Genomic DNA, 72,089 nt, shown 5'->3' with positions numbered 1-72,089 from the left:
GGTACTGTACTGTAACTGTACTGTGATTGTTCTGTAGACCTTCTCTATGCTTCTGTAGGTGTTCTGTAGAATGTATGTGTAGCTTGGGAAAGTTTTCTAGAATTGGAAAGAGGTGAATACAAGTGCAAAAGAGCTAAAACAAGTGAAAGAAGTAGCTGTTGAAGACTCAAGTAAAGACTGAAGTGAAGTGACAGTGGTGAGCTATGAAAGGACACTGTAGTGGCTCTGGTGACTCTTCATATCAGAAACACCTCTTGGGAGGGGTATCCACGACCTAAGAAGGATTATTAAAAGTGATTATGAGAGATTGTAGTGAGGATATGATGTACTATTGATGGAGAGAGAGAGAGAGAGTCAGAGATAGTCAAATCTATGAAAACAGAGTGATTGTATATGAGAGATTGAGAGAGAAGACTATGAAGATATTGAAGATGAATACTATGTGATGTATTTCCATTCAAAGATGGTGTATTCCTTTGCTTTCTTTGTTCTATTGATGGATTTTGTGAAGATATTGAAGAGGTTGATTCTATCAAATCCGTGGGAGATCTACATGATGCTGCATGAAGATTTATTGTGCCTAGTGTTCTTTTCTTCATTGTGATCATATAAAACCTAATAAAATATCTTGTTGATGTTACAAGATAGATTTTCTTGCAAGAGAATTCCCTTTTCCTTGGTGTTCCTCTTGGGGCTCCATGTTTTTGGTGCACAGCCGGGGAAACTTGCCATCAACAAGCACCAGAAGAGGCTGAAAATGAAGGAAATGGCATTGCCAAGAAGAGAAGAATTCAATGGATGTTTGTAAAGTTCCTTCTTCCACTGAAGAGTTGGAATTTCTCATAATCAAAGCCACTTTCCACAAGAAGTTCATCCCACAATGGCAGAAACACATCACCATCATGATGCATGCTCTATGTAGTGGACAGTTTCCTCTTCCTATTGAAGCAGCAGAAACTTGCATCTTGGTGGCAAACTGTTTGGGAACAAACTGAAGAGCAGAAATAGAGAGAATGATCATCCATGGAAGATTTGGCATTCATTGAGAAGTTTCCAGACATCATCAAGTGGGAGATTGTGAAGAAGCTTCAGGAGTCTTGGTCTGTGGAGGTTCAGAAAGACAAGAAGGAAAAGAGTTGAAATTTGTTCGTAAATGCTCAACAACAAGATATATGGGATGCTTGGTGTTCTGACAATCTTCTGTTTGTTCAATTAGCAACCCACTAGAAGTTGGTAGATAGAGTGTTTTTCACAACATACACTGTTGAAACCATCAGAAGCTGGCATAACTATGATGATGGCACCACCACAATGCTCAGACGTATGCATTTTGACACCTTCAGAACCGAATACCTTCCTCTGTGCAGTGGCATGAAAGCAGAATTTAGAGACGTTGAAAAGGAAGAAGTAGAAGAAATGTTGGCAAGAGAGTCCTCCAGAGACTGAAGCCTTCTGTTATCCCTCTGTGGAGCACTAACAACATAGTGGAGCCAAACCCCCTGATGAATGATGCAATAAAGAGGCAAGCGTTAGAACAAGTCCAGAGGTACGTGAGAAGAGAGAAAATAAAAATCAAAGATGAGAACGAGCTCGCAGCAGAAGCCACCTTTGACGCCCTTGTGGAACTCTTTACAGAAGTCCCAATGGCACATCAAGCCCTTCCTCCTCCTGCTGGAGGTCCACTTCTAAGCTAAATCCGTCCTGGAAATATTGATGACAGGCCAGCGAATGTAGTTCCATTGCCAGTTTTTAAGGGAGAGTACAATGAAGACCCCGATCTTCATGTAGCAGAGTTTATGGTAGCATGTGTGGCTAACAATACAAGAACCCCTGAGCATTGGTTAGCAATATTCCCCGCCACTTTCAGTGGTATGAGAGACAAGCAACAGGAACTTTTAGTTAGCAATATTGGTGCGGCGTTTCAGTGGTATGAGAGACAAGCAGCAGGAACTTTTGCCACATGGGATGACCTGAAGTTAGCCTTCCTCACTAAATTCAGGCCTGAAGGTTTTGAAGAGCGGATGCGAGAGGAATTTATGAACCTAAGTCAGTCCTCTAGAGAAAGAGTAGAAGCCTATGTCTCACGAATGGAATCCATCCTGAAGAGATGGACTAACCATAATCTAGATGATGGCATTCAAAAGGGGGTGTTTATCAGAGGATTACAACCAGAAGTCCATAAGTTTGTGGAGCTGTAAAGACCAGCCACACTGCAAGCTGCAACAGAAGGTGCAAGACTGTACGATGAAGTGGAAGCTAGATAGGCGATGAATCTAGGAAGAGGAGTCCTACCTCTTCTAATGTCAGGAATGATGTATCCAACAAATGTAGTCCCAGGGACAGTTCCCTACCCTTACCCATAGATGCCCCCAGTATTACAGTACAGTGCACCAAATCCACAATGGCCACAATCCATGCCTCAAATGATGGTTCAACCACAACAACAATAGTCCCAACCAATTTCCCCAATGCCAAATCAGCAGCAACAGTGGAACCCTACCAACTGGAGCCAACAGCCAACAGTTCAAACAGGAGCTCTGAATCAGAATCAGAACAGAGATCCCTTTGTGCCCAACCTGTTTATGCAGTGATTACAGAGACTCCTCAAAACCCTACTGCCAGTACCTCAGGAGGAGAAAGCTTGAAGGATTATTTATCCAAATCAGTTGCAAATATAAAAAAGGAGTTGATGGATGTGATTACAGAGCAGCTACAGACGCTGAAACTGAATACCGCTAGCATATCCAACGTTGTAGGAGCAAGAAGAGATGTGATGCGGTCAAATACTTGGTGTGGAAAGTGTCATCAAGCAGGCCATTTAGCAACTGAATGTACGCAAAAACCAACCATTCCTGGAGCTTTTTGTTCCTACTCTTTGCGGAAGAACCATACAGAGGATATTTGCTCTCTGAAGGAGATGCATGATAGGCGAAGAAAGGAAGAAGATGCAAGATTCAACTTGCTGGAATCCAAAATGACAACACAGGATATTGGACCCAAGCCTAGAGAGTTTGGTCCTAGTTTCGGACCCAGAAGATTTCCATCTCAAAGTTACAGAGAAAGACAGTCTGGCGGTGGTCAGAGATTAGAAGTGGAGTGTTACAGATGCGGAGAAAAGGGACACATTTCACCAAATTGTCCAAACCCCAGAAGGTCAGTGGATTACAAGCCCTTATGCAGTCGAAAGGCGACACTGCAAAAGACTGTCCAAGCCCAGTCCCAGTGAAAAACAGTGCTACTGATAGTTTGGCCAAGGCCCAAGAGCCTACCTCCAATTTAGTGGAATTGGAAGTTGCTGCCATCACGCGTGAAAAGAAGAAGGAACCACCTATCCAGAAAGAAAATAATCCTCCTACCAGAATAGTGAAGTTCAATCTTCCACCAGAAGAACAGAACAGAACAGAGCCTGATAGTGCCGTACAGAGCACCACAGTGCCACAGAGAGTCACAGAGACAGTTCCAGAGACAGGACCAGAGGTCCAGGAAATAGAAGAGGAGGAAGTGCCACAAGTGGCAGAAGAAGTCCCCATGATGGCCCTATTGGAAGAAAGAAGGAAAATGAAAATGGGTGTTGCCCCATTCCCTAACCGGTTAGAGAAGCCAGTGGATCCTATTAAGGAATACGATCTGGTCAGAGATCTAGATACCTTTAAACCAAACCTCACATTTCGACAATTATTGATGTTGTCTCCCAGTTGTCGAAAAAGGTTCAAAAGTATATTGACAAGAAGATGTGGCTTAAGGATTGCTCCCTCAACAGCAACAAAGTCCAACAAAGCTCCAGAGCCTGTAAAAGAAGTGGACGTGGCTAATGCCTTCCTAGATCCGGGTACCCTAGAGACTGGCGTGTGGATAGAAGGCTGCTTTATTGCAAATGCACTGATTGATGGTGGTTCATCAGTGAACATTATGACGGATGTGACAATGAAGGATCTAGGCCTACAAGGTGTGCAACCAACCCAATGGCTCATCAGACTGGTGGATTAGAGCAGAATCAAGCCTTTGGACATTCTCCCATATGTGAAGACTACAGTGGTTGGAAAAGATTATTGGCTAACCTATCTGGTGGTGAAGCCAAACTCTTATGGTACATCCTACCCTCTGTTACTAGGCAGACCATGGCTTTTTGAAGCCAGAGCAAGGATGGATTGGTTCAAAGGAACCTTGACCTTGGGTAGAGGACCCAATAAAGTGGTGTTGAAGCTATATGGTTCTCAAAAAGGGCATGGATCCACCTCCTTGGAATTATCTTCTGACTCTCCTAATGAGGCTACAGATGGCACATCAGCAGATGAAGATGTTGTCAAACAGATCCTACCCAAGAAAATAGTGGCACGTTCCTTAACTGTGGATACTCTAAGTCGACTCCCAAATGATGCAAAGCCATTATCAATGGGTGAATACTTCCTGCCTGAACCAGGAATGATTTCCGAAATCACTTCTGATAGTGAGATAGAAGCATGGATGTACTGCTCTCCCTGTTACATGGCCATAGCAGAGCCAGAGACAGAGGCAGAAGATGAAACAGAGAACCTGCTCTTCTCTTACAGAGCTCCTACAGAGACAGAGACAAAGACAGAGACAGAGACAGAAGAGGAGGGAGAGGATATGGAAGAAGAAGGTTATGAAAGTGAGCCAGAATAATCTATCCCACCCGAAGAGGATACATATGAAGAAGAAGTTCTAGAGGCATTAGAAGCAGACGAGCTCATGCTGTGGGATAGAATGGCGATGGTACCCTTTGGTCTGGTAAATGGATCTTCTCATATGCAAAATCTTTATAAGAAATGGGTTAAGAAGACCAAGCCGTCTTTCAGCAGTGGCTCTTGCCGTCCTAACCCATCCTTGCCAAAGAAAGATGATGATGATGCACCGTGCCAACAAGCACTAGTCTCACAAACCCAACAGGCATCAGAGGGTCCCTATTATGTGACGCTCCTGGATGCGTCATCAGAAGATGAGTCTTCAAGCCAAGAGGTAATTAATCGTGAAACCAAACCCGAAACGGCTCTAATCCCATTTCAACATCTCAAGGAGCAACCTAAGTCTCCACCAAGAGAAGAAGTTAGTTCTAGTGGGACATCAAAAGAGGACACCACTCCCTTGAAGGAGTCGGATCTGTATCCAGAAGCAGTCCGCGGGACCTTCATCTGGGAAGTAGAAGGTGAAAGGCAGTTAACCTTTGTGGATGCAGATGGCACTGAACGCCACTTGAAGGTGGGGGTAGCAGGCTACCAGAAGAGGAATTGTCAACTTTGTACAACTTGTTGAAAGAGAATTTGGACGTGTTTGCGTGGTCCTACAAAGACCTAAAGGGGATTGATCCCACAATATGTCAGCATCATATTGATTTGGATCCTGATGCCAAGCCAGTACGGCAACGACAGAGACGAATGAATCCAAATTATTCTACATTGGTGAAAGCAGAGTTGCTGAAGCTTCTGGAAGCCGAGTTCATCTATCCAGTGGCAAATAGTGAATGGGTTTCACCCATCGTGGTGGTACCCAAGAAGAATGGCAAGCTTCGTATATGTGTGGATTTCCGCAAGTTGAATTCCAAGACGAAGAAGGATCACTTTCCGATTCCTTTCACAGACCAACTGTTGGACACAGTGGCAGGACATGAGCTTTATTCCCTTCTAGATGGATTCAGTGGATATAACCAAGTGCAGATAGCAGAAGAAGATCAATCCAAAACAACCTTCACCACAGAATGGGGGATCTATGCTTACCAAGTGATGCCGTTTGGACTCTGCAATGCCCCTGCTACTTTCCAGCGAGTCATGATGGCCGCATTCCAAAATCATCTGCACGACTTTATTGAGGTATATTTGGATGACTTCTGTGTCTATAGTTTGATCCGTGAACACTGGGGACACCTGGAACAATGCTTTGATCGATGCCGGGAGTATGGGATTTCCCTCAACCCTGACAAAATGCATCTTTGGGGTCTCTTCTGGAGTTCTGTTGGGCCACATTGTCTCTACACAAGGGATATCAACAAACCCTGCAAAAATCGAAAAGATTGCACCTTTTGACAGCACCACCAACCTCAAACAGTTGAGGGGATTCCTAGGCCATGTGGGTTACTATAGAAGGTTCATAGCTCATTTTGCAACAAAGGCAACCTCCTTGCACAAGCTTCTGAGGAAAGATGCAGAGTTTATTTGGACAGAAGAATGTGACAAAGCCTTCAACACTCTGAAGCAATGTCTGATTGAGGCATCCATTCTGTAATCTCTTGATTGGACGAAGGAGTTCCATGTACACACTGATGCATCAATTGAAGGCTTAGGCGCAGTTCTCTGCCAAAAGGGCTCCTCGAAGCTGGATCAACCGATCTATTATACAAGTCGAAAAGTCACTGATAGAGAACAGAACTATACAGTGACAGAGCTGGAATGCTTGGTAATGGTGTTTTCCCTAGAGAAGTTCCACCACTACCTCCTATCTATCCACTTTAAATTTTATGTGGATCATGAGGCTCTGTCCTTCCTGATGAACAAAGCGGACGTGAAACGACGAATGATGAGATGGCTCCTTCTATTCCAGGAGTTTGACTTTGAGGTAATTACCAAACCTGGTTGTTCCCATGTTCTGGCTGATCATTTGTCGCGTATCCCACAAACTGCAGACGAGGAGCAAGATGATCCCGACCTCCCTGATGCTTCCCTATTTCTAGTAGAAATTGTAACTCCTTGGTATGCAGACATTGCCAATCTACTGGCAACCCAACAGTACCCTCCTGACATTTCTAGTCGGGAAAGGAAGAAGCTTATGTTGGAATCAGCCCCCTATACCCTACTACACGGTGCACTGTACAAGAAATGCAAAGATGAAGTGCTTAGAAGATGTGTTGCAGGAGATGAGATTGGGATTGTTCTGAAGGCTTTCCATGACGAGCCGTGTGGAGGCCACTTTGCAAGAGAAGCCACAGCCAGGAAGGCTCTACTAGCAGGATACGGGTGGCCTACCATTCACAAGGATGCCTATGATTAATGTAAGCGATGTGATGCTTGTCAGAGGATGGGGAAACCCACGAAGACAAGTGCCATGCCACTGCAACCTATCCTTCCTTTGAAGTCGTTTGAGAAGTGGGACATCGACTTCGTAGGCCCAATCGATCCTCCCACTAGAAGGAAGCAAAACATATACATCCTCGTATGTACGGATTATGTCACAAAGTGGTGTGAAGCTAAAGCCCTAAAGCGGAATGATGGTAACAACGTGGCCCTGTTCATATACAAGAATATCATCACCCGTTTTGGCAGTCCCTTAGAGCTGGTAAGTGACAGAGGCACTCATTTCATTAATAAAGTCATGGAAGAGTTGACAGAGATGTATAAGATCCGCCATCGCAAGTCCACTCCTTATTACCCCAGAGCCAACGGCCAAGTCGAAGTCACGAATCGCATCCTCTACTCAATTCTGACAAGAACAATTGCCGCACATCGTCGTGATTGGGATGATCGACTTACAGAGGCCCTCTGGGCGTATAGAACCTCCCATAAAGCAGCAATAGGACAGACACCCTTCGAGCTGGTGTATGGTACAGAAGATGTTTTCCCTGTTGAACTGGAATTACCCTCTTTGAGAGTGGCTATCAAAGAGCGTTTGAGGGACGATGATTCACTGCAACGCCGTCTCCTGCACCTAGAATGTTTAGACTAAACTCACAAGATGGATCTATAGTGCATGGAAGCCACGCAAGCTCGACATAAGGCTTATCATGACAGCTTCATCAAGCACAAGGAGTTCAAAGAAGGTGATTTGGTCCTAGCCTATGATTCACGATTTGGCAAGTTTCCTGGCAAGCTTCAACAGCGGTGGATGGGCCCATATAAGGTACTTGTTGTCAACCCTAATGGCTCTGTCCAAGTGCAGACCGTTGATGGCTTTGATGATCCCTTTCTGATCAATGGATATCGCCTGAAGAAGTACTTCCCTCCTTGGGGATCTTGACAATCACGGTCACTTGATCCTTTCCCCCGTTGGCGTGGCACTATCACTCTTATGATGGTACTTCTGATAGTCGTTCTTCAGCCACTCCTGATGAGATGGACGCAACCCTCTGTCCCCTCAACCCCACCTTCCAGCCTTGATCTCTTATCCTCTATTTTCCACCAGCAACAGTGGCGAGGTGGGTTTTGACAAATGGTATTTCCACCATTCCCTTGCTTAATTCGAAGAGAAAAAAAAAGAAAAAAAATATATCGGTCATGGGAGAAAAGGACTTCGGTCCCTGTCATGCCGACCTATTCTTTGAGAAAAGGTGGAAACACCCTCGGGAATAGGGGAAAACAAGAAAAGAAAAAGAAAAAGAAAAAGAAAAACAAGATAAGAAAAATGAAAAAAACTGTTATGGGAGAAAAAGAAGAAATTCCCTGTCATAGCAGGTCTCGTTCCAAGAAAAGTGGCAAACACCCTTGGGCGAGAAGATGGCTGTGGAAAAGGTGGCAACACCCAGCAATCCAAAAAGTGGATTCATCAATTGATATCCCCAGGATCCAGTTTCGAAGCTGCCTCCCTTGGTACGCTGTGTCATGTGTCTCTCTGCAGAGCGTCTAACTGTCCTCTAGCAGACGCCATGGTCCTATCCAACACAATGTTCGATTTGATGGCTACCTCCCTGGGTACGCCTCTTCAACAACTGAGGACGCGATCTTCATCGACAACTCCTTGAGTGATGCGAGCTTTCATCCTAACCGGATGGGGAAGTGAGTATGGGTTGCCCTCTGTAACTATCAACAGAGAGTGAGACAGAGGGTGGGGCGAGTGACCAGTCTTTTCCCTTCAAATCAAATGCGAGGTGAGAAGTGTGAATGAAGTGTTGCATGCAAGGGGATGGGCCTCTCAATGCACAAAGCACGATCTGTTTCTGTGCAATGCACCATAAGGCTTCCTAGCCTTCCTTCTTGCACCGTATGCCGGCACAAGGCGGGATGCATAGTTACACCAACAAATGCGCACAAGGCATACAACCTTTGCACAAGTGACCGTGAGGATTACATCAATGGGTTTCAGGAAAGGGCTGCTCTCCTGTATCTATCAGCCGAGCGTGAGACAGAGGGTGGGCTGAGTGTGATTGGAGTTTCTTCAATCAATTACCGAGAGGTGAGATTGAGGGACGTTACGACACTTGGAGTCAGGTATGTTCCTGTTTCCCTATGCACCCACGGGATCGGTCTCTGCCGTCATCACAAGACACATCACCCTGTTCTGTACACTGCACTGTAAGGCTCCCTTGCCTTCCTCCTTGCACTTATCCAAACGGGTTGGGCGCACTAATGCACCATTAGCTGTGCACCCTGGCATACTCCCTCGCACCATCCCCCTTGTTGATTTCTAAACCGGGTACGAGATATGGGTTTCAATCATTCTTTCTCGAGTGACATTAGTCATGGGGCGAGTGACTGTTCTTTCATTCCATTTGAGTGATTGTGAGTTGAGTGCAATATCCCTTGCCATCGACAAATTTTCTGCGATTCTTTCAACCAGCTACCTCCCTGGGTGCTGTCGCATGGTCCCTGCCACAAAGGACGAGTGCTGTGAAGATGCCTTGGTACCTCCTGCAGCCGACAACGACAGTGGAAGTGCCATCGACAATCAACCTTGATCCTTACCAACATGGGCCAAGTTTTTCTAACCCTACACCTTCTGTTTCTTAGTGACGTTCATGTTTTAAGTGTGGGGACATTAGCGGCTGGTCTGTTGCGTGGTCCTAGGTCCCTGTTGCTTGGTTAACCCTATCTGTTAAGGTTTTAAGTGTGGGGACGCGTCCCTGCGCGTCTACATTGCATACCCTTTTGCATATACCTCAACCTACTCATGCCTCGATTCCATGCCTTGCTTTTACCCTGATGGGGTCCCTTCCCAACCACCCATTTATGTTCCACCCACCCTCGGGGCTGTTCCCTTGCAGTTTTCCTTTATTCCCTGATTTGTTGTCCTGCCAAGTGCACGTACCCTACATTCAGCAAACTTCCAGTCTGGCTTTACAGCCCTGTTCCTCCCTATGAATTGACAATTTTTCCTTTTTACCTACCCCTGTTCTGATGCACGGTTCTCGAGTTATTAATTTTTGAAGCATTTTGCGCACATTAGCCCGTTTTCCATGTGAACGTGCTTTGCTTGCTTCGCAACCATGATCTGACATGATAGCCCTGACAACAAATTCCTCCCTAATATTTTTCCTTTTTACTCCTTGTCATTTTGATGCACGGTTTGTCCAATATTAATTTTGCGAGTTTTCGAGACTTTCGTGCGTCTTTTTGACATTTTTCCATGTGAACCTGCCCTGTTTGCATCGGAATTCCAATTTGATTTGACAGCTGTGTCCACCGTGCCTTGCCCCACCTTTTTCCTTTTTCCTCCACCCTCTTTCGACTTTTGGATTTTTTATTATTAATTTTTCAATGTGTTTTCGGACGTATTTTTGGTGTTTTTCACATGAGAACCCCTCCTACTTCAGCCCGAACTGCATTCTTACATGACAACCCTATGCCACCCCTTCCTGCGGACATTTTTCCTTTTTACTGCATGACATTCCGGCGAGCGGTTCGTCCAATATTAATTTTTGATTCCATTTTCAGGTCTGTTTTTTGGATTTTTTCCACGTGAACGCATCTTATCTCAGTCGGAACTATGTTTTGATGTGATAGGATTGTCGGGCACGTCTTTCTGCATATTTTTCCTTTTTCCTGAACCTCATTCCGCTACGCGGATCTTCCGATATTAATTTTTAATTGCGTTTTTTGACCCATTTTTTGTATTTTTTGCATGTGAACCCCCTGTCTTTCCCCTGTCTTCCCCGTTGCACATTTCCCCTGTCTTCCCCCTGCCGTCCTGCCCACTTTTTGTTTTTACAACTTTTTTTTAAAATGACCGGATTGGGCGATATTCATTTTTCTTTATTTTTATTTGTTTTCGTGCGACACGTCCCGCGCGTGAATGCGCCCGTTTTCAATTTCACGCGTCTCCATGCGCCCTGGTCACATCCGCGTGACCCGTACCACCATCCCGACACTATTTCGATCCCGTCACGGTAAATTTTTTTACCCTGCACCGCGCACGTGCGCGGGACGCGGATACGCCTCTCTTTTATGGCCCCTCCGCCCATTCTTTCCCATGGGCACTCCCATGGCCAACCCCCCACCCTTTCCCCTACCCTTTCCCCCGGGCACCTCCCATGGGCCCCTGCCCATTCCCCTATGCCCACCCCCCATCCCATGGGCCCTCCCACCCTTTCCACCCCCCCCACACCCTTCCCTATCCCCCACACCCTTCTCTCTCCCTGACCCCTCCCCCCCCCAACTACCTCTCTCCTTCTCCCCTCCCTGCGTGCTTCCCCCCTCCATCTTCTCCACCTCCATCTTTTCTTCTTTACCCTCCATCTTCCTCCTCCTCCCCTCCTTCTCCCTCTCATCCTCTTCTCCTCCCTCCCTCCTCTCCCGCCTGCCCTCCTCCTCTCCTCCCTCCCTCCTCTCCTCCACGCCATCTGCCCTGCGCCCTGTGCCCGTGCCCTGGATGCCGCCAACGCCTCTGCTCGTGGCGCCCTGGTCTTTGCTACCCGTCGCCGCCGGTCGTCTGTGGCCGCCCTCCCTTCCACGCCGCCCCGTCGCCCTCTGCAGTCGATGGCGCCCTGGCCGCCGTGACGTCCTCCCCGCCGACTACGCCCGCGCCCGGTGGCCCGTAATGCCCGCTGCCCTATGCCGTGGAAGCCGCCACGTGGAGCCCTCCTGCACGCTCTTCTCGCTGTGGCCTCCTCCACATGCCCTGTCACCCACCCCACCCTTCCCACCTCCCTGCAAGCCCTCCTTCCCCCACCACAAACACATTCCCACCCCCACCCCCCCATCAAAGCCCCCTTTCCCCCCCCACAGTCACACCTATTCCCTACCCACACATAACCCCCCCTTCCCCCCTGTCCCACCATCACCCTACACTCACACACACCCACAACCCCCACCTAAGCCCCCCTTTCCCCACAGTTACATACAAACCCACCACCCCCACCCAAGCCCCCAGTCCCACCACCAAACCACCCCACCCCCACAGAAGCCCCTGTTCTCCCCCTAGAAACCCGTAGAACCGCAGAAACCCCTCCAAGCCACTGTTCCCCCGCAGACCAGCAGAACCTCACCCCCCGCAGAAACCCCACCATCGAAACCCCTCCACACGCCCTTGTTCCCACCGACAGAAACCGCCGAATCCAGCAGCACCAGCAGCAATTCCTGAACCACGCAGCAACCTGCAGTCACCATTCTCCGTCCATTCTCACCCACACAAGGGTATGTACACGCATGGCTGTTCATTTGATTGCTCGTGTGCATGTGCGGGAGTCCGTTCGCGGATGTTCACGTGCGAGGATGCGCGTTAGGTGATCCGTGAGGTGGTATGCAGCCGGCTGTTCACATGCAGCTGACACGCAGCCTATTCCCGGGTATATTCCCGGATTTTTACTTCCAAAACCCGAAAACCTTTAAACTACATTGAACATTTTAAAAAAATTAAAAAACACTTAAAACTCACAAAAAAATTACAGAAAAATCTTGAAAAATTCCCAATATTTCTGCACTAAATTGCCACATTTTTCTAAACTAAAATTTCAGAAAGAAATAAAATTTAGACCATTTTAAAATTAAAAATTCTTTTAAAAAATACCCAAAAAAATTCATTAAAAATGGTAAAAAATTTCAAATTAATTGCAGAAAAATTCCTAAAAATTCCATTAACACTTTTACTTATTTTTGGCATATTTTCTAAGTTGTAAAAATACTTCATTAAATCCTAAATTCATTATTTTAAAAAAAAAACAATCGTCTTTCATTCAAATCATAAACTGAAAATTCTAGCAAAATCCAGATACCTTTTGGGATTGAGAAGAGCACATTCATTGCATTCACATACACCCACTACCACGTATTTTTTCCTTTTATATTTTTTATTTTTTTTTCGCTACCCCACAATCCACGGTTAATTATTAAAATGAACCCTACACACCACCATGGCACGTGCATTCGCGCTAAACGCACCATTTTTTACTAAAAATTAACCTGTCGTTCACTTAGCACGCGCTAAGTGCGCTTAAGAGGCACTTTAATATTTTTAATTAAAATTAACCAACCGTCACAAGAGCACGCGCTGGCAAAAAAGCACTCCACATCACCTTACTTTTAATAAATGAACTTGCATTTAGAGACCTAGTGTGGGTATTGAAGTCCGGGATTCGGATTAAAGCACCGCTTTAACCTAATACTTGGTAATTAAAATTTTAAGAAGGAACTGCCGTTTTCTTGATAAGGTTTATCACTTAATAAAAATTCACCCATTTCTTAATAATTTATTAAAATGAACCTTTCATTAAATTAATTTCCCCCTCACTGCACTTGTTTCCCCTTTTTAATGAACTCGTTTCGTGGGATGGGTATGCGAAGTCTTCGGAGTTGTCCCCATGGTCAAACCTGATTATCAAAGTTGTGGTCCTGATATGTGTGGGTTGTTGTTATGTTTTGGTTTAGTTTCTTTGTTATGGTTAAGGGTACGGTGTGTAGTTTTTTTCTTTATTGCCTGATACGGGGATTTGGGTGTTTGCATGTTGCATAGCATGAAGCTTTCGGTCGCATATGTCTAGAGGTCATGTCGAATTTTTTCTAGGGTGTGGTTTGCTTGGGGATAGTTGATCGTGTCACGTTTTACCGTTTTGGTTGATATCTTATCCTTGGTTTTTGTTTGTTGCTTTGTAGGCATTCTTTTGGTTTGTCTGTGTTTGTGGTGTGTGTGTAACCATCTGAATGGCGCCTCACGCTCCTCCCCCTATCCAGTATGTCCCACTAGTCAGTAGGGATTACTCTTTCCTACTCACTTTTGAGCCTCTCACGAAGGCAGGACTCACACCTTTCGTGGTTGCCTCCTTTCCATTGCTTCCAGAGGATCCATCGATGTGTGACGAGTTTCTGGCCTCCTACAGTAAGAAGTCGGGATTGGTCCAGGGAACTTCCATGACTTTGACACCTCGAGGTCTTGGGAAGGCTCTTTATTTTCCCTCCAAAGGTGAACCCTTTGTTACAACTCGCCAGCTTTTCTCTAATGAAGAGATTTTGAAGCTGTTACAAAAACAGACCATGGAAATTCTGGATATTAAGAAGGTGATCAACTCTTCAGGAGTTTCCTTTTCCATGATCACTGATCCTGTGTGGAAGTTGGTCTGTCAGTTTCTCTAAGACAGGTTTATGCCTGCAAAAACGCCATCCCATTACTTGTCCAAAGAGCTCTTTACAGCTTTAAGGATGGTGTTAAAAGGAATAGCTATTGATTGGAGCACTTACCTACTCACTAAGATGGATCAACATTTCGTCAAAGTCACTAGGGGCAATGTTACCAAGGTCACCTATGGATCGTACTTGTCTGCCTTCTTGACCTACTTAGGTTTACAGAAGAGTGTGCCTCCACCTCCTCCATCTCATCCAGTATCTCCTCCTCCTCCACCTTCAGATGAGTCAGAACCAATTGATATAGAGGATTTGGATTCTCCGCCTCCCCTGGTCATACAGCGCAAATGCTTGAAGCGGGTAGCAGATAAAGCTCCTTCAGTTCTTCCTTCCATGCCCATTCCTGCTACCTCTGGCAGTGATCTCCCTGGTTATCTCACATGTAATAACCTGTTCAGAGCACATCGAGAAGGTTCGTTGGATATATCAGTCCCCTCACTAAACAGTCTAATCTCGGGAGATGCCATTCCTTTCCTATGTAAAGACATTCAGAGTTCCATTGAACTGTCAGTGACAGCCTGTGTTCAATAGCTGTACGCTTCCTTTTATGAAGAACTGATGCAGTCTAAGGACAAGTTGCATAAGGAAACATCCGAGTTAGCCTCTGCTAAGGATACCCTAGCAGATTTTTTTAAGCAGATGGAGCAACAAACCCAACTGATTGGAACCCAAAGAGATGAGATATCTTCTTTGAAGATTCAGTTAATAGGGGCTCAATCAGAGGTTACTAGCCTCTCAAAGGAGAAGGAGAGGATGTCCAAAGAAGCGCAAGATTTCCAAACTCTCTTAGATGTCAAACTTTCAGCCTTACAGACTGCTAATGACACAGTGGAATCACAAGCTTCCTAAATCAAGCAGTTGTGCAAGATCAACTGGCAAAGTCACGGTCTGTTCCTCCAAGCCCTCATGTTCCCTTGATTTCTTCTCTCTCACAGCAGGACTTGGCAGCTCTTCAGAGAGAGGCTACCTTGTGTCCTGTCTTCCAAGATAAGGTGGAAAGATTGCAATCTCGTATGGACTTGTTATGGTCTACATTTGAGCAATTCCATGAATATGTTCCTCCGGACCATTCTTTCTTTGTCCACTATCAATTACAGAAGTTCGCCTTCTACATGAAGCTTTCCACGATGGATCTTCCTCTTCCAGAGGATGGTTGGAGTGGGGTTTGGTCTCCTGAGTTGCTGACAGAGGTGGTCCGTATGGTGTTTGAAGATTCTATCACGACCGATACCATGTTGATGTCATATATGTATCTACGAGGAGACTTGTTGATTCCAGATGAAGTGGATATGGCTTGGTATGTGGGAGACGTGGTTTTACAAGTTGTTTTGTATGTCAACCATTTGGAGTTGCGAATAGATGACATGTTTCAGAGTTACTCCTCCAAAGTGGCTACTTGCCCTGATAATTCCTGGCATTCCATGATTGATTCTGTGGTCCTAAATCAAAGACAGAACACAGCCCCTACCTATGTCCAGAGCACTAACCAACTGAGGGTGGATCTCTTAGCTTATCTTTCCAAACAAAATCCATTTGATTCTACCTTTTTTTATGCCTATCAGAGAAGATCTATCTTAGGTCCTTCTGTTCCTACCCTACTGTATTACCAACAAATGGCTCACCGTTATGATATATATCTTTCCCTCTATCAAACCAATTCCACAACCATTTTATCCCTTCTTTTCCAACCTCAATCTTTTCCTTAAATTCCCATATTTACATACTGTTCTTTTATCGAGGATAGAGTATTTTCCCCTTCTCCACCATGTCCTTCTCCATCCATTCATGTACCTTCTACCTTTCCTATTTATCAGTTAACACCCTTCCTAAGTGATTCCCTACAATTTTCAGCCACTCCTTCATTAAATTATTCTTCCTTTTATGATTTTGCCTATCCATCTCTTCATCCACTTTTCCTTATTCCACTTCCATCTCCTGCCACTTCTATCTCTTAACCACCTCAGTTGGTTAGTGACTATGACGGGTTTGATCATCAGATTTCCAGAAGAAGGGGATGGAGCTCGAATGATTCTGTTACAAGACCTCAAATAAACTGGCCAATAATTCCAGGAGATTGGATAACTGCCAGTCAAGCATACCAAAACTATATTCATTTTGCTCACCAATATTCACAGTCTCTGGATCCTTCGGTGAGATTGAAAGCTCATTTTGCTTGGTACCTGGCGTATATGCATAGGCATTCTCATAATGATTCAAAGCCTATTCCAAAGTTGTGCATGAATGTCAATGTGAGCATTGATTCCCAGCAACTGGATGTATTATACTTTCATGCCCTTTGTTTGCCTAGCAGATACCTTGTCTTGTTGGAAAGGATGTACTACCTTCAGTTTTTTCAGAATCCTCCCAAGACATTTGTAGATAAATATTTATCCATGGATCGTTTTCGAAATCACCAATCTTTCAAAAGGGATCATCTTCATTGATACCTTTTCCAATGTATGGTGGATGATTTTTAATGATAAATCTCTCTTTTTGGAGGAGTCATTCAGATGGTTGTGTTGTGTGTAGTGTTTGTGTTGTGGATTAATTTATGTAATAAGATCGTGGTGGTTGCCTATTTGATTGGCTTTCGTGCGAGCTACATTTTTGGAGAATTGTGGTGATGGGGTCGTGGTTGGATAGTTGAAGATGCTGATGATGATGAAGAAGAAGAAACCTCTTATATTCTTTATAAGTTTGTTGTGCTTTCCAGTTTGATAAGAAGTGTTAATGTATAAAGGGTTTTCCTTTCGTTGTATTTTTATATCAGATACAGGTTATAAGTTAGAGTCGTGGTTGGATGGACTGTTTTTGAAGAGATATTGAAGATCAAGTTGAGCTTTTGAATGAACTTGTATTCCCTTTTTCCTGGGTCGCGAGGACGCTTCCTTATTAAGTGTGGGGATATGTTGAATGTTGAAATGATCTATTTTTTGGCTGATTTTTGTTGTTTTTGAGAGCTGAATGGTTGATTTTATGAGATGATTGATTGGTTTGGAAGTGGTTTGAGAGTGTTTTGGATGATATTGATTATGTTTTGGAAGTTCATGATGATTTTCAGTGGAGATATGAGGTTCTGTGATGTTCTGATAGGTTCTGATTGTTCTGTAAACCTTCTGTATAGCTTCTGTTTTGTTCTGATTGTCTTCTGTATGAAGCATGGATTGATGATTGATGAAGATTGAGATCTTGTGAAAGCTTATTGAATAGTTTTTGAGAGTTTGGAATGGTTTGAGTATGAGTTATGAGCTTTTGATGACCTTCGGTAACCTTCTGTAGATCTTCTGTAGATCTTCTATCTCTGTTCTGTAGCTGTTCTGGTACTGTACTGTAACTGTATTGTAGCTGTTCTGGTACTGTACTGTGATTGTTCTGTAGACCTTCTATATGCTTCTGTAGGTGTTCTGTAGAATGTATGTGTAGCTTGGGAAAGTTTTCTAGAATTGGAAAGAGGTGAATACAAGTGCAAAAGAGCTAAAACAAGTGAAAGAAGTAGCTGCTGAAGACTCAAGTAAAGACTGAAGTGAAGTGACAGTGGTGAGCTATGAAAGGACACTGTAGTGGCTCTAGTGACTCTTCATATTAGACACACCTCTTGGGAGGGGTATCCACGACCTAAGAAGGATTATTAAAAGTGATTATGAGAGATTGTAGTGAGGATATGATGTACTATTGATGGAGAGAGAGAGAGAGAGTCAGAGATAGTCAAATCTATGAAAACAGAGTGATTGTATATGAGAGATTGAGAGGAAAGACTATGAAGATATTGAAGATGAGTACTATGTGATGTATTTCCATTCAAAGATGGTGTATTCCTTTGCTTTCTTTGTTTTATTGATGGATTTTGTGAAGATATTGAAGAATATGGTTGATTCTATCAAATCCGTGGGAGATCTACATGATGTTGCATGAAGATTTGTTGTGCCTGGTGTTCTTTTCTTCATTGTGATCATATAAAACCTAATAAAAAATCTTGTTGATGTTACAAGATAGATTTTCTTGCAAGAGAATTCCCTTTTCCTTGGTGTTCCTCTTGGGGCTCCAATCTTTAGGAAGTCATATTGGCCATGGATGTCAAGGTCAAAATCGACTCCAACACTCCAAGGATATGGTAGATAGGTCAAGTCATTTCAGTTGAAGGGTAGGGAGCCACAAAACAACATCCACATGCCCACGTTGTCATTCCAAACTCTTCTCCTCCACTTAGGTTGGGATTCGTAGCCTTTCACTGTATGGGCTACCTCCTCAATCTTGTTTTATCAATAATCTGGGGATTCTATCCCCCAAGCCATTGGATTTTTCTCTCTTGTAGCAACCCATCGATCCCTAAGCCTTCTTCCCATGGCGATTACTTCCGTTATCGCTTCAGTGGATAGTACTTTACTCAAGGCTGCTGGGTATTGAAAGGTGAAATTAAAGGGTTGATAGTGATTTTCCCATTGCTCCCATAGCGATAGCTCCATATTCCAATTCATGGGTAAGCAGTCCCTTTTTAGTGGGATGGGTGGTTGTGGAACTTACAAGCGATTGTGCTCGAGCTCTTTTGTGTGCTTGATCCAACATTCTAGCCCTGTTCTTTTTTTCTTCTACCTTCCTTCCTGCTGTGACATCTTGTTCTTGAGGGGGCTCTACTTGTGGTGAGAGAGGTGGTGGGACACACTCCTCATCTAGTTTTTCTCCTTCATGGCTTGACCCAGCTCCTACCTCCTGCAATTGTTCTTCGTGGAGTCCCAATGCGTCAACCTCCTCCAGCATCAAGCCTACTCCCAACAAATTCTATCTCACTGATCTTGCCCACTTGGGTTGAGATTTGTGTCTTGGGCTTGGGAGCATAGCCCTCGTTTTATTGCCTTGTGGGCTATTTCAAGTTTTCTTTTCAGCACCTCAACTGCCTCCTCCTCCTCACAGAGTGTGATGTCTAATATCGTGCTGAGGAGGAAGGCATGTTTTTGGACTTTGAGCCTAGCTTCAGCGGCACTGCCCTGATTTCTATTAGTATTCGGATTCCCTCTATAAGGGCCAAGTGGCTCACTAGATTCTTCACTTTCCTTTCGCTCTTGGTCTCCCATTCTCTTGCCTTCTTCTTCATCTCTTTTAAACCTTCGCTTTGACTTTGTGACACAATCACTATCATCGGCTCCTGCCTATTCCATTTTTGTACAAGTTCCTCCTTTTCTTCTGTCAGAGGTGCCCGATTTCCCTTTCCAGTCTTGCTTCTTCTTCCCTTTGTATCTGCATTCCACACTCTGCTTCTTCCCTCTCTTTTTTCTATTCCTCTTGTTGTTGTCCTCTCTCTTCTTCCAACACGGAAAGCTCTTCCATGCCCTCTTGGAGTTTTCTCACCTATGCTTCAAGCTCCGCCTTCTGTAGAACCAGGAGTTTGTATTCCCTTTGCATTGCAACTAGCTCCTAGTTCTCTTCGTCGAGTCTTTTTTGCAACTGTTCTTTGTTGTCTTCCTTGGCCCTTAGCTCCGCTTTTAGTGCCGTTTTAGGGGGACTGGAGCTAGGATTTCACCTTATGGGGGTAGGGGGATCGAGTTACACTCTCCCCCATCTCTCACTCTCTTTGAACCAAGTGCAATGTTAACCTCACTTCTACCTTTGATTGATTACAAAGTGGTCTTTCTTAGGTGGGCGCTAGATTGCTGTTAGGGGTGACTTCTCCATGCTTCCCCTATGAAGTAGAACTGTGTTTCCCATATTCAACCAGGTCCAAGGTTTCCCATGGGAAGACTAGATGGTGATGTATATGGATATGAATTTCAATCAACTACTAGGAGGACTCCTTTGGGTCTGTTGGAGGAGGCAACCCACATGTGGTATCATAGCCTAGGTTTCAAAAGAGCCTAGCTTTCAAAAGAGCCTAGCTTTCTAAAGATATTTCAATGTAAGGTTAAGTAGTCAACGTAGAAAAGGAATTAATAAAATAACTACACTTGTTTGAAGAAAATTGTTGTTGATTATCTTGCACTAACACTAGCATACACATTGTGCTTACCAAGAACTTAGTGATAAGAAAGCTACATGTTTGCAGTATATTTTTTCCATCATGTATCAAGTAGTCTTAGGGTCAAATAAATTCTCATACCGTGAGGCTATATTTGAGATAATGGAGATTATCTTTATTCCTCCAATTGTATTGCAACCTTATCTTAACTCATGGTGCATGAGGGATTTCTGGCCAAGGAATAGGTCACATATGGAGATATATTGTGGGCATAACATCCTTCTTCATTATGAGCTATGGAGGATTCGATGGGCTGAACAATTAAGGATTGTTAAGATATACCTTTTGTTCAATGCCTTTGTTGAATGGTTATTAGACATTGGGGATGAGCATGTATCTAAAACCTTGTGGGTACATCAGAAAAACACTACAAATAGTACCATCCAAGAGGGTTGTTGTAGTACCAAGAAGGCCTTATTTTTGTACGGGATGTTTTGGTTATCCCTAAGAGCCACCATATTATGTCGTTTTCCATGTACATGAGAATCCACCAATGTATGAGAATATAGAGCCTGATACTTTTCATGAGGAAAGGATCCATGAGATGATATATTGGTAGATCATAGTATGATCAATATATCTTTGTAAACAATTTTCATAAATATAAAGTATTATTATTATTGAAGAATGTGAGTTATGAGCTTATGATGATAGTTGAGTTACTTTGACAAGTTGATGATGAAGTACGCTTTATGCGAGTGATTTTTGAGATTATGTACTCCACTGCTTGCCAGTCAAACATGTTAGGATTAAGAGAAAGCGTAATGGCGATCTTAGAGAAAGCTCATTTATGGAGTTGTAATTTAATCTTATGAAGGGGCTAAAACTTGAGCCCAAATCTAGGAAAGGGATGACCCTTACTTGTACTTAGACTCAACTTTGTATATGAAGATATGAAAGTGCATCTCAAGTTGTTGAAATGGCTTGAAGAACTAAAAGTAGTTTGATGTTCTTATACTGTGAAAATTAATGGGGAGCCAATGACCCTACATCATTGGGTGTATGACCAATATACAAAGGTTATCTCTCTTGATAGGATAACCCTTATACCAGGAGTGTAAATTCAAAAAATTATAAGTTTCTAGGTATCCTAATCTCCCAAAAATCTTATCGATCCATAGAGACGAAGGCCAAACCACCTCATTTTGTAACAAAGAAGTTACAGAGATAATCAGGATCTCGAATGGGTGTGAATTGATGAAATATACAAGGAACTCCAAGAGAAGAAGTTTCTTCTCAAGTAGACACCAACACTTAGGTTTAGGGGTGAAGGACCCAAGGTGGATCAAGATGCAAAAGCTTGGATTGAGTTTTTGGACAACTATTTCCCAGCCAGTGAAAGTACTGGTTCAAATCACTCCATGACTCCTCCTCTTCATCTTACTGGCAAAGCTAAGCTTTGGTGGAAATGGTTTTTCCGAGATAAAGGGGTAACAAAAGCTTCCAAAACTTGAAACGAGATCAAAGAAGCTGTGAAAGGACGTTATCTTCCCCCATCTTTTGAATCAATCAAGATATATGAGTTCTACAACTTATAACAACTAAGCCTTACCTTGGAAGGATACTACTCTAAGATTGTGAGTCTACGCAAATATGCACCCCCAATGAAAACGCCTTAGTAGATTGCAACATTTTGTGAAGGAATAAATCCACCTTTGGACACTCATCTTGAATCAATGAGACCAACAACTCTCGAATATGCTCTTATGTGAGTAAAACCTATGGCCAAGGAAATTGCTCGAAATGGCCAAAGGAACCATCCAATAAACAACTATGGAAGGGGCTACCTACCGAAACTGTGGTATCAATATAGCCAATGCCAGAAGAAATGATAGAGCTAATGCAATTACCCAAGGACCAAATGGGATGGGAATCAAGCAATGCTACTACTGTGGAAGGGCTGGAAACCTAAGGGAAAATTGTCCTAATCATCCTCAAAATCCTAGCCCAATGCAGTTGGTGGAAGAGGCCGAGAGAATGCCCACAAAAACCTAGGCCATGGACTTAGAAGAATAGCTAATGCCTAGGTAAATACCATGATTGGAAAGTCCAAGGAATATGTTAGATGAAGAAATTGAAAGAGGATCCATTCATGCTGCCATGGAAAGGAAAGGAGCAGACCACCAATGTTCAGTAATTCAATCTCTAGCTACTTACAAGGGGACCTTGTTTATAATCTTATTTGATTGTGGTAGCGCACATTCCTTTCTTGCACCCAATATAGTCAAAAGATTGAATTTAGAATCCAGGGGGAGAAGGAAAATAATAGTAGAATTGACTAGTGGGAAGGAAATTGCCTGAATGGAAACTGTAGGGAAACGTCAATTTGAGTTAGAAAGCCATATAACTGAAGTGGAATTTTGAATTCTACCATTAGGATGCTATGATTGCATTTTGGGAATGGATTGGCTCAGGAAGAAGAAAGCCCAGATTCTATCCTGAAGAGGAAATAATATTTCAAGGCTTTAAAGGAGAAACTATAAAGGCATATGGGAAAGCTGGAAGAACTAGAGTCCAACTAGCCAAGTCAAGTCGACTTGAGTCTACCCCTTTGAGCTCTTCTAGGGACCAAACAAAGACGTCTATACACTCCTGCAAGAGAGTAATGAGACTTGCTTCAACTTGCTCGGCCAGGTCATCAGCTATGAAGACAGGTCATGGGGTCTCCCCTTTCATGGCTAAATTGACCTCTTTGACCTTGGGCAGGTCCCTTGATTGGTTCGCTCTTGTTTGCCCCTGTCATTTTGATCCCAACAAGATCACCATCCTATCACACCTTTTGAAGTTTGTGAATCATTTCGGCAGGTCTTGTGGTTTTCTCTATTCTTCTGTCTACGTATCTTTAGGTAGCTTTTGTTATTTCTCCCTTAACAGTCAATGTCTTAGGTGGATGGGTACGTCCCCCTTGGTGCGTCTAGTCTTGGGAGGTTAAGGTATTTCAGGGTCAGTATTTGAGCGGATTTTCGATTCAGAATCGAACTCTCTGTCTGCCCTAGAAAGAGGGGCTTTCTTTGGGTGGTCATAGCTTAGAGGGTGAGTCCATTCGCAGTAGCGGAGCATTGCTTGGTTAGGCTAGGCCTACCTGCTCATAGTCAATTGATCCTATGTGCTCCAACCTAATTCTATAGAAATCCTTGTATCTGACTCCTTTCTCTACTCTAAGGGCACTCTCCTTGCATGGTTTGGGGTCTACTCATATTTGTTCGATAACACGTCCCCCACTGTCGTATTCGAAGGTATCGATTTTCTTTTCGCTCTCATCGCTGAAGGAGCAGTAGTTCATCTGAGCTATCCTGGTCTAGTTGCTCATTGTTATCTAGGTTCTGGCATTTCTCTTCTTGTTGGTCAAGGATTAAAGCCCAATTGTACTTCAAGTTCAAATAATGCACTTTGGACCATTTCCCTATGTCATGCTCGGGCAAGTCAGTGGGGTGACTCGCTCGTCTGATTCCTCAACCCACTGTTTTAGTTCCTGCCATAGCATTGGATGTTGCCTAAGTAGGTTGCCTAAGCTGGTTGCTAGCAGCTTGCCTTTCTCCTAATTTTGCGGTTCTCAGCCAATGTCCTTGATTAGTTTGTTGGCTGGAGCATTTAGGCTTTGTCTAGATGGCCCTGCTTCTAGTGCCATTGCCTCCCTTGATTTTGGCTGTGGGAGAGAGATCGGCATGCTTATACTTGAGAGATCATGTATCTTGTCCTTATATGGGTTCAACGTCCTTTAGGTGCTCCTGGGCCTCCTTCACCCACTCTTTCACCTTCTTTATGGCTTCAAGTTGGCGCTTTGGTTTGGGGTACTTCCCCTTAGCACTTCCCTTTTCAACCATCTATGGGGCCGACTTTTCTTCCTCTGTGTCAATGCCTTCCTTCTACAACCAGCAGAGTTATGGCACTTTCAGTTTTGAGGGTAACCTTAGCATTTGGTCTTTTCTTCCTTCATCTCTAGGTCTTCTTTCCAACTGAGGTTGTGTCAAGGTTGCTAAGCCCTGGCAATGATATGCCAGCCTGCTTCATTTTTGCGTGGGTCATGATATTCAATGGGATAGGTGTGGCCTTCCCATTGAGTGTCTCGACACCAAACAACCCCAATGGAACTAATGGCTCATTTGCCAAAATAGAGGATGACCTTGTCCTAGGGCAATTGACATAGAGATGAGTGATTCCACACTCAGCGCATCCCACATCTATCTTGTCTTTATTTGCTTCCTCCCTCCTTGGCTCTTGGGTCTAAGCCCCTAGGCCTTTGCCTCTCCCCCTACCTAATGTCGTCCAAGGTATTGGTCGGTAGTCCATAAGGATAGCGTTGCCTTCCTCATCCTATGACATGTATTGGTTTGCATAAGGCGCATCCACATAGTGGACTCAAGTATCACTTGGTGGGTGGGTAGGGTCCAGGTGGTCTAGGGATACTTGTACGATATATTTCCATCCTAGGCATGGATGGCTTAGCATCATTAGGTGCCATGAGAGCTAGTGGGACTCCCCTTCCAAGGATGTTCGGTAGCATGTTCTCAAGGTAGGATTGACCCTAAGGCTCTGGGTACGAGAGCCTCTGAGGTAGTATACAACGCATGGCATCATGGTTGAACCTACCACAATTAGCGCAAGGTTGAGAGCAGAGTTTTGAGCCCAGGATATGCCTAAAATTTGCCAAAAAATCTGAAATTTAGGGGAAAAATATTTAACATCGAAGGCGACGTCTCCAGCTAGGACGATTTTAAGCACCAAGTGAAAGACGAATTTTAAAACGTGCCCGAGCGACACTTGTGGATTTTTGATAATTTTTTCATTTTCCATGCGGGACACTAGGAGCTGCCATTCAGTGAGGGATGTCAAGCCGGATTCCCAAGATTTTTCGGAGCTCGAATCGGAGTTCGGACAAGACAGAGGCCACAAAATGGGCAAGATATGAAGAGGTGGACCAAACCTTGGCCAAAAGGGGGGTTGCCCTTTTGTGATTTTAACCCCCCCAAATTTTATGATCAAAAGATGCAACATTTCGTGGAGCAAAGCATGAGGAAATGGCAACAGCATGGCACTAAAAAATGCGCCTCCTTCTCCCATGATCATGATTCCTAGTTGCAAACAACCTATAGAACCAAAAATAGGGGGGACCTTCTCCCTCTTGGTTGATGCTATCGCCACCCTTCGAGCGTGGAATGGCTGCATGGATGAAGAGAACAGATTCTAGTCTTTCTCTCTCCTCCCTCTCTCTCAGCTTCTCTATGGGTTGTTCATGTGTACTCTCTTAAAGAAGGAATTGGGGAAGGAGAATGAAGGAAATGGTGGTGGAGATTGATGGAGATGCTAAAGATTGAAGTTCAGCATTGGATTGAGAGCACTGGAGGCTCCACTTGCTAGTTATGAAGTCATTCAAGGCGTCTTGGGTTACGTAAAAACACGATATGATCATTTTTATGAAGGAAAATGAAGGATTTTTGATAGTTTATGATGATAATTATGTTCTTATTAGATGAAAATTTGTGTGAGTGCTGTTTGCATCATGATAAAGTGCTATGTGTCAGAAAATTCTGATTTTGCAATGATTTACATGCTTTATCTAATTCTCGTAAACCCGAAATGCGGATTTTAAGTGGCAAAATGGTAGTTTTCCCGTTTCGGGTGGGGGAAAGGTGTTTCCATGGGGGGATATGGAAGATAAATTGAATGTTAGTATGCTAAAGTGATTGGAATAAGAAAAACCAAAAAATAGTCTATTTTGTTGAGCTAAATAAATCAAGAAAATGAGAAAAATAAGGGAAAAATAGAAATACGTCTTGGAAAAATAAGAAAAAAATATAATGATTGTTTGTGGATGTATGGTAGTAGCAAAGCATGAGATTTAGCCTCAGTTTGCCCTATCTCATTGTCAAAGTTTGTGATTTATTGCTTTTTATACATCAAAACATGACAAAATGAACCTCTACACCTATGCAATGAAAGCAATACCTAAACGTAGGGGGTTGGGATGTTTCAATGGTGTGATTTGTGTGCTAATTATTGTTGATTTTTTTATGCACATCATGTCATAGAGTCCATGGTATGTTAATTAAGAGGATAGTAGCACAAGTGTGGACTTGATGCTATTCTTTCATCGCTGCAACGGGTTAGTAGATGCATTATAAAAGCCTGATTGTGCACAAGCACATTGTTGATTTTAAAATGATGTTTAAGGACTTTAGAATCATTCACTTTGCATGTGCATGACGATCATGGTATTGGAATTAAAAAAACTTGGATGCATAACACATGTTTTCAATGACAATGACCCACGTTGAGTGTGGAAAGGCATCTTAAGTTGTAGGATAGACGTTCATTTCTTGTGGAATTATTTGGAAAGGAAACATGGTATATCTCTTGGATTTGAAATGAAAGAGTGGAGTTTGTTCGTTTATTTTATATGTTGAGCAGCGCATCAAGGGGCTAATCCCTGCCATGTAGGAGAGCTACAGTGGGACCGCAGTGTTTCTACCGAGAGGTTGCCTCCATGTATGTGATTATGATGGTATTTATTGCCAATGTGTATGGGTTCTCCCTCTGAGGAGTTTATAGAAAGGGAAACGTTGGACTACAAAACTATAAAACTATAAACGCATAGATTAGGCTTTAGGACAGTTTGTCCTTTAGTAGTAGATTGACGCTCCTGGTCCACAAGGCTGTGACAGTGTGTTTGTCTGTTATGAGCATGAGGTCTGGCTAGTGCCATAGCCAGTGCCGACCCATTTTAGGTCCCATCAGTGGTGCGTTTGCTGGGAGCTGCCAACAAGTGGTCGTTCTCGAATCTAGGGTTTTTAGGGACCAAAAAGTTGGTTTATGTCCTCTGACAAGGACTGTCAAGTCGAAATACAAAAAGCGAAACATGTTGAGAGGGCTAGATGGCAGTTGGAGATTATTAGTCGCTACTCCCCTCAAAGGAGTAGCCCGATATGCATAAGAGGCAGTGGTCTTAGTAACCCAACTGCTGCACATAGTCCTTTAGGTGCATTAGGAAGCACAAGTTCTTCCTCTCTTCCACCAAGTCAACCCACTTCAAGTGGGGGTGTGATTCCATCAGTTCAAACTCCCATTGTCAATCCGATTGTCGTCATGGCACAACCCATTGCAATTCCTACAGGGACGTCGGATTTGCCAGCTTTAGGAGTTCCTTTGCCCATTTTTAATGGGTTAGCCGAAGAAGATGCAAAGTTTCACATTTGTGAATTCCAAAGATTAATGTTTAATTACCACAGCTAATATGGGGGACATCTTATGATGTTCTTTAACATGACATTAAAAGAGGAAGGGTTGTAGTGTGGTATTATAGCATAGAGACTAGAACCATAACCACAATCGACCAATTTTATGCAGCTTTCCGAGGAGAATATGCCCCTGAAAGAGCTGGCCAATACTAGTTGCGTGTTTTGAATGTAACATGCCAAGATCCCCATGAGAATGTGAAAGCCTATGCCAAGAAGCTTAAGGAAGTGTTTCGTAAGTTACAAACTTACATTCCTATTGCGTGGGCTGCCCAATTGCAATACTTCTTGCATGGATTGGATTTCAATATTCAGGTATAGTTGAGCAGTCATCGCACGGGCAGAGGGAGTAGAGTCACGATTACAAACGGCCTACTCCTCACGAATAAATCTAAATGCGGGTCTAGTACCTAGAGGCAATTTACCATTGATGAATGGAAGTCAAGGGATGCCTATGAATAACCCTAATGGGAGAGGAAGCATGGTCCAAAATGTACCTTTGCTGCCAGCTCCTCCCAATGTGACTATGCTTATGGCTAGTCAGTTAGCTCCACTAAATGTTGGAGGCCAAGTTTTGAACCCTAATGTTGTTCATGTGAGTCAACAACCAATGCCCAATCAAATTGTTAGTCCAATGGAACGATGGATAGATGATCAAGGCTATGAGTGGAGTGCATCTAATGTCCTTGGCGAAGTTAAGGATATGATGAAGCACTACACTGACATGATTTCTGAACAATATCGGCAAATAGTTGTTGACGTCAATTTCTTCAAGTTGACGTCAATTTCTTGAAGAAGAAGCAGAATTTGATAGGGAATCGACGCCCTGAAGAGGATGGCTCCTCAAGATTCAGTTGTAAGTGGTGTGGCGGACAACATTTCCCTAGAAATTGTCCAAATGTTAAATGTGATATTTGTAGGAAGTCGGGCCACTTAGCGGCTACCTATTGGAGTAATATTAGCTCCCTCCAACAAGGGAGTAAATAGCCAGGTCCAATTAATCATAGAGTACAAGGTAGTAACCTCCAACAAAATGATGGATCAAGACAAATATTGTAAAGGGGAAAGACCACTATAGAAGAGTTGCCACAAGGCAATGGAGTCAGCCTTATTGAGGCTGTACGTGTCGATGCTACTGAAACCTCTAACCTACAAGCCATGACAAGAGACCAAAAGGCTAACGAGGTTCATAAAGATAACGAAAAATTAGTCGAGGGAAACCCTAAGCAAGGGGATAAGGGGACGCAAGTCTTGAATCCTACAGTGGAAGGTGGACCTCTAAGGCCGGTTGACAAAAAAGTCGAGATCCTAAGAAGGATGAGGAAGTTCCAAGAAAGAAGGCAAGAGCTAAAAAAGAAGCACCAAAGTCGGTCCCAAGACCAAAAGAAAGGATGGTTTGGCGAGAAAAGAGAGCTTTGGCTAGCTATCATGATTTTGATTTAGCAAGTTCTCTTTGCGAAGTCAAACCAGATGTAAACCTCTTACAGTTGATTAAATTATCTCCAAGAGTATGCAAGGAATTCAAGAAGATCCTGCGTATTGGGTATATTGTAGAACCTTTGGGCATAGCACAAGTAGGGGAAGATTGGTTTGATCATACTGAAAAGAATTGCCCTAGGGTTCCACCATACGTGGATGGAATATTAGTAGAGCATGCTATCGTAGACACTGGGTCCTCCGTCAATATCATGAGTTTAGAGTTGATGGAGAGGTTGGGTCTAGGCATCCAAAAAGATAGCTCCACCCTTCTTAGAATGGCTGATGATAGTCTAAGGCAACCAAAAGGTTGTGTTACTAAAGTCCATGTTACAGTTGCAAGTGTAGAATGCTTCTTGGACTTTAGGGTAATAAGATTTGCAGGACGTCCTAGCTATCTAGTCTTGCTAGGTAGGCCTTGGATTTTACGAACAGACTGTCAAGTCGATATACCCGCTGGTTGAGTGGTACTAGGTAGAGGTGCTAATCGAGTAATAGTGGATGCTTACCTTGAGTCTCCTCAAAGTGAGAGAGCTCCTTTATCCTCTACTGAATTAGAAACAACAGATGATCCATTTAGTAGTGAGATATCATCCAGTGATGAATCCAAAGAGGGGTCCACTACAGAGGATATTTATTAGATAACTCTAAATAAGCCGATAGAGCTGCAAGATAGGATAAGAGACACGGATGTGATTGAGTTGGACCTTGGCACTCCAAATGATTCGCGGCCAATTAAATTAGGTTTCATGCTCAGTTCAGCAGAAAGGGAGGATTATGTGTACTTGATTCAAGAATTCCGCGACATATTTGCTTGGAGTTATGACGAGCTAAGAAGCATTCCTCCTAGCCTAGCTGTTTATACTATTCCTGTAAAAGAAGGAAGTCGTCCTGTGCGTCCTGTGCAGTCATCTTTTGAATTGAGGGACGGGCTGTTTGAGGAGTTACAGAGGTTACGAAAAGTTGGTTTAATTTTCCCTGTACAGCACACGGAGTGGTGTTCACCGGTTGTCATCAGGAAGAAGAAAAATAACCAGATCTGACTATGTGTAGATTTTAGAGAGCTGAATAAGCAAACAGTTAAGGATTACTACCCGTTGCCATTTATTGACCAGATTTTGGATCAATTAGCGGGTAGGGAAATATATTCGTTTATGGATTTCTTTGTGGGATACAAACAGATGGCAATTGTAGAAGAGGACAAGTTGATAACAACTTTCATTACTGTCTTTGGTACTTTTTCATACCATGTGATGGCCTTTGGTTTGTGCAATGCACCTGGATCATGGCAACGAACAACAGACAAGACCTTTGGTGACATCTCACCAGACGAGTTGAAAGTATTTATCGATGACCTGGGGGCACCCACTGTAAGGGAAAGGATGTTGATTATTTTAAGAAAGTTCTTTGAGTGCTGCATATAATTTTGTATCGCTCTTAATCCACGGAAGTGTGTCTTTGGAGTGCCTTATGGGCTATTGCTAGGCCATGTGGTCGGTTCAATACGGATCACAACTGACCCTGAAAAGATCAAGGTTATAGTCGCTATGAGTCCACCACGCACTCCGAAAGAGGTAAATAGCTTTTTGTCACATTGATAGGGTACTATCGGAGGTTTATAAATGCCTTGGTAGAAAGGACGTTGCCATAAACGAACTTATTATCCTTCAGCTATTCATTTGTATGGAGCGACCCTTGTAAGGTAGCTTTCGAGGATGTGAAACAGGAGCTAGTAAAAGCACCAGTTTTAAAAGCACCTAAAAGAGGTGAGATATTTTACATATTTTCAACAGCCACTATGCATAGTATTAGTTGCTGTTTAGCCCAAATCTGGGAGGAAAAGTGGTATCATCCGATAGCTTTTGCTAGTCGGAAATTAGGCATTTCAGAAATTAACTACACCTACATGGAGAAGTTGTGCCTTGCGATGGTCTTTGCGACTAAAAAATTCAAGCACTACATCCTCTATGAAAAGGTAGTTTTCTATACGAAGGCGGAAGGGCTTAGATTGCTTATGAACAAGCTACAACCGCCTGATCATTTAGCAAAGTGGTTAATCACTTAGCAGGAGTTCAATTATAAGATTAAGAGTAAGCCATCAAGGTTGCAGGGTATTGGGGAATGCCTTGTGGATTTCGGGGAGCCGAAAAAGACTTTGGCTGAAGGAAGTAATATTGAAGAAATGTTTAAAATCGATATAGCTTCTATCCCATCTTGGTATGTTGCTATTACGCATTATCTATCAACAGGAGAGACTGGAGCTGGTTTATCAACATCTGAAAAGAGTAAAATTAGACAACAAGCTTTGAAGTTTTCCTTGATTGTAGGAACACTATATCGGTAGGGTGTTGATGATATCTACCACCGATGTGTGATGCCTGATGAGGTTCCTTTCAACTTGGAAGAGTGCCATGACTCTGCATGTGGAGGACACTTCGCTGGACGGTTGACGGCACAAAAAGCTTTAAGAGCTCGATATTGGTGGCCATCCATTTTCCAAGATTCCTTTGAGTATTTTAAGAGATGTGATACCTGTCAAACACATGACAATAGAAAGAATAGGAAACGGCCACTTACGCCTATCATGGCTATTCTTCCATTTGAGAAGTGGGGCTTTGACTTTGTGGGTCCTATCACCCTGTCATCTACTACCCAGAAGAGGTACATTATAGTAGTAACTGATTATTTTACAAAATGGTCAGAAGTACGGGCAATGAGGCAAGACAATGCAAAAGAGACTGCAAGTTTTCTTTTAGAGTAGATTATCTGCCGTTTCGGTCCACCGAAGGAACTACTATCCGACCGTGGAACCCACTTTTTGAATAAAGTGATTAAAAGCCTGACTGAAGCTTGGCAAATCAAGCATAATAAAATGACCCCTATAATCCGCAAGTAAATGGACAAGTCAAAAGCTCTAATAAGCAGCTTGTGGGTATCTTGTCTAAAATAGTCTTGGAGAAGAAACGAGATTGGGACAGGAAGTTGTATGTGGCACTATGGGCGTACAGTACAACGTTCAAGCGAGCTACCGGCTTAAATTAGTTTATGGGGAAGAATGTGTGTTACCCCTCGAAATCGAGTTGCCAACCATACGGTTTGCAATTAACCACTCTTTGGGAGATAAGGATTCACTCTTTGAACATTTCACAACCATAGCCCACCTGGATGAGCTGAAATTGCAGAGCTTATTACAGCAGGAGGTAGCTAAACGTCGAATGAAGCAGTTGCACGACCTTAAAGCAAAGAAGTATACCTTTAAAAAAGGGCAATTAGTTCTGTACTACGATGTGTGTAGGGAGCTATCTCTAGGAAAGCTAGAACCTAGATGGGATGGCCCCTACAGGATTGTCAGGATAGGGAAAAATAGGTCTATGGCTCTACTAGCTGATTTGCAGGGAGTAGAATTTAAAAATAAGGTTAATCTTAATAAGATTAAACCTTATTATTTCTGAGTATGCTAACATGGAAAGTGCATTGCACGTCCATGCTGGGGCTGATTTGAGACCTGCAAAAGAGCTTAAAGCTGGTTGATGGGGCGATTAATTCCTTATTTGGAGCAGAGATACCATTAGGGAAAACTCATCTAGTGGAGCAAAGGATACAAAATGATTGAGCAAGAAGACGAAACCTTTGTGTGGGAGATCAAAGTCTTCTGCCATCACTGCTTACGAATGTTGACAAATATCCCAATTGAGTTTAATGAAGAAGGTGGGATGGAGCCGTCAATGCATCCTCTAAACATGCTAAATTTTGACTATCGTAATTACGAATAGAGAAGTTCGTGATGGCAGGCTGTGTAAACCCATTGTGGACATACACATTATATTTTGACGGAGCGTCCAGGGGTCCTAATAAAAAAGGGAGTGTTGGAGTAGTAATCCGAGATTCCCGACGTAGAGTTACGATGAAATTAGCAGCTTATCTCAGGGTAGGATTCACTAAAAATATGGCGGAGTATAAAGCCTTGATTATGGGACTGCATATTGCCAAACAAGGTGGTATGCGATGGTTGTTAGTAAAAGGGGATTCCCAGTTGATCTTGAATTAGCTAGATGGGACATACATAGTGTAGAATCCCATCCTTTGTATGTATCATCGAACTGCTATGACCCTACTTGAGGAGTTTGAGAGAGTGTCTCTTCACCTGATTCCACGTTACTAGAATCAGTTTGCGGATTCATTGGTAAATCTTGCTTATGAAGAAGACATTTTCTTCAACTGTAGTCCTAGTTTGGATATTGCTATCAATAATGAGGCAGGACCCGGTCGCTTGTGGGGAATGTTATCAGAGCATGCAATATATGGTAGGCAATGGTTGATATGGGTGATGCAAAAAGTAGCCGAGACCAATCTACCGTTGTTATCCTGGACCCATAGGCTGATTAGAAAACATGTTATGCGTATGCCTCTTGCTATATATGCAGGAGGGATGGGTCATAATCTTCTTCTTCTTCTTGCCTTTCTTCTTACTTCCTACTTCTACTACCTTCTCCTTCTCTTTCCTTGTATCTTGCGCCCTCCTAGATCTTATGCATTTAGTTTAGGACTGTGAACCCTATTTTTCCTCCTTGGAAAGGAGCATAGTATTGTATATTTGTACTATTTTGGAAAGGGATGTGTAGGTGCTATTCTGTTTGATCTCGTTAGGCCAAGAGGGCTGATCAGTCTTTGTAGAGAAGTGCTTTATCTCATTAGGCCAAGAGGGCCAGTCGTCTGTTTAGTACAGGTGCGGTTAATGGTTTCTTGTTTTAGTTCTGTGCTAGACAGGTTCAAAGAAGAGCTTGGAAGGAGTCTTTGTTGCACGAAAGCTTCTCGTGGCTCTATCCAGGTGATATCTCTCCTTTATAAGTACCCTGCTTTTATACTATATAGTCTATGTACTTGTAGGGGATTTTCTTTTCTTGTTGGGGACCAAAGTCCAAGGCATGAAGTCCCAGGTTTAGATTAGGTATGTCTTAGGGAGGTCTGAGTAGTTGTTGCCTCCTGTAAAGACATTGCCAGGCATCAAAAGACATGTTTTAGAAGGTAATTCTAGTAACCCTGTTCTGCTAGCCTGCTAGGCAGCCGTTCTAGGAATTCTTATTAGTTGTGAGGCAGTTAGAGAAGCCTGCCGAGGAAAAATGATGATGATAGAGAGGAAAAAAAATCTTGAATATCTCAAAGACAATAAATATATACAAAGGTGTGTAAAAAGGGGTTCTAACCCCTATAAAAATAGAAAAAAAAAGAAAGAAAAATTTATAAGCAGTTGCTCATCGCTTTGCGAAGGCCTGGTAGGTTCGTGGGGACGAGTCACACCCGGGGCCAATGCCTTGTCTTCCTAGGGTTGGCGCCTTGCTGGAAAAGAAGAAAGTAAGGAAGGTTGGAGCGAAAATGAAAGTGAGCGTCAGAAAAGGGTTAAGTGTCACCTCGCGAGGGCTTGGTAGGTTCTTGGGTACCGAGACAGGATCTGAGGCCGATGCCCTGTTCTCCTTGGGTCACTACGCTCAGCTCCCTCCTTTCTACATGCCCAAGTATGGAAAAATAAAAACCCTAACAGCAGAAATGTGCTATAAGAAAATACTTCTTGATCAGGCTATAGGAGTCCTCGCCTAGTAGGAGCTCCTGGTTGTGTTGTCCTTAGTTAGGTAGGTAGTTCAAACCACTACTTAGGGTGACCTCTTTGATAGTTCTTTTTAGTGTGGCTGTGTTGGAGCAGTTGGTTAGTGAGAGCACCCAGGTTCGGTAAATCTTTTAATGAAGAGATTTTTCAAGCTATTGAAATTAGCATGCTCTGCAACATCAAAACTTATGTACCAAGTTTGGCCATTGTCACCTAAGCACAGTCCAAAAGCTTGGGAGCATTGAGCAAGATCGGTAAGGTCGTTGGTCTTGTAGACAAGCTTGAATTGTTCCACAAAGTTGTACGTATCGTCATTTTATTGGTATTTGTCCAACTACTTCGCCACCACAAGGATTTTAGATTTGTTCTTATAGCCTTGGTTAACCCCTAATCCTGCTAGCAATGATGTTGCTAATGCTGTAGCACTTTCCTCTTGTGTTGTGTTATCTAGCAGTTGCTTCATCAAAAGATCGCGTCAAAAGATCGCTCAGCGTGAGGTCTCCCTCTAGCACTCTCTTGCTATTGGATCGATTTCTGCTTGCTAGGGCTAGCAAACTCCTCTCGCATTTCCAAAACCTAGTGCAAGCTCCTATTTTTCTGGTCATGGTTGTACACAGCTAAGCCTTGCAAAGCCGTGTGAGCCAACTTTCTCTCTTCCTCGAGGTCTACTATGACATCCTTTATAGGTTTACTGCGGTGTTCTCACTAGGTTTGAACATCGTACTTTTGCACTAACTGTTGGACGGCCTCTGGAAAATCACCTAGCTCTAGCTCTTTGTTGCTTCTACGGTCTCAGTTGCCCTCTTCCATCTCCAAAGCTTCTTGCCTCATAAAGTTGTTGATCAAGTTGGTAAGGCCGTCTAAATTCACTTCCACGATAGTGCCAGTCCTTGCTATGTTCGCTTCTTGGCTGTGGTCTTCACTTGGGCCTACCTTTGGTGATTTGATCACCCTTCTAAGTCTTTGGGTCTTCTCTTAAACTAGTGGGTTCCTTCAAGTTCTTAATTTTGGGTGAGTTCCTTGTTAATTACAACTAATCCTCAACTTACCCTCAATCTTTGTGCGCATGTGTGCAAGTGTGTTCTTTTTAGTGTATTGTGCTTAACCAAGGCTTTTGCTCTTTCTAAGTGTACTTTGAGGGTTGGAAATGAGAGTGAGTGAGAAAACAAGTGCCTAGACAACTCTCGCACTCTCATCGTGGTGTATGCTTGGTTTTTTACTATCCTCGCAAGTTATAGGGTTCTCTCCTATTCCCTCCAGTCAGTCATAATTCATTATGCTCTAAGACTCCACTTAATATTGCTGACGGCAGATTGGATCGCTAGATATTTGACTAGCATCACCTCTATGCCTGTGTCTAGGTGGTTTGATCTGAATTTCAAAAGTTCTTGGAAAATCAGACTAGCCCAAGAGGTCTAAATTGTTGGGGCCAAATGACTAATTCAGACAAGCAGAGTGACTATTTCTGACACGTTGAGCAGTCGGTCTTCGAGTGGAGTGGGCCGAGGGCCAAATTTCAACGTGTCTGAGTCGAGTGGGCCGAATGGTCAAATGGGAGTGGACCGAGGGCTGGATGATCGAGGGTCAAATTTTGACGTGTCCAAGTTGAGTGGGCTGAAGGCTGAATATAAGAGGGCCAAGAGCTGATTCTGGGACTCAGCCTAGAGTTCGATGGGACGTGCTAAACATGACACAATTTTTTCGAGTCGACAAAAAATTTGCTGCATCGAGCGATTGTGGCCTTCATACTAATTGAGCATCTCTAGATCCTACCTATACATGAAGGAGAAGGTGTGGGTATACGTGTAGTAGACAACAAACGTATTGAAGACAAGATTGAAGTGGATCCACACAATGGAGCTCACTCACTCACACACACACTCTCTCTCTCTCTAAAAAAATAGGGTTTCAAATGAGCTCCCCCTTGGTCTCCTGGCTATTACACCCCTATTTCACATGATTCTTGCCACTCGTGCCCCCTCTCTTGTGGACCTTAACCCCCTTTAGCACTCCTTCTCCTCATTTTTCCCAGATCTAAGTCTTGTTTGGCTTGTTTTATGGCAGAAAATCCCATGCTTTTCCAACCGATCTCTTAACCTTAACCTACTCTAAATGCAACAAGAATTGGAAACAAATTATTGACCTAATTTCTCCTATCCAACTAACCATCAAAAATAAAAAATACTTACTTGTAGCATGGATTAAAGACCCAAAATCTCCTATCTATCGCAAGCTTTGGTTCGAGGGTGAAACCCTTACTTTGAAGCTAGATTTGAAGCACGTAAGCGCTCAATATTGAATCCGTTGATCCGAGCAATGGAACCAAAATGTGGAGGCAATGAGCTGAAGCTCAACTGCCAAGACCCGCAAACTGCTTTTACTGTTCAAGAGTTTCAAGTGAGCACTAATGTCTACCTCTCACCTAGCTGATACGCTATTCCTCTCTATGAGTGTAGTGAGCTTACCTTGATTCGTGATTGACTTGCTTCCTCTCTCAAGCACTCCAATAGCTCCAAGATTTGTGATGCAAGCTCAAGCATCCTCGAGCCTCTTGCTCCAAGCTCCATCCTACATAGCCACACAGCAGACTAAAGAAGAGAAGAGAAGAAGAGAAGAGAGGAGAAGGAGGAGGGCTTCTCCTCCAAGATCCCTCACTCACACTCACTCTCTCACTCACTCACACTCCCTCCCTTAAATACTCACAAGCAAGCAAGAGAAGAGGAGAAGAGAAGAAGAAGAGTCCACTTTTCCACACACCAAAATAATGAGCCCTTTTTTGCTTTTTGAACTTTATATACAAAACTCTAAATCCCTTTTGGGCAGTCATCTGCTTATCCCCTTTTTCTTACAAGGCCACCGGCCATGGCCTAGGCCCTTTTTCCCATTGTCCTCCTTTCCTTATAGCTTAGTCCTACCACCCGTTCATCATTATAAATTGCAGAGGAGGGAGCCTAGAGCTCTTTTACAGAGGTTTTGGCTGCGCCTTTATATTTAAAGGTGCGCCTTCCTGCTTTTGGCTTCTTGCGGCTTCCATGGTTGCATCTTGTACTCTTGATGGGCCCACTCTCTTGGAGGGCACCTTTTTCCTTTTTCCACCTTGCGCTTTTCCTCCCTCTTGATGCCTCGTTTTCCACTTCCTTCGCTTTGCAATAAACATCACCTCAGTGTATGCTAAAGAAATTTCTTGTTGAGAAGATATTCTATGATAGATTCACAAAGCTTTAGTGATGACTTTGGATAGAAAGGAAACCTGCACATTGCAAACATGCTATCCACCATATTCTCTAGTAAAATGAGTACAAAATGTTAGTAGTAGTAGGGCTTAAATGTGAAGGCAATGTTAGCATGCCTGTGTCAGACTTGTCAATCTGTCATCTCCTGGTTGTGATCTCCTATCAAAGTCTAATGGAGACACAGGCGCTCTAGAAATTTAGCTACACTTTCTTTATTTATTAGTTTCATGTGTGAATTTCTAGGCTAGTTTATGCTTTCCATAGTCTATCTACACTTGCCAAACATTGTCATTGTCATCTGGGATTTTTTTGGGTTTGCACTATTTTTTTGGCATTTTTCTTGATGCCAGGAGGCATATTTCACGGTGGATTCCGTGCCACGATGGATTCCGTGAGGTTTTACAGTGGATTCCGTAAACTTTGATGACCGGGGCTCATACACAAAGTGGATTCTTTGTGCGAGAAGCTGATGTGGACGCCTGTCCTTTTCTGGCGTTTCATTAATTTAGTGTGTACATGGGTGATTCCATAGCGGGTGATTCCGCAAAATGCATATTAAATTAATAAACGTTTATGAGTTTAGAGTGCGCACTCGTAATAAATTTAGGTTAGGATTGATTTCTAACACATTGATTTATTTATGTAGCTGAAGACTGCTAGGTATTCACTTTTGTCGGTTTAATTGTATTATTTTACTAACGATTGTGAATGCTTCAGTTGATGTGTAGAGAATAGCAACAGTGGCGGAGGAAAGCATTGGAGGATAGCGAGTATTCGATTTATCACTTATATTTTGATGGGCGCATACCTTAGGCATGGCGCCTATATTTTATCGCGCCTATTTATTGAGGCGTTGGATATTTATTTATTATTTTGTATGTGCATGGGCGCACGATTATGTTACTTATACTTGCACATTGTATTGGGCATGCCAGACTCTTTGGGCACCGCCCGTTAGCTTTATTCCTATTTTGTGCTAAAGCAAACTCAAAAGCTAAAAGCTTGCTATTTTGTAATTTGGGCTATTATTTGAGCTTGAAGAGGATTAATACATAAAATACATGCTTTGTGGAGCACTCACACAAGGCATGGGGGGAGATTGCACCCAATTGGTCTCTTGTTCATGTCGTTCATGCTTTTTACCTTGAATTTTGTGCAAAAAGTAGAGTTTTATTGTTCTTGGGGACCTTCCGGCATTCACTACGCAAGCGTACAGCCTCCGATCTGCGCACCAGTGGTATTAGAGTGAAGCTGAGATCAAGAGCTTCCAATCACTACCCATCTTGTGCGAAGGCGGAGCTCCTGGAACGATCGAGCTCTACGGTCAATCTCGTCATCGCGAACGGTCGATATGGGTGGATTCCTGGCAATCAAGAACCTCTGTTTCCATCATCAGACTGCGAAGGACCAGCTTGCAGAGGCGAAGGACCACGTGGATATCTCCTACATCAAGTCGTCTTCAAACAGAGAGATAAGACTCCATAGCTAAAAAGCTTTCATTATTATTAACCTTAATAGTAAAGCTTAAAGAAGTTTTAAGCGTCTAAATTGCATCGCGAGGTATCAGAGGAGGCTCAAAATTTTCGCCGCGCTGGAAAAAACGCCCCCTCTCCCCACGATTCACCGTTTTTAATAAGATTAAGCTTAAAGCTTAATCACTAAAGCTACAATCACATAAGTCCTCTCAATTCTGCAAGTCACACAAGCAATCAAGTTCTGCAAGTCTATCAAGTCAAAATTCTGCAAGTCAGATAAGTCAACCAAGTTCTGCAAGTCCTGGTATTCTACAAGTCACAAAAGTCTACAACTGTGCAAGTCAGACAAGTCACCTGGAGTCAAAACTGACTTCTATTCAAAAATCATAGAAGGGCTGTTCCTGCGCAAAAACTCCGAACTGCAAAGTTGTTCATTAGAAGGTACTCTTCGCATACGTAGGTTTGCTGAAGCATTTTCAGCACACGAAGAAGGATAAAACACAAATTTTTCAAAAATTACAAATTTCACAATAGTCAAAGACGAAGATTGTGAAAGTCACACCCAAAAATATATAAGCCTTGTACACCCGATCTTGAGCTACACTCATCCCGCTAACTTGATTTTGAGAGTGAGAGGTCTTTTGAGTTTTGCAGGATGACGGAATCACATATGGATGATTTAATGGCTGAAGGCGACCTACCTGAACCTACGATGGAGCAAAAGCTGGACTTAATTGTGATGCAGTTGGATGAAGAACGACGAGCTAGGCAAGCATTACAAGTTCAATAGGCTAATTTACAAAGATTGACTACCAACAAAGAGGAACCTCAATCTGAAGATCTTATTCGACGTACCATCAACGCGAATCTTGAAGCTCAATCCATCTCCAGGGAAACAAAGATAAGTAAAAGAAATTTCAAATTCCATACTTTCAATGGCACTCGAGAGGGAAAAACTATTCTTGCATTCATTAGTCAGTTTGATGACTATTTTCATGAGGAAACCTATGCAGAAAAAGATAAAATCAAGTGTGTTACTAATCATTTAGTGGATAGAGCATCTCTTTGGTGGACTGTCATTCGTAAAAGTATAGATTGTCCCACTACCTGGGAGAATTTCAAGAAGAAGTTTATGCAGAATTTCCTTCCTCCACAATTTCATGAAAAAGCCATAAAGCAATGGGATCTTCTTCAGCAACGGGATCGTGAGCCTATTCCTCAGTACATCGAATGCTTTTGGAATGCATTACTCCAGTTACGCATGCTTGAAGACGTACCTGAACCGACACACAAGCGCAAGTATATGTCTGGAATACTTGGGCATTACTACGCTGAAGTTAATATGTATATTCAAGGCTGCAACTCTTGAAGACGCAATTTCATTAGCTCATGACGCTGAAGACAAGCTGGGAGGAAGAGACAAGCGTCCACAGCAATTTCAAGCCAATGGTAACTATGGATCTAAGCAATTCAACTCAAATTTTAGAAGATTTAATCAAGGTCGTTTTCCTTCATCATCTTTCTGTAAGAATTGGGCAAAACCACCTGCTTTACCATCCAATACCAACCAAAAACCCAAGCCTATTCCACAGCCAAATCCTAATATCCCTAGACTTCTTGCCATTGCAAACAATGTAACCAAAGCCAAACCTATAGTATGTTATAAATGCCACCAGCCTAGACATGTAGCAGCAAATTGCCATTCAAAGAAGCCACCTGTCCATATCAACTACCTTGGAGCAATAGAAGATGACGAACATGAAGAAATGCCAGATTTCACGGAAGATGAGGACGACACTACTACTCCTTCGGATACTTTACCAGGTATGCCAACTCCACATTCTTTATTGACAATGAAATGTTTAGTGCATGGAAAGGAAAATATTATTTTGCATGACGATGGTAGTACTCATGATTTTATTTCTGCAAAGTTAGTGAAAGAATTGAAATTAGAGACTGTACCTATGCATTATCGCATTAAAGCAGCATTCTTAGGCACTAGGTATAATGGTACACAGGAAGTGCATGACTTAGAAATTCAAATTGGTCAATACACTGAAAGAAGAAATTTTCTAGTTGTACCATTACAGTCTAGTGACATTATTTTAGGTATGCCTTGGCGTCATCAGCATAACCCAGATATAGATTATTCCACACATTCAATTAATATTCAATTTCAAGGAAAACATATTACATTGTATGGTATGCATGCATCTAATGCTTTTCCACTGCTTTCACATACTCAAGCTAAACGTGCATTACGCAAAAGTAGTAAATCTTATCTCATTTGGGTGAATGAACTGCAAGTTAAAGAAAATCATATGCATCCTAGGCATAAAGAATTTCTCGCATACTTTAAAGACTGTTTTGCTGAAGATCTACCACCTAGTTTACCTCCTTCACGTCCAGAAGACCATAAAATAGATTTGATTCCTGGTACACAACCACCTTGTAAAGCACCATATAGGCATAACCAGATAGAGCAAAAAGAAATTCAAAGTCAAGTTGAGGAATTACTAAATAGAGGATTGATTAGACCTAGTAGTTCTCCATTTGGTGCACCTGTTCTGTTAGTAAAGAAGAAAAATAATACCTATCGTATGTGCATTGACTATCGAGGTTTAAATAAGATCACTGTAAAGAATAGGTATCCAATTCCTAGAGTCGATGACCTTATGGATAAACTGCAAGGTTCTGCCATATTTAGTAAAATAGACCTTAAGTCTGGTTATCATCAGGTGAGACTAGATAAGTCAGACATATTCAAGACTGCATTTAGGATAGAGTTTGGTCATTATGAATTTTTAGTGATGCCTTTCGGATTGACTAATGCACTTGCTACATTTAGTAGAATGATGAATCGTATATTTTTAAAATATCAGTATTGTGTTATTGTCTTCTTTGATGATATTTTGGTGTTTACTCAAAATGAGAAAGAACATTATGAGCATTTGTCATTGGTTTTCTAGTTATTAAAAGATAATCAACTGTATGCAAATTCGGAAAAGAGTGAGTTCTTTAAAACAGAAATTGAGTATTTAGGTCATATAGTATCATCTGATGGAATTAAAGTTGACCCTAAGAAAATAGAAGCAATATTGAACTGGCCTGTACCTAAAAATGTGCATGAGTTACGATCATTCCTAGGTCTTGCTAGTTTCTATAGGAAGTTTGTGTGTAATTTTTCATTACTTGCTATACCATTAATCAAACTTCTGAAGAAAGGTATTGTTTATCATTGGTCCGATAATCAACAGAAATCCTTTGACTTATTGAAACATACATTAACCCATGCTCCTATACTATACTTGCTTGATTTTAATAGACCATTCTTTCTAATAGTGACCTTCTTCATTATGAGCTATGGAGGATTCGATGGGCTAAACAATTAAGGATAGTTAAGATATACCTTTTGTTCAGTGCCTTTGTTGAATGGTTGCTAGAAATTGGGAATGGCATGTATCTAAAACCTTGTGGGTACATCCGAAAAGTGCTACAAATAGTGCCACCCAAGAGAGTTGTTGTAGTACTAAGAAGGCCTTATTTTTATACGGGATGTTTTGGTTATCCCCAAGAGCTACCTTATTATGTTCGTTTGTCATGTACATGAGAATCCACCAAGATATGAGAACATAGGCCCTGATAGTTTTCATGAGGAAATGATCCATGAGATCATGTATTGGTAGATCATAGTATGATCAATAAATCTTTGTAAATTTTTTTCATAAATATAAAGTCTCGTTATCATTGAAAAATGTGAGTTATGAGCTTATAATGATAGTTGACTTACTTTGACAAGTTAATGATGAAATACACTTTATGTGAGTGTTTTTTGAGATCATGTACTCCACTGCTTGCTAGTCAAACATGTTAGAATTAAGAGAAAGTGTAATGGCTATCTTAGAGAAGACTCATTTATGGAGTTTTTTAAGCTTATGAAGGGGCTAAAACTAGAGCCCAAATCTAGGGAAGGGACGATCCTTACCTGTACTTAAACTCAACTATGTATATGAAGATGTGAAAGTGCATCTCAAGTTGCTGAAATGGCTTGAAGAACAAAAACTATTTTGATGTTCTTATATTGTGAAAATTAATGGGGAGCCAATGACCTTACATTGTTGGGTTTATGACCAATATACAAAGGTTATCTCTCTTGATAGGACAACCCTTATACTGGGAGTGTAAAGTCAAAAAATTATGAGCTTCCAAAGTATCCTAATCTCCCAAAAATCTTATGGATCCCTAGAGACAAAAGCCAAACTACATCATTTTGTAACAAACAAGTTACGGAGATAATCAAGATCGCCAATTGGTGCAAATTGATGAAACATACAAGGAATTCCAAAAGAAGACGTTTCTTCTCAAACAAACAGCAACACCTAGGTTTAGGGGTGAAGGACCCAAGGTGGAGCAAGATGCAAAAGCTTGGATTGAGGCTTTGGATGACTATTTCCTAGCCACTGAAACTACTGGTGCAAATCATTCCATGACTGCTCGTCTTCATCTTACTGGCAAAGCTAAGCTTTGGTGGAAACCGTTTTGCTGAGATAAAGGGGTAACAAAAGCTTCCCAAACTTGACAAGATATCAAAGAAGCTGTGAGAGGATGTTATCTTTCCCTATCTTTTGAATCAACCAAGATGAATGAATTCTACAACTTATGGCAATAAAGCCTAACCTTGGAAGGATACTATTCTAAGAATGTGAGTCTATGCAATTATGCACCCCCAATGACAACATCTTAGTAGATTGCAAGGATTTGCCAAGGAATAAATCCACTTTTGGACACTCATCTTGAATAAATGCGAATATGCTCTTATGCGAGTAAAACCTATGGCCAAGAAAATCACTCAAAATGGCCAAACAAACCATTCAATAAACAACTATGGAAGGGGCTACCCACCGAAAATGTGGTATCAATATGGCCAATGCCAAAAGAAATGGTAGAGCTAATGCAATCACCCAAGGACCAAATGGGATGGGAATCACACAAAGCTACCAGTGCAGAAGGGTTGGACACCTAAGGGCAAATTGTCCTAATCATCCTCAAAATCCTAGTCCAAACTAGGTTGGTGAAAGAGGCCCAGTGAACATCAACAACAACCTAGGCTATGGACTTAGAAGAATAGCTGATGTCCAGGTAAATACCATGATTTGACAACCTGAGGAATGCATGTTAGGTGAAGAAATTGAAAGAGGATCCATTCATGATGTCGTGGAAAGGAAAGAAGCAGGCCACCAATGTTCAGTAATTCAATCTCCACCTACTTACAAGGGTAGGTCGTTTATAATCTTAGTTGATTGTGGTAGCACACATTCCTTTCATGCACCCAAGATAGTTAAAAGATTGAATCTAGAATCCACGGGGGAGAAGGAAAATGATAGTATAATTGACTAGTGGGAAGGAAATCATCTCAACGGAAACTATAGAGAAATGTAAAAATTTGAGCTAGACAACCATACAAATGAAGTTGAATTTCGAATCCTATGATTAAGATGCTACGATTGCGTTCTGAGAATGGATTGGCTCAAGAAGAACAACGCCCAGATTCTATGTGCTGAAGAGGAAATAATATTTCAAGACTTGAAAGGAGAAATTGTAAAGGCATATGAGAAAGCTGGAAGAACTAGAGTCCTACTAGCCAAGTCCAGTCGACTCAGGAACGGATTGAAGAAAGATCAGCCAATCTATATGATACGGTTGAATAAGGTCAAAAAGACTAATCAAGGCACTCTACCTTCCTGGATCAACGACTTCAAGGATGTCTTTCCAGAAGAATTGACTCAACTACCTCCAAAGCGTGAGGTTGATCATGAAATAAAATCGATTCTTGGCGCTAGTGTCAAAATGACAGTACAAAGTGTCTATTCCTGAAGCTATTGAGCTTAAGGAAAAAATGAGGCAACTAATAGAGCAAGGATTTATCCGCCCAAGAAATTCACCTTGGGGAGTACTTGTCGTCTTCCAAAAAAAGAACCAAACACTTAGATTCTGCATTGACTTCAGAAAACTAAACGAGGTTACGATCCAAAAAAAATACAAGTACTCCACACCCAGGATAGATGAACTATTAGATGGCCTACATGGAGCCAAGGTTTTTTCCAAGTTTGTGATCTAAGGTCCGGATTCTGCATTGACTTTAGACAACTAAACGAGGTTACGGTCCAAAAAAAATACAAGTACTCCACACCCAGGATAGATGAACTATTAGATGGCCTACATGGAGCCAAGGTTTTTTCCAAGATTGTGATCTAAGGTCCGGATACTATCAAATTTGAATTAAGGAATAAGATATCCCAAAGAGTGCCTTTACCACTAGGTATGATCATTATGAATTTTTAGTCATGCCATTTGGATTGACTAATGCCCTGGTTACATTCAATCATCTAATGCAAGGCATCTTTCGACCATATTTAGATGATTTTGTGCTAGTATTCTTTGATGATATACTAGGATACTCCAAATCAATAGAGGAACATGAAGGTCACTTAAATATCGCCCTAGTAACACTCTGTGAAAATCAACTCTATGCTAAGATGAGTAAATGCATATTTCTCACTGACAAGATTGAATATCTTGGATACATTGTTTCTGCTAATGGAATATTTGTAGACCCTACCAAAGTAAAAGATATCTTAGAATGGCCAATACCTAAGATAGTAAAAGGAAATTGAGGATTTTTTGGACTGACAAGATGGTACCAAATCTTCATCAAGGATTATTCCCTCATTGTTGCACCCTTAACAAATCTTTTGAAGAAAAATACAATAATAATTTGGAGCATTGAGCATCAAGAAAGCTTTGATAAGCTTAAAGAAGCTATAACCACTACATCTGTATTAAAACTTCCTAAATTCAATCAACCATTTGAGATGATCACTGATGCAAGTGGATTTGCAATTGGTACGTTGCTAGTAAAAGAAGGAAAACCAGTAGCCTATACTTTCAATTGAAACCCTATGAGTCCAACTATGCCACTCATGACCTTGAGTTACTCATAGTAACCCATGCCTTGAAACTGTGGAGACACTATCTATTGGGAAGGGAATTCACTTTAGTGATAGATCATGAAAGTCTTAAGTGGATCTTCACCCAAGCTGACCTAAACACGAGGAAAAGAAGATGGATAGTGTAACATGTCCACTAGTATCATCCAGGATACGTCTTAGCAGTCCATCAGAAAGGATATCTAGAAAGCTCCGCCCGGAACTCCCATGGAATGCTACGGGGTTTGTGATCTAGGGTTTTCCACATCTGCCACGTAGCGGAAGTATTCTGGTCGTTCCCCACTTAGGATCGACCGGAATTAGGGTTTTCCTGATTGGTCATTTTCTAACAGCAACTAGCATCGGATCCAAGCGAACTAGTTTACGCAGAAACGCCAGGTCTGAAGCGGATTCACGCTGCACTTAGTTCAAGGAGAATGGGAAACGAGAGGGATGCAAAGCTCAACCTCTCTGCCATAAGGCATAGTCCCATTCCGTTCCCCTAAAACAGCGTAAATCGGTTAAGACATAACTCTAGGTCATCGCTTTCGTTGTTCGTGTCCTTTGACGATCATCCCGCTGTTCTTCGAGATTTGAGAAAAGTTCTCGGCAAATCGAGACTACCCAACCATAGAACGGACCCATGGCCCATCCTCCGCACTTTCCTCGGTTCGTTTTAGTTATGTAATTATCTAACACATTAATGGGACATGTAACAATCAGCTTCTTTAATTAATCCGTTAAGCACTCGTTCCTTCACGTAATCTTATCACGTGACATAGAAAAACAATATCAAACAATTTCTTTCTTAAACATATCATTATATTTATCTTTGAAATACAAGGAGTTTCGCCCGTAGGCTTGTCCATAATCCGCTCGAAGGCTATCCAGTAATCCACAGGGATCAGTATTCCAAGCTTCCGCCCGTAGACTAGTATGCGGGCCTCGAGATCAATCCCGAGTCACGTTAGCCTCTTGTGCAGGACCCGGAAGGTGAGGGATTTACGGCCAGAGCCCCCCCTGGCACCCAAGCATCCTCCTGCTCCAAGTAGAGCTCAACAAAGAGACCTCTCGCAACGGGTTCGGTCCACGTTCCCGGTGCGGTCAACAACCCCCTTGGTTAGGGTCAGGCAGGCAGTCGAGGGTAACTGAAACTGCCTCTCCCTTCAAGTCTTCAACCTAAAGTATATATATTCATTTAATTTGTAATTCATAAATCAAAAAGTGCTGTAAAATCTCTAGCAAGCACAAACATTTCCATTAACCGATCTTGTTGTTGGCAAACTGCTAAGGAATGATTCTTTCCTTTCGAATGCATCAGCACTAGTTCCAGGGTGTCTTGCAACTTGGCAAGATCCCTTATATTCTGGGTTAGGGCGTACCCTATTAACCCAACTTGGTCAACCCAAAAGTTCATTGGATACTTTAGTTTTCGGTTTTTAACCTTCCTTACTTAGAAAGATATCAAAGAATGCATCCTTTTGCAAGATAACTTACGTAAGGATCCGCCATCCTTGTTGAGGGTATTTAACCTTTCTTCTTGTGAATCAATCACAAGACCATATGACTTCATACTTGTTGCGCAAGTCCTGCATCGTAATATACGATGAAACAATCCTTTTTAGTTTCTTTAAGCTGACGTTTGTCAGACCTGGGGTCTCTTTTTAAGAACCTCAGGGACAAACCCTAGTTCTTTTTCATTTACGATTTATTGACCCTACAATCAGGGAAGGTAGGCAAGTATTTAAGGTATAACGTCTCTTGGATTTTTAAATCATTCCCAATGCATATTTCGCAGCATAAGTATTTCTAAGTTTATATTAGTTCGCTTAACTTTTAGAAGGTAATATCGAGATCACCTCGGCACGATTTGTTATCTATGTAACAATTGATTTTGCAGTCCTAAACTTTATTGCTTTGAGGTTAGGTAAATTCAATTAAACTTCCTTTTTCCTTGCGAACAAAACTCATGCCAAATAAACAATCTTTCCCTTGCTAAGATATGCAGTTAGCAATGATAACTTCCCAGAGTTTAAGAAACGTAACAAACCTTTCATGAATTTCACATTCTATGATGATTCGTTGCAAAAAAAGAATAGGGGTTAATGGTGTAAGATGCAGTTTTTATTCCTTCAAGATTTAACTGGAATATACTACTTTAGTGGGTAAATAATCTTGCTCATAATTCGTTTCAGTGCATAATGCAATTTGAAGGAAAACTACGTTTTATACTTTATCCATTTTGCATGTTCAACTAAACTAAATTCCTTCATCGTAAATAACTAAGACAAATATATCTTATCCCTAACAATTTATCTTGCATGATTGAATTAAAACCGATATAAAACCAAGAAGGAAAAACCTAGTTTTGGGGTGAGATATCCACATGGATACCGGGAGATGACCCTCCCGCAGCTACTCCTTGGACTTTCTTAGGCGGCACTGCAGTTGTAATCCTTCGAACGTGAAAGTAGCTTTATACTCCTTTTCGGAATTCACCATCACTTCAATATTCCTCTTCTCTCTTTCGAGTCAAGGATGTTAGCTATATATAGTCTATCTTTATATAGCGCCCCAGCTATATATAGTCTATCTATATATAGCGCCCCAGGTCCCCTCTATATATTCCTATCATGTGTGCTCAGTTGACACACTTCTAGGGTTCCACTTTCGGTGTCTCGTGTCTCTCTTTGCCTCTCTCTTCCTCCGTTCCTTGTCTCCCTCGCGCACTGTCCAACATGGTATTAGAGCTGAAGCCCTGGCCTGCTGCCGCTGCTGTTGCGCTCACGGGAAGGATCCTCTCTTGCTGCGTCTCCAAAAAAGAGCAAAGCATAGATAAAATCTCTCTGTTTCTCTCTCAAGATCAGCAAGAACTCCCAGAGATTGAAAAAATCTTAGTTGAAGAGAGCCTCTCGCACCCCATGCGAGAATCATACCACTAGTGTTAGCAGCAGTGCTGCCCGCAGCGCCCTTGCGTCAGCCTGGGAGCCCACTTGTTAGCCTGTTTGTACCTGGCAGTGCCTCCCCTGTGGCCATGCTTGCCCCCTGGCTCTATCCCTGTGTGCCTGCCAACTGCGATGTCAGATCTGCCAGTTGCGACACCCGTGCAGCTTCCTGCCCTGTGTCACACTGCCAGCTGCGACACCCGTGCAACTTCCTACCTTGTGTCACACCGCCAGCTGCCTCCATGGCTTTCCCCGAGCTTTGCCCTGTCCCCAAGGTGCCTTCTCTCCTCCGGGCCTCCTCTTCATCTGCCTTCGGCATCATCCGTCCTTCCTTCCAGCGCGCCTATCGGCGTGAGCCTCTCCCTTCCCCGTCTGAGCTCGACCTCGAGGAGTAGGTGGCCAAGATCGACATGGATCCTAATAAGATGATGTAGAAGGGAGACCCAGGTCGTCGCCATCATCTCAATAGAGTGAACTTCAAAGGAGAAGGGAGGAGAAGGCTTAAGGAAGGGAAAGGTAGGAGGGGAAAGAAGATTATGGGGGTATCCCGAGGGTTCTGGGAGATCCTAAGACCCGTGGCTCGCATGGAGAGCTTGGATTTTCTTCGAGGGAAGGTGTTGGCTATTGACCTCTCCTACTGGATGTGCCGGATCTTAACAACTTTCAAGGGTGTCTCTCTTCTCAAGCCTCACATACGCCTGCTCTTCTTTCGCAGCATCCATCTGTTTGCCAAGATGGAGAACCGCCGGTATTGAAGAAACAAGTGCGACTTGACAGGTTTAGTAGAATATCAGGATTAATTTTTGAAAGTTCTGCAGGTGTGGATTGTTCAACTCCACGGAATAGCCTTTTACTGTAAATATTCAGGAGTGTCTGGAATTGCTGGAACTTCTTGGATTGCTGGTACTCAGGGCCAAACATGAAGCAGAAGCTTTATGTGCTGATCTAAACAGACAAGGCCTTGTGCATGCATGTGTAACATCAGACAGTGATGCTTTTCTTCATGGTGCGAAATGGGTTATCAAAACACTCCAGGCAGATCCAAGGGATCCGCACATTGAGTTGTATAAAGTTGATTGAAGACATTGAATTAACTCTGGGACTTTACCAAGAGCACCTGATTGCATTGGCACTTCTCATAGGTTCTGACTACAACATTCAGGGGGTCCAATTCCCTTCCTCTTTACCAACAGGTTCCTTTCTATCGTACAGAAGGTCAGGGCCGAGTACAACACTGAGATCGCTTGTCAGACGGACGACAAGCTAGCCTACATGCTGGCCCTGGTGGATGTTATGCATCGTATTACAACCTTCGGTACATTTCAACATCAACATTACTTTTGGATGTTGATATTGCCATGCTTCATGATGATCATCCTCGTTTGTTATTCCATTGATGAGCGTCTATATTCTAGTTGATAATACATTGTTTCGTTTATATTCTTTCCAGCTCTGATGAGGGTCTATATTCCAGCTGATGACACATTATTTCATTTATATTCTTTCTAGCTGATGAGCGTCTATATTCGAGCTGATGACAATTTTTTTTATTTATATTGTGTTCATGGGGCCCCACATGTGTTATGTTGTCTATAGAGTGGCGTCGCGAACCGTCTATATAGACCTTGTGTTGTTATAATGTCACTGTAACGTTTTTCTTTAAGTTTTGATGTGACAGATATACTGCTTACATCCCAAGTTCAGTTGAAGGCATTTCTTGGAGATTTTATCTTTTGCAATGATGTCGCTTATCCTTATTTTACATGTTGTATATTTAGGAGTGGTAAAGCTCTTTTGATGCCTTTCAATAGGCTGTTGTAATTCAAGAGTGATGTAGCTCCTTCTCCGTTGATGTTGTAATTCGCGAGTGATGTAGCTCCTTTGATGCCTATGAATAGGCTCTTGTAAGTTCAACTTTGTAATTTTATATTTTGAATATTAATATAACGACAGGTCTATATAGAGTTGTGGGTTTTTCCCTTGAGCCCCCAAGGGTTTTTTTCATCCATAATAAGGGACCTTTATTTGAGCGGGGGTGTTAGCTATATATAATCTATCTTTATATAGCGCCCCAGCTATATATAGTCTGTCTATATATAGCGCCCCAGGTCCCCTCTATATATTCCTATCATGTGTGCTCAGTTGACACACTTCTGGGGTTCCACTTTCGGTGTCTTGTGTCTCTCTTTGCCTCTCTCTTCCTCCGTTCCTCGTCTCCCTCGCGCACTGTCCAACAAAGGAATCGTTAAGGGATTGACCACGAGAAAGGGGTAACAAGACCTTTAAGGTCTTAGCTTCTTCAAAGAGGGAAAGGTTTATAAAGCCTAAAAGAAAAAGACCCTATAGGGATTTATACGTGGTGAAAAATGGTGTGCGTGAGTGTGGTTTCAAAAAAAAAAACATATAAAGGCCTTGGGAGATCTTTGGGGTTGGGGTAAAAGGTATAGGAAGGGGGATTTTTGGAGAGGTTTTTGGGACACGGAGTAGTAAAAATTTTAGGGATTTTAACCCTGGCTGAAAGGGACAAGGTGAAGGGTGAAGGGCATATAGCACGGGGGAAAAGGGTAATAAGGCTTTTCAAGCCTTAGTTCATTTTGGGGATTCCATCCATGGGAAGGGTTTTATGGGGGCTCCTCGGGAAGGCTTAATGGTTCCACGGAAAGGATTAAGGGCTCCCCGGGAAGGTACTTAAGGGAGAAAGGGTTTAAGGCTAAATCAGGGAGTAAAACGGTTTTTATAAGGCGCATAAAAGGGGGTGAAAGGTTTTTGAAAGGCTCATCAAGGGGTGAAAGGGGTTTGTACAGCCCAGGATAAAGGCTATTGGGTTTTAGAACGGGGGAAAAGGGTGAGAAAAAAAGGGATATGAGGGGGGTGAAAGGGTTCTAAGGGGATAAAACCGGGAGGGGGGTGAAAGGATTTATGAAAGTATAGGAAGGGCGGCTTAAGGAGGCCCCCCCTTGGAAGCTTCAAGAAGCTCCTTGAAGCTTCTATGAGTTCAAAGGACCACATGGGGAGAGGGAGTGGAGTCGCTTCACGACGGCAGATGTTTGATGGCGGCAGCGGCTGCAACTGGCGGCAGGTCTGCTCCTCCTCTTCCTCAACAAGCTCCCTCATGACAGTTTGGTGTTGGCATCTACCTCATGGCGAGCAGGCGGCAGTATTTCCTTTTCTTTTGTGCCTCTCCCTCCTTCCTACCCATTAGTGTGCGGCCCTCCCTCATTTATATAGGGGAGGGGAGGGAATCCTCCCTCTCAAGCGTGTCACTATGCATGCCTGTGGAGCCGAGCAAGCTCCAGCAAGGAGCTTGCTGGCTCCTCTATCCCCTTCCCCCTTGCAGCACGACGCGCCGCCGCCTGAGAGGGAAAAAAATAAATACTTGATATATATTACATTCTCTCCCCCTTAGAGGAATCGAGATGTCCTCGTCTTGAGATAAACTGGGGATATTGATGGTTGAGAGTGCCTTCATCTACCCAAGTGGCATCCTCTTCGGGATAATCTTTCCACTGGACGAGACATTCTCTCAAGGTTCTGGATCTTAACTGTCTCTTGCTAACATCTAAGATCCTATCCGGCCTTAGTTCAAGGACTCCTTCACTAGAAATTACAATTTTTTGGTCATCAAGTACATGGTTAGGGTTGGAGACATATTTTTTCAATAGGCTGATATGGAATACATTGTGAAACTTTAAGTTCTCAGGGAGTTGCAATCTATAAGCATTGGGTCCTAAGCAATTGAGGATTTTGTACGGCCCACAATACCTTGGACTTAGCTTCTTGCAATCTCCTAAGGATAGGGAGCCCTTTTTAGGGCGTACGCGAATGAAGACCATGTCTCCTTCTTCGAAGACTCTTTCTTGACGCTTCAAATCCGTGTATGCCTTTTGTCTATCCTTGGCCGCTTGTATATCTTGTCTTATTGACTTTATTTGATCATCCATGTCTTCCAACATCTGCCTTGATGCTTCAACCCTTAAGGTTGGATCTGAGAAGTTTAGGGGACTTCTGCAATCATGACCATATAATGCTTGAAAAGGGGTCATCTTAATGCTCTGCTGGTAAGAAGAATTGTATGCAAATTCTACCAAAGGCAAGTATTGAATCCACCTCTTCGGTTCTTGAGAGTAGTATGCCCTAAGCATATCCTCGATAACTTGATTTACTCGCTTTGTTTGGCCATCCGTTTGGGGATGGTAGGCGGTGCTAAAACAGAGTTGAGTCCCAATAGCTTGAAAGATAGCTCTCCAGAAGTGTGATGTGAAGAGAGAATCACGGTCACTAATGATTCTTCTGGGTAAACCATGTAGCTTAAATATCTCCTTGATAAATAATCTTGCAATGTCGAAGGCTTTATATTTTGTCTTTACTGGAATAAGGTGTGCAACCTTAGTAAGCATGTCAACCACAACCATGATGGAGTTGTATTCTTCCAACACTTCAATCCACCGACATTGCCTCATGTGGAGCTCGTTCTGGGTAAAGATCCATTTGAGACTCTTATGGTCGGTTACTAGAGTAAATTTATTACCCAACAGGTAGTGTCTCCAAAGCTTTAGAGCATGGATGACAGCTAGCAATTCCAGATCATGCGTAGCATAATTCCTTTCATGACTCTTCAATTTCCTTGATGAGTACGCTACTGGGTGACCTTCCTGCATAAGTACACATCCCAAGGCAAGAATGCTAGCATCAGTTACTACCTCGAATTCCTTATTGAGGTCTGGAAGTTTTAGAATAGGTGTTGATACCAAACTTTGCTTCAATTTGTTGAAGCTATTTTGTTCGGGAGTTGACCATGCAATAGAAGTCTGCTTCTTCAGTAAATCCGTCAGAGGTGCTGCAATCAAAGCATAGTTTTTGATGAAGACCCTATACCATCCTGTCAATCCAATAAAGCTACGTATCTCTTTGACGGATACTGGTATTGGCCACTTAAGCACATCTGTGACCTTGTCTAGGTCTACTGATATTCCATCAGATGATACTATGAATCCCAGATATTCAATCTGACGCTTGAAGAATGCACACTTCTTCATTTTTGCATACAGCTTATGTGACCTCATTGTCTGAAGGACAATCCGAAGTTGAGGTTCATGATCTTCTTCCTGTTTAGAATAGACTAAAGTGTCATCGAAGAAGACAAGCATGAAATCATCAAGATATGGCCTAAAGATGTCCTGCATTAATCTATTGAAGGTGGCAGGTGCATTCGTAATCTCGAATGACATAACTAGGAACTCAAAGTGCCCATATCTTGTATTAAAGGCTGTCTTTGGGATATCTTCTTCCATGATCCTTATCTAATAGTAACCTGACCTGAGATCAATCTTGAAGAAGATCTTTGCAACCTGAAGACGATCAAGAAGCTCATCTATTCTAGGAATAGGATACTTGTTCTTGACTGTAGATTGATTCAGCCCTCGGTAATCAATACATAGTCGAAGTGTCCCATCCTTCTTTTTTTGGAATAGTACTGGAGCTCCCCATGGTGAATTGCTAGGGCCTAATATAGCCCTGATCTAACAGTTACTTGAGTTGTTCCTTCAGCTCAATTGCTTCTAGTATGGACATTCTATAAGGTCTCTTGGCAATTGGTGTAGCTCCAGGAACTAACCTAATCTCATGATCCACTTCTCTTTGAGGCAAAAGCTCAGTCAACTCTTCAGGGAATACGTCCGCGTATTCCTTTAGCCAAGAAGGTCCTTCATGAGACTCTTGCTTTTGATCTAACTTGTTGAGTTTGATCAAGTAAACGGGTAATCCTTTTCTAACTCCTTTATGATCCGAGATACTTTGGCCAATTGGATTCCTGGCACTCCAGCCTCACCTTGAGTTGACTAATTCCCTTTCAGAGTTTCGAAAGGAACCTTGACCCTTTCCACAATGAATGTGGGTGTCGTTGGGCTTAAGTCAAGGGCTTAAGTCAATCCATTCCGAGTAGACACTCATGGATACCTAAATTCGTGACTCTGAATTTAATCGAAGTCTTCTTTCCTCCCAAAAAGAATTCCACCTTAGCAGTCTACCTGGTACAAGTTACCTCACAACCATTTGCCAATTCCACAAGCAGGGTAGGTGCTTCTACTGTGGCTATACCTAATCTTTTTGCACATGCTGGTGAGATAAAGGAATGTGTACTGCCACAATCAATCAAGGTTTTGAAACCTTTACCTTGATAGTCCAAATCATCGAGAACTGGCGATTCCGCCCTTTCTTGTGTAAAGCAGTGTGGACTCTCGCTCTTTCGAAATCTGCTTCCATGGTCAGATCTTCTTCTTCCCGTCCTTCGCACATTTGCTTATTGGCAATGCAGGCGATTCTTCCTCTTCCTTGGGTAGCGGCTCCTTGACCACGGCTTGTTCCTTGGAAAGGCGCTTGGCGATGTCCTCCGTCGAGCTTGGGACATTGCCTCTTGAAGTGACTGGGTTCGTTGCAATGGAAACAAGGGAGGTTTCGGCCATTACTTTGAGTAGGAACAAAGTTGTTGACATTATTCATCCTTGCTTTCTTTCGTTGTCCTTGATTATGACCTTGAACTCTCTTCATTTGAGGTGTGAATGCTCCTCTGTTCGGGTCATTATAAGACCAAGTTTTGTTACCCCTTGGTCTAGCTTGTACCTCCTGAATTATAGGCACTTCTCGAATGAGTACATCCTGAAGATCTAATGGACGCATAGATTTGAGACGGGTATTTACTGGTGGATTTAAACCCGCACAAAACTTGGACACCTGCTGTGTCATGTCCATTTGTGGCACATACTTTAAAAGTGAGATGAATTTAGAGTAGTATGCGTCAAGATTGAGTCCTAGCTATTTTAGCTCGTAGAACTCGTTCATTTTCTACGTGCGATATGCAGGTGGTAAGTATCTACCCTGCACGGCTTTCTTCTACTTCTCCCAGGTAACGGATCCCTCTCGGATCCCTCGATCCCTCCACCATTGCTTCCACCAAAGTCTGGTTTCGCCGGTGAGTTTTAACTTGGCGAGCATTTCTTGATTGGCCGGTGCAGTACCGACTGCTTCGAATTAATCCTCCATGGATTCAATCCAAATTTCAGCATCAGCCTAAACGAATCTGCCTCTCCCGTCAAACTCGGGAGGCTTAATCTACTTGACAAGGAACTTCTTCTCCTGGATTACAGCACTACTTGATGTAGGAGTCGAATTAGGAACGTGTACCTGGGGTTGTGCCTGAATAAAGGTTTTCTTAACGTTATTATACGATAATGGACATTAGCTTATCTTTAATTCAGCTATCTCGTAAACAATGTAGCTATTAACTTTTTATAAACTCTTATGCACAGCTAGACATTGATAAAAAGAAGTCTTTATTTGTATTTACATGGGCATAGCCCTTTCGAATCCAATGTTTTATGTGATGATAAACCAATTGTCACATTTAGTTTGGGGAGAACAACATTGTATTACATTTATCTACAGGAACTCTGTAATAGTAAGGTTTTGGATCATGGATCTTCAGGAATCGATAAGTCATTGGAAGTTCAGGATATCCTTTCCGTTGGAATCCATACTTCTCATGGCGGCCCAACACTTTAATCCTGTCGGCGGGGATTACACGGGTTACTTCCTCATATACATATGAGTTCATTTCAACCGTCTGACCTCGAATATGTAAAGTCGAATTTACGTGAGCTTCCACAAAAACGAATAGCTTCACGACTTTCAAGTCTTCCAACCACTTGATCCTTTTTAGGTTGGTCTGTAGATAAGCAAACCGGTGGGTGGCTATATAGTAGATTCCTGAAGCACCCGTCCATCTTCGTTCCATGTACAAAGGTGATGGATTATAAATCTGCTCTACGATGTTCATCATCGCAATTCTTTATCTATAAAGTGGAGAATGCATTGCAGTCATAAACATGACCCGAAATACCAAAAACTTGTTCTACGCTTCGTAATTCTGCAAGACAACATTAAAGGTAAAGAGATGTTTGGACAGCAACAATTGCTTTACTTCATTTCTTTGAGATTTCATAAAAACAATTCCGTTATTGGTCGGCTCTGATACCAACTGTAATGTGTCTACTAGTATAATCCAGGACACGTCTTAGCAGTCCATCGGAAAGGATGTCTAGAAAGCTCCGTCCGGCTTTCCCATGGAATGCTACCGGGTTTGGGATCTAGGGTTTTCCGCGTCTGCCACGTAGCCGAAGTATTCTGGCCGTTCCCCACTTAGGATCGACCAGAATTAGGGTTTTCTTGATTGGTCATTTTCTAGGTCATCGCTTTCGTTATTTGTTTTCTTTGACGATCATCCCGCTGTTCTTCGAGATTTTGAGAAAAGTTCCCGGCTAACCGGGACCACCCAACCGTAGGACGGACCCATGGACCATTCTCCGCACTTTCCTCGGTTTGTTTTAGTTATGTAATTATCTAACACATTAATTTGACATGTAACAATCAACTTCTTTAATTAATCCGTTAAGTATTGGTTCCTTTACGTAATCTTATCACGTGACATAGAAAAACAATATCAAACAAGTTCTTTATTAACATATCATCATTTTTATCTTTGAAATACAAGGAGTTTCCGCCCGTAGGCTTGTCCATAATCTGCCCGAAGGCTATCCAGTAATCCACAGGGATCACTATTCCAAGCTTCCGCCCGTAAACTAGAATGCGGACCTCGAGATCCAATCCTGAGTCACATTAGCCTCTTGTGCAAGACCCAGAAGGCGAGGGATTTACAGCCAGAGCCCCCCCTGGCACCCAAGCGTCCTCCTGCTCCAAGTAGAGCTCAATGGAGAGACCTCTCATGGCGGGTTCGGTCCACGTTCCCGGCACAGTCAACAACCCCCTTAGTTAGGGTCAGGCAGGCAGTCGGGGGTAACTGAAACTGCCTCTCCCTTCAGGCCTTCAACCTGAAGCATAGATATTCATTTAATTTGTAATTTATAAATCAAATAGTGCTCTAAATTCTCTAGCAAGCACAAACACTTTCATTAATCGATCTTGTTGTTGGCAAACTGCTAAGGAATGATTCTTTCCTTTCGAATGTATCAGCACTCGTTCCAAGGTGTCTTGCAACTTGCCAAGATCGCTTATATTCTAGGTTAGGGCATACCTTATTAACCCAACTTGGTCAACCCTAAAGTTCATTGGATACTTTAGATTCCATTTTTTTTAACTTTCCTTATTTAGAAGGATATCAAAAAGAAAATACATCCTTTTTCAAGATAACTTGCGTAAGGATCCGCCATCCTTGTTGAGGGTATTTAACCTTTCTTCTTGTGAATTAATCACAAGACTATATGACTTCATACTTGCTGCACAAGTCGTGCATCGTAATATACGATGAAATAATCTGTTTTCGTTTCTTTAAGCTGACGTTTGTTGGACCTAGGGTCTCTTTTTAAGAACCTCAGGGACAAACCCTAGTTCTTTTACATTTTACGAATTTATTGACCCTACAATCAGGGAAGATAGTCAATTGTTTAAGGTATAAACGTTTCTTGGCCTTTAAATCATTCCCAAGGCATATTTCGCAACATAGGTATTTCTAAGTTTACATTAAAATAGGTTATCCTTTAGGAGGTAATATTGAGATCACCTCGACACGATTTGTTATCCTTGTGACAATTGATTTTTTTCAATCCTAAACTTTAATGCTTTGAGGTTAGGTAAATTCAATTAATCCTCCCTTTTCCTTGCAAACGAAACTCATGCCATATAACAACCTTTTCCTTGCTAAGATATGCAATTAGCAATGATAACTTCCTAGAATTCAGCAACGTAAGAAACCTTTCATGAATTTCATCTTCTATGTTGCAAAAAAAAAAAGGGTTTAATGGTGTAAGATGCAGTTCTTATACCTTTACAACTTAATCGAAATATATTATTATAGTAAGTAGATAATCTTGCTCGTAATTCGTTTTGATGCATGATGCTATTCGAAGGAAACTATGTTCTATACAATATCATTTGTTCAATTAAACTAAACTCCTTCATTGTAAATAACTCGGAAAAATATATCTTATCCCTAACAATTCATCTTTGCATGATTGACTTAAAACCAATATAAAATCAAGAAGGAGAAACCTGGTTTTGGGGTGAGATATCCACATGGATACCGAGAGATGACCCTCCCGCAGCTACTCCTTGGACTTTCTTAGGCGGCATCACAATTCGAACGTGAAGGCAGCTTTTACTCTTTCTTCCAGATTTCCACGGTCTCTCTTTCGAGGCAAGGAGCCATTTAAATGGTTGATCACGAGAAGGAATAATAAGACTTTTAGGTTCTTAGCTTCTTCGGAGAGGGAAAGGTTTATAAAGCCTAAAAAGGCCCTATAGGGTATATACACGGCAAAAAAAGTTGTGCATGAGTGTGGCTTCGCAACATACGCATCTTGAGAGATTTTTGGGCATGGGGGTGAAAGGACTTAGGGGTTTTCAAACCTAGGGGAAATTTTTTGAAGGGTAACACAAGGGATTATAGCACGGGGAGAAGGTGTGAAGGAAAAAGGGTACACAAGGGTAAGGGCTTAGGGGGTGTGTTAAAAGGAGTATGGGGGTGGAAGGAAAAAAAAGATTATGAGGGGGTGAAGGGTAAAAGGAATATGAGTATGGGGGGGGGGGGGGGGTTGAGGGTTTTAAAAACCCTGGGGAAAAATGATGGAGTAGAAGGGTTATGGGTATAGGAAGGGGAACTTGAGGGTTTTAAAAACCCGTGGGAGGGGGGGGGGAAATTTCTGGAGTGGAAGGGATATGAGGGGGTGAAAGGGGCTTAATTAGCCCCCCCTTAGGACCACGTGGCATGAGTTGGGGGGGGACAATGTGGCGGGGATGGAAAATTCTACCGGTGGCCGACGATGGCGCTGTGGGGAGAGAAGCTGGAGGTGATAGGCGGCACCTTGGCAGCATCAGGCGACTTCTCCTTATCTTCGTCCTCCCTTGGTAGCAGCACCAGTAGCGCTAGAGCTTGTTTCAACCCCCTCCCGGCCTCCATATCTCAGCCGCCCACCCCTGCTTTTATAGGGGAGGGGAGGGAATCCTCCCCCAATGCATGTTGAAGGAGCCGAGCAAGCTCCAGCGAGGAGCTTGCTGGCTCCTCTATCCTCCCTCGATGCTCCAGCTCGATGCGCCACTGCAAAGGCGAAAATATATATATTTAATATATTACATTCTCTCCCCCTTGGAAGAATCGAGATGTCCTCATCTCGAGATAAACTAGTGATATTGATGGTTGAGAGTGCCTTCATCTACCCAGGTGGCATTCTCTTTGGGATAATCCTTCTACTGGATGAGGCATTCTCTCAAGGTTTTGGATCTTAACTATCTCTCCCTAACATCTAAGATCCTATCCGGCCTTAGTGCAAGGACTCCTTGACTAGGCATTACAATTTGTTGGTATCAAGTATATGGTTAGGGTTGGGTACATATTTTTTCAATAGGCTAATATGGAATACATTATGAACGTTTAGGTTCTTAGGGAGTTGTAATCTATAAGCATTGGGTCCTAGGCATTTGACGATTTTGTACGGCCCACAATACCTTGGACTTAGCTTCTTGCAATCTCCAAGGGATAGAGAACTCTTTTTAGGGCGTACGCGAATGAAGACCATGTCTCCTTCATCGAAGACTCTTCCATGACGCTTCAAATCCGCATATGCCTTCTGTCTATCCTTGGCCGCTTGTATGTCTTGTCTTATTGAATTTATTTGATCATCCATGTCTTCCAACATCTGCCTTGATGCTTCAACCCTTAGGGTTGGATCAGAAAAGTTTAGAGGACTTCGACAATCATGACCATATAATGCTTGGAAAGGGGTCATCTGAATGCTTTGCTGGTAAGAAGCATTGTAGGCAAATTCTACCAAAGGCAAGTATTGAATCCACTTCTTGGGTTCTCGAGAGCAGTATGCCCTAAGCATATCCTCGATGACTTGATTTGCTCACTCTGTTTGGCCATTCGTTTGGGGATGGTAGGCGGTGCTAAAACAGAGTTGAGTCCCAATAGCTTCAAAGATAGCTCTCCAGAAGTGTGATGTGAAGAGATAATCTCGATCACTAATGATTCTTCTGGGTAAACCATGTAGCTTGAATATCTCCTTGATAAACAATCTTGCAATGTCGGAGGCTTTATAGTTTGTCTTTACTGGAATCAGGTGTGCAACCTTGGTAAGCATGTCAACCACAACCATGATAGAATTATATCCTCCCTGGACTTGGGGTAAGCCTACAACAAAATCCATATTGATGAATTCCCATTTCATTTGGGGAATGTCAAGCGGTTGCAGTTTCCTTGGCATCATGACATGTTCGGCTTTGATACGTTGGCAAGACAAACACTCAGTGTCATATTTGAGAACGTCACCTTTAAGCCTCTCCCAATGGTAGCTCTTCCTAACTGCATTAAGAGTCTTAGCATAGCCAGGATGTCCTGCAAAAGGGGAATCATGAGCTTCCCACATTATCTTCTGCTTAAGTGACTGGCTTACTGGTATACAGAGCCTTGTTCTGTAGTAGACAAGTCCATTATCAATGGAAAATTCTTGATACTTAGCTTGCAACTTTTGATTCTGCTTCTTGGTAGATATTTCCTTTAGCATTGTTTGGTAGGTCAAATCATGGCATGCTTCCTCTCTAGCTAATTCAACTATAGGGTTGTTTGGCATAGATACTTTTGTAGCCAGAGATCTGGCCGTTGATGGATTTTGCAAGATTAGGGAATTTAGGAATGCCTTGCGACTAAGTGCATCGGCAACTACATTCTCTTTCCTTGGTCGGTACTTGATTTCAAAATCATATTCCTCCAACACTTCAATCCACCGACGTTGCCTCATGTTGAGCTCGTTCTGGGTAATTACTAGAGTAAACTTGTTACCCAGCAGGTAGTGTCTCCAAAGCTTTAGAGCATGGATAACAACTAGTAATTCCAGATCATGCGTGGCATAATTCTTTTCATGACTCTTCAATTTTCTTGAAGAGTATGCTACTGGAAGACCTTCCTGCATAAGTACACGCCCCAAGGCAAGAATGCTAGCATCTATTACTACCTCGAACTCTTTATTGAGGTCTGGAAGTTTTAGAATAGGTGTTGATACCAAACTTTTCTTCAATTTGTCGAAGCTATTCTGTTCGGGAGTTGACCATGTAATGGAAGTCTGCTTTTTTAGTAAATCCGTCAGAGGTGCTGCAATCAAAGCATAGTTTTTGATGAAGACCCTATACCATCCTATCAATCCAAGAAAGCTACGTATCTCTTTGACGGATACTGGTATTGGCCATTCAAGCACATCTCTGACCTTGGCTGGGTCTACTGATATTCCTTCTGATGATACTATGAATCCCAGATATTCAATCTGACGCTTGAAGAATGCACACTTCTTCATTTTTGCATACAGCTTATGTGACCTCATTGTCTGAAGGACAATCCGAAGTTGAGGTTCATGATCTTCTTCCTGTTTAGAATAGACTAAAGTGTCATCGAAGAAGACAAGCACGAAATCATCAAGATATGGTCTAAAGATATCTTGCATTAATCTATTGAAGGTGGCAGGTGCATTCGTAAGCCCGAATGACATAACTAGAAACTCAAAGTGCCCATATCTTGTATTGAAGGCCGTCTTTGGAATATCTTCTTCCTTGATCCTTATCTGATAGTAACCTGACCTGAGATCAATCTTGGAGAAGATCTTTGCACCTTGAAGACGATCAAGAAGCTCATCTATTCTAGGAATAGGATACTTGTTCTTGATTGTTGATTGATTCAACCCTCGGTAATCAATATATAGTCGAAGTGTCCCATCTTTCTTTTTCTGGAATAGTACTGGAGCTCCCCACGGTGAATTGCTAGGCCAGATACCTCACGACCATTTGCCAATTCCACAAGTAGGATAGGTTCTTCTACTGTGGCTATTCCTAATCTTTTTGAACATGCTGGTGAGATAAAGGAATGTGTACTGCCACAATCAATCAAGGTTTTGAAACCTTTACCTTAATAGTCTGACGGTGTCTGAATCACTGAGAACTGGTAATTCGGCCCTTTCTTGTGTAAAGCGGCATGGACTGTCGCTCTTTCGAATTCTGCTTCCATGGTCGGATCTTCCTCTTCTTCTTCTTCGCATCTTTGCCTATTGGCAATGGAGGCGGTTCTTCCTCTTCCACAGGTAGCGGCTCCTTGACCACGGCCTGCTCCTTGGAAAGCCGTTTGGCGATGTCCTCCGCTGAGCTTGGGACATTGCCTCTTGAAGTGACTGGGTTCATTGCAGTGGAAATAACGGAGGTTTCCGCCATTACTTTGAGTAGGAACAAAGTTGTTCACGTTATTTCTCCTTGCTTTCTCTCTTTGTCCCTGATTATGACCTTGAACTCTCTTCATTTGAGGTCTAAATGCTCCTCTGTTTGGGTCACTATACGACCAAGTTTTGCTACCCCTTGGTCTAGCTTGCACCTCCTGAATTATAGGCGCCGCTCGAATGAGTGCATCCTGAAGATGTGATGGACGCATAGATTCGAGACGGGTATTTACTGGTGGATTTAAGCATGTACAAAATTTGGACACCTGCTGTGTCATGTCCATCTGTGGTGCATACTTTAAAAGTGAGACGAATTTGGAGTAGTATGCGTCAAGAGTGAGTCCTAGCTGTTTTAGCTCATAGAACTCGTTCATTTTCTGCGTGCGATATCCAGGTGGTAAGTATCTTCCCTGCACGGCTTTTTTCAGCTTCTCCCAGGTAACGGATCCCTCTGCGATCCCTTGATCCCTGCACCATTGCTTCCACCAAAGTCTGGCTTTGCCGGTGAGCTTTAACTTGGTGAGCATAGCCTGATTGGTGGGTGCAGTACCGGCTGCTTCGAAGTAATCATCCATGGATTCAATCCAAATTTCAGCATCAGCCTGGACGAATCTGCCTCTCCCGTCAAACTCGAGTGGCTTAATTTGCTTGCGGAGGAACTTCTTCTCCTGGATCACAACAGTACTTGATGTAGGAGGCGATTTTGGAACCTGTATGTGGGGTTGTGCCTAAATAAAGGTTTTCTTAACGTTATTATATGATTATCGACGTTAGCTTATCTTTAATTCAACTATCTCGTAAACAATGCAACTACTTAACTTTTTATCAACTCTTATGTACAACCAGACATTGATAAAAAGAAGTCTTTATTTGTATTTACATGGGCATAGCCCTTTCGAATACAAAGTTCCCTGTGATGATTAGTCAATTGTTACATTTAGTTTGGGGAGAACAACGTTGTATTGCATTTATCTACAGGAACTGTGTAATAATAGGGTTTTGGGTCATGGATCTTTAGGAATCGATAAGTCATTGGAAGTTTAGGATATCCTTTCCGTTGGAATCCATACTTCTCATGGCGGCCCAACACTTTAATCTTGTCGGCGAGGATTACACAGGTTAGTTCCTCATATACATATGAGTTCATTTCAACCCTTCCACCTTGAGTATGTAAAGTCGAATTTACGTGAGCTTCCACAAAAATGAACAGCTTCACGATTTTCAAGTCTTCCAACCACTTGATCCTCTTTAGGTTGGTCTGTAGATAAGCAAACCGGTGGACAGCTATATAGTAGATTCCTAAAGCACCCGTCCATCTTCATTCCATGTATAAAGGTGATGGATTATAAATTTTCTCTAGGATGTTCATCATCCCAATTCTTTGTCTATAAAGCGGAGAATGCATTGCAGTCATAAACATGACTCGGAATACCAAAAACTTGTTCCACGCTTCATAATTCTGCAAGACAACATTGAAGGTAAGAAAATATTTGGACATCAACAATTTCTTTACTTCATTTTAATGAGATCTCATAAAAACAATTTCGTTGTTGGTCGGCTCTGATACCAATTGTAATGTGTCCACTAGTATCATCCAGGACACGTCTTAGTAGTCCATCGGAAAGAAAGTCTAGAAAGCTCCGCCCGGCACTCCCATGGAATGTTACGGGATTTGCGATCTAGGTCTTTCTGCGTCTGCCACGTAGCAGAAGTATCCTGGCCGTTCCCACTTAGGATCGATCGGAATTAGGGTTTTCTTGATTGGTCATTATCTATCAGCAACTAGCATCGGGCCCAAGCGAACTACTTTACGCAGAGACACCAGGTCCGAAGCAGATTCATGCTGCACTTGGTTCAAGGAGAATAGGAAACGAGAGGGATGCAAAGCTCAACCTCTCTGCCATAAGGTATAGTTCCATTTCGTTCCCCTAAAACAGCGTAAATCGGTTAAGACATAACTCTAGGTCATTGTTTTCGTTATTCGTTTTCTTTGACAATCATCCCGTTGTTCTTCGAGATTTTGAGAAAAGTTCCCGGCTAACCGGGACCACCAAACCGTAGGATGGACCCATGGCCCATCCTCCGCACTTTCCTCGGTTTGTTTTAGTTATGTAATTATCTAACACATTAATTTGACATGTAACAATCAGCTTCTTTAATTAATCCGTTAAGCACTAGTTCCTTTAAGTAATCTTATCACGTGACATAGAAAAACAATATCAAACAAGTTCTTTATTAACATATCATCATTTTCATCTTTGAAATACAAGGAGTTTCCGCCCGTAGGCTTGTTCATAATCCGCCCGAAGGCTATCCAGTAATCCACAGGGATCACTATTCCAAGCTTCCGCCCGTAAACTAGTATGCGGGCCTCGAGATCCAATCCTGAGTCACGTTAGCCTCTTGTGCAGGACCCGAAAGGCGAGGGATTTACGGCCAGAGCCCCCCTTGGCACCCAAGCGTCCTCCTGCTCCAAGTAGAGCTCAACGGAGAGACCTCTCGCGGTGGGTTCGGTCCCGACGTGGTCAACAACCCCCTTGGTTAGGGTCAGGCAGGCCGTCAGGGGTAACTGAAACTGCCTCTCCCTTCATGCCTTCAACCTGAAGCGTAGATATTCATTTAATTTGTAATTCATAATTCAAACAATGCTCTAAATTCTCTAGCAAGCACAAACACTTTCATTAACCGATCTTGTTGTTGGCAAACTGCTAAGTAATGATTCTTTCCTTTTGAATGTATCAGCACTCATTCCAAGGTGTCTGCAACTTGCCAAGATCCCTTATATTCTGGGTTAGGGCATACCTTATTAACCCAACTTGGTCAACCATAAAGTTCATTGGATACTTTAGATTCCCTTTTTTTTAAAACTTTCCTTATTTAGAAGGATATCAAAAAAAAAAACATCCTTTTTCAAGATAACTTGCATAAGGATCCGCCATCCTTGTTGAGGGTATTTAACCTTTCTTCTTGTGAATTAATCACAAGACTATATGACTTCGTACTTGCTGCGCAAGTCCTGCATCATAATATACGATGAAATAATCCGTTTTCGTTTCTTTCAGCTGATGTTTGTTGGACCTAGGGTCTCTTTTTAAGAACCTCAGGGACAAACCCTAGTTCTTTTACATTTTACGAATTTATTGACCAGTTTACATTAAAATCGGTTATCCTTTAGGAGGTAATATTGAGATAACCTCGACACGATTTGTTATCCTTGTGACAATTGATTTTTTTCAATCCTAAACTTTAATGCTTTGAGGTTAGGTAAATTCAATTAATCCTCCTTTTTCCTTGCAAAAGAAACTCATGCCAAATAACAATCTTTTCCTTGCTAAGATATGCAATTAGCAATGATAACTTCCTAGAATTCAGCAACGTAAGAAACCTTTCATGAATTTCATCTTCTATGTTGCAAAAAAAAAGGGTTTAATGGTGTAAGATGCAGTTTTTATACCTTTAAGACTTAACCGAAATATATTATTATAGTAAGTAGATAATCTTGCCCATAATTCGTTTTGATGCATAATGCTATTCGAAGGAAACTATGTTCTATACAATATCATTTGTTCAATTAAACTAAACTCCTTCATTGTAAATAACTCGAAAAAATATATCTTATCTCTAACAATTCATCTTTGCATGATTGACTTAAAACCGATATAAAATCAAGAAGGAGAAACCTGGTTTTGGGGTGAGATATCCACATGGATACCGGGAGATGACCCTCCCGCAGCTACTCCTTGGACTTTCTTAGGTGGCATCACAATTCGAACGTGAAGGCAGCTTTTACTCTTTCTTCTGGATTTCCACCGTCTCTCTTTCGAGGCAAGGAGCCGTTTAAATGGTTGATCACGAGAAGGAATAATAAAAATTTTAGGTTCTTAGCTTCTTCGGAGAGGGAAAGGTTTATAAAGCCTAAAAAGGCCCTATAGGGTATATACACGACAAAAAAAGTTGTGCGTGAGTGTGGCTTCGCAACATACGCACCTTGAGAGATTTTTGGGCATGGGGGTGAAAGGACTTAGGGGTTTTCAAACCTAGGGGAAATTTTTGAAGATTAACACAAGGGATTATAGCACGGGGAGAAGGTGTGAAGGAAAAAGGGTACATGGGGGTAAGGGCTTAGGGGGTGTGTTAAAAGAAGTATGGGGGTGGAAGGAAAAAAAATATTATGAGGGGGTGAAGGGCAAAAGGAATATGAGTATAGGGGGGGGGGGGGTTTGAGGGTTTTAAAAACCCCGGGGAAAAATGATGGAGTAGAAGGGTTATGGGTATAGGAAGGGGAACTTGAGGGTTTTAAAAACCCGGGGGAGGGGGGGGGGGGAATTTATGGAGTGGAAGGGATATGAGGGGGTGAAAGGGGCTTAATTAGCCCCCCCTTAGGAAGCTTCACAAGGAAGCTCAAAGAGAGATCCCAAAGTACATAGGCATAACGCCTCGTCACACACACATAGGAGGCACTCCACTGACTAATAGTCGGAGCCCCACTACAGCTCTCCTACATTGCAGGGATTGGCCCTTTGATGCGTTGCTAAACATATAACACAAACGAGTACAAAATCCTCTCAAGGTACCAATATTTTACATTCTAGGATGTACCATTCCTCACTACATTTTTCCCTTAGGACCCAACGACTAACCTACATCTTAGGACATCCTCTCACGCTCATCGTTGGTCACAACCTAAGGAAGACAGGTCCCATGCATCCAAGAGGTTTTTCTGATACCTTTTAATTATTATTCTTAATGCAAATCGTGTATGGCTATGTGCTCAGACAAAAGAAAGATCAGCATCGTGCATGGTGCGTAAAGCATTCTTTTCCATGAATTTACTAATGCGTGCTGCGTTGAAAGGAGGCACCGAGCCATATGCTCATGCTACCATCCTCTTTATTTAAACCATTTCCTATTTGCCAAGTGCAATGCATAAATCAAATATTTTCTTTATCTTTCAGTGTTTCAGCCCCTTTTCATCCAACTCTTAGCATTTTGAATCATTGACCGATTAGATAGGGTTTCTATGCATTTTTCCCTTTAAAAAAAACCTGATAAATACGCACAAAACATAGAAACGGGGACAAACCAATGCCAACCTCATTCTTTGCCATTGTTATACATTGCACAAACATAGATATAATTTTTCCTAATTTTTCTCATCCCATTTTCCATTTTTCCCTAATTTTAAACCCATTTTTTCATTTTTGGCATTTTTTCTTATTTTTCTTTAATAAATAATGACTAAAAATGAAGATTAATTGTGGGCTGTGGCCCTTAGGTTCATTGACAGCAAAAACTCAAATCTAGTTGGTGTGACATCATATTTATCATTTATGCAAAAATCCCAATTTTATCCTTAAAACGCGTGTTTTTCATGTATTTTAACACTAATTCCGGCCATGTAGCCTTATTTTTTTTTATTTATAGGTTGCAAACAGTTGAAACTCATGGTAAACAATATTATAATGAACTTTCATCCCATATGAACAAGATTTCATAAAGAAAATAGCATAAAAAGATCATTTTTCTTCATAAAAATAGCATTACCGCTTATTTTCAGGTCTCGGTTTCTTGATCTTGATTACCGGACTGATTTCCAGCATGCATTTAATGCTCATCATCTTTAAGAACAACACTCTTCATGCCTTCATCCATCCGAAAGCAATCCGGTCTCATCCAGACAAGCTTTCCTCCATTATTCTTCATTGTCTTCATCCACACAAGAACAGCCCCTTAAGGGAGAGAGAGGGAGGAGAGAGAAAGACTAAAATTAGAGATCTTCATCTAGGCCACCATTGCGTGAGCGAAGGGCGGCGATAGAGTCAGCATACAGGAGGGAATCAAGCCCCATGATCACTTGGGGGGGTTGCTCACAAGCAGGAGGATCCATCATCAACATGTGAGTGCATTTTTTGACGTGATGCAGGGTGCCTTCTCTCCACATTTTCTTTGTCATCCAAATGTCCACAATTTCATGTTTCATAAAATGCTACGTCCCACCCCCAAAGGTCATGATCACTTGGCCAAAAATAAGTCCACCTCTTCAAATCTTGCCCATTTGTTGGCCATTTCCCTGTCCGTGTGTCCAAATCGAGTGCTATAAATTTTTGCACGTCCGGCTTGACATCCCGCATTGGCCGAAAACTCCTGACAACCCATCCCTCAATCTGAAAAATTATAAAAAATCAACAAGTGTCGCTCGGGCGCCTTTAAAGCACTTGACGCTTAAAATCGTCCTAGCCGGAGCCGCCACCTTCGACGTTGAATATTTTTCCCTTGATATTCATAATTTTTAGCTATTTTAAGCACTTCTTGACATCAAAACTCTGCTCTCATTGGTGACCACAGGATAGGGCGACTCAGCCTGTCGAATCCCACAATAGATCTGCACAAAACAACCAAAGGAAGCATCAAGCTGATACAAAATAGATACATATGAAACATAGCACAACGCTCACGCTACCCCCTGACAAAAACCAATGCGTGACATCCACAAGGAGTAGGCCTAGCATAATCTGATAGAAGGTCTGAATCTAGCCACTAACCGACTGCTCCAACACGGCCAAACTAAAAAGAACTATCAAAGAGGTTGCCCTAAGTGGTGGTCTGAACTACCTACCTAACTAAGGAAAACTCAACCAGGAACTCCTACTAGGCGAGGACTCCTATAGCTTGATCAAGAAGTGTTTTCTTTTAGCACATTTCTTCTTTTTGGTTTTTCTTTTCCCCATACTCGGGCATGTAAAAAGGAGGGAGCTCAGCGTAGTGACCCAAGGAGAACAGGGCATCGACCTCAGGTCCTGTCTCGGTACTCAAGAACCTACCAAGCCCTCGCAAGGCGACACTTAATCCTTTTCTGACGCTCACTTTTATTTTCGCTCCAACCTTCCTTACTTTGGTCTTTTCCAGCAAGATGCCACCCCTAGGAAGACAAGGCATCGGCCTTGGGTCTGACTCGTTCCCAGGAACCTACCAGGCCCTCACAAGGCGATGATCAACTGCTTATACATTTTCCTTTCTTTTCTTTTCTACTTTTATAGGGGTTAGAACCCCTTTTTACACACCTTTGTATATATTTATTGTCTGTAAGATATTCAAGGTTTCTTTTCCTTTATCATCTTTATTTTTCTTCTGGCAGGCTTCTCTAACTGCCTCACAACTAACAAGAACTCCTAGAATGGCTGCCTAGCAGGCTAGCAGAACAGGGTCACTAGGACTCCCTTCTAAAACAGGTCTTTCAATGCCTGACAATGTCTTTATAGGAGGCAACGACTACTCAGCCCTCCCTCAAACATACTGAACCTAAACCTGGGACTTCATGCCTTGGACTCTGGTCCCCAACAAGAAAAGAAAAATCCCTTACCAGTACACAGATGCATATAACATAAAACACGATACTCATAAAGGAGGGATATCACCTCGATAGGGCCACAAGAAGCTTCCACGTAACAAAAGGCTCCGTCCAAGCTCTTCTTCGAACCTGTTTAGCACAGAACTAAAACAAGAAACCATTAATTGTACCTACACTAAACAGACAACTAGCCCTCTTGGCCTAACGAAATAAAACATTTAAAACCTCGCAAAACTGGCCCTCTTGGCCTAACGAGGTAAAACAGAATAGCACCTACACATCCCTCCCTGAAATAGCACAAATATACAATAATGGGCTCCTTTCCGAGAAAAAACCAGGGCTTCTTTCCAAGGAGGAAAACCCTAGGCTCCGAGCCCTAAACTAAATGCATAAGGTTATGACCTATCCCTTCTGCATAGATAGCAAGAGGTGTATGCATAACATGTTGTCTAATCAGCCTATGGGTCCAGGATAATAACGATAGATTGGTCTCGGCTACTCTTTGCATCACCCATATCAACCATCATCTGCCATATATTGCATGCTATGATAACAATCCCCACAAGCGATCGGGTCTTGTCTTATCATTGATAACAATATCCAAACTAGGACCACAATTAAAGAAGAGGTCTTCCTCATAAGCAAGATTTGCCAGTGAATCGGCAAACTGATTCCAGTAATGTGGAATCAGCTGAAAAGACACTCTCTCAAACTCCTCAAGTAGGGCCATCGCAGTCCAATGATACATACAAAGGATGGGATTCCGCACTGTGTATGTCCCATCTAGCTGATTCAGGATCAATTGGGAATCCCCTTTTACTAACAACCAACGAATACCACCTTGTTTGGCAATATTCAGTCCCATAATCAAGGCTTTATACTCCACCATATTGTTAGTGAATCGTACCCGGAGATAAGCAGTTAACTTTATCGTAACTCTACGTCGGGGATCTCGGATTACTACTCCAACACTCCCTTTTTTATTAGGGTCCCTGGACGCTTTGTCAAAATATAATGTATATGTCCACAATGGGTTTACACAGCCTACCATCACGAAATCCTCTATTCATAATTATGATAATCAAAGTTTAGCATGTTTAGAGGATGAACTGACGGCTCCATCCCACCTTCTTCACTGAACTCAACAGGGATACTTGTCAAAGTCGTAAGCAGTGATGGCAAAAGACTTTGATCTCCCACACAAAGGTTCAGTCTTCTTGCTCAATCACTTTGTATCCTTTGCTCCACCAGATGAGT

The sequence above is a fragment of the Lygodium microphyllum genome, chromosome 21 (assembly GCF_053477565.2).
Source record: "Lygodium microphyllum isolate KBCC chromosome 21, Lygodium_microphyllum_v1.1.10, whole genome shotgun sequence".
Classification (NCBI taxonomy): Eukaryota; Viridiplantae; Streptophyta; class Polypodiopsida; order Schizaeales; family Lygodiaceae; genus Lygodium; species Lygodium microphyllum.
Note: the sequence above shows the minus strand (reverse complement) of the source record.